Raw genomic sequence first — 72,089 nt, 5'->3', positions numbered from 1 at the left:
ATTCATATGAAAAGTTCAGAATGGGAAACCCATAGAGATGAAGTAAATTCATGGTTCCCAGGGTCTGGAGGTGGGGGGAATGGGGAGTGACTGCCTAATGGGTACATGGTTTCCTTTTGGAGTGATGGAAATGTTCTGGAAATTAGAGGTGGTGGGTTGTACAATATGATGTGTGTGCTTAATCCCACTGAATTGTACACTTTAAAATGATTAAAATGATAAATTCTATTTTATATGTATTTTACCACAAAAAAATACTGGTCATTGGACATTCTCAGAAACAGGCAAGGGAAACCTGGGGTACAGACACTTGTCCACTCTCTCCTTGATTACAGCACCCATGGAGTTCCTGGTTGCCACCTGAGGATGACGCAATGAATGGGACCAGGATTTTTAAAATGTTTTAAAAACGTATGGAGGTCGTGTGCTTCATTCACTGCACACTAAATGGGGGCGGGTAAATGTGTGTGTATTTATCCCTCAGTAATATTTTTTCAACTAAATTGTATAATGATTGATATTGTAAAAACTGGGAGAGAGGTTGGGGAGCTGGGCGAAAAGGGATTATGAACTATAAATTGACAGATTAAAGCAAAAAACCTGGAACAGGAAAATCTTACTTCACATCACATTATATCTGTGGCATTATTTTGTGCTAAGTTTCCATCACTTAAGCCCACTTTTTATGGGAGAAATCCAAAATGTCCTGGGCTCACTGACAGGCCGGGCCTGCCACCTTCTCTTTCCATTGCCAGCTCAGCCCTTCCTGAGCTGATGACTTTTGGGCATTTGCCGTAGTTGGGCAGAGGAGCCAGTCTCATGATTTACAGTCTCCCGAGGCCTCGAGTGCAGCAGGGCCCGTTTTCATAAGCCTACAATGTTATGTGGATGTGTTAACCAGGACTCGGTCCCCACTAGCTGCACCCTTGACTACGCCAGGGGTAGTTTCTGAGTAACTTGCTTTAAGTTGTGGGTGCGATTTTAAAAACTAACAGATTGAAAATCAATTTCTTATCCAGTAGCTTTGTCCAGTACTCAAGGTGCTGTGACATCACCAGCTACCATATCACTAGCACATCTTTCCCCGTGTTTGCATATCCCAGATCAGGCCTGGCCTTACAAGTGAGACCTGAGTCTTCCATTACCTTGAGTGTGGTTGGTTACTACATTCCTAAAATAGCAACTTTAAAGAACAATATTTTTATTTATTGACGGTAATTAACGTGTTCTTTTGGCATCTGCGCAGGGTCACGTCGATTGCAGACAGGCTGAATGTGGAATTTGCCTTGATTCACAAAGAAAGGAAGAAAGCGAATGAAGTAGACCGGATGGTTCTGGTGGGCGACGTGAATGACCGCGTGGCTATCCTGGTGGACGACATGGCCGACACGTGTGGCACAATCTGCCATGCTGCAGACAAGTATGAGGGATGGCTTGGGAAAGTGTTAGGATTTCTCCTTAAGAAAGGAAAAAAGTCAGCTTTTTAAAATTGGGCCTGTTTTTCCTAATTATTGCTGGTTGTTTAGCAGTGGCATTTCAGACTGAAAGAGGTTCTGGGCCCCTTTATTTTTTTTCTTGGTGGGAAGAAAATCATGGCCCTTTTTGGCCTGGTTTTCAGTTTCAAGGTTGAGCTTTCGATGTGTTCAGGTCCTGACTCTTTTCTGTTTGGCCTTCACGCCAGCCTTCAAAGACAGTACAAAACAAAGAACATAAGATCTCTCGGTGTTTTTTTGTTGTTGTTTTTTTAATATTGATTATATGTCAACATGATGATATTCTGGCTGTTTTGGTTAGTGATTCTCCACCAAGGGCAGCTTTGCTCCCTGGGGAACATTTGACAATGTCTGGAGACATTTTTGGTTGTCACACCTACGGGAAGGGAGGCATTGCTACTAGGTGAAGTTCAGGGGTTCTGCACACCAAAGAATTACTCAGACCCAACACAGAGGCTGACAATCTCAGATTTAGTGGCATACAAAGTATGTTGCCAGCACATACCTTAAAGATTGTGTTTTCAGCTAATAAATGTGAGTGAACTTGGTTTCATGTTTTTTTCTTTATGGAACACACCTTTTGCTTTTAAATTCACACTAAGGGCAGACTGTTTCAAGAATATTTGGGTACGCTTAATTTTTTTTGTCTTCTGTTTTACAGGCTGCTCTCGGCCGGAGCCACCAAAGTTTATGCGATCCTTACCCATGGGATCTTCTCTGGGCCAGCTATTTCCAGAATAAATAATGCCGCCTTTGAGGCCGTTGTTGTCACAAACACAATTCCGCAGGAGGACAAAATGAATCACTGCTCCAAGATCCAGGTACTGTCTACACTGCAGGCAGAGCCAAACAGCGAGGCACCTACCTTAGATCCCGAAAAATAGTATCGCATCTGCTGTGTGTGACTGCTTGCTAAGGCAGATGTCGGCAGAGGTTGCACTTTCTCATCATGAGGGTGTAATTCATGTTAGAGCTCTGAGAAAGGCTGGGGCTGGCAGAGGTCAAAGTTAGAAACAGTAAGTGCATGAAACCCCAATGGAAATACAGTAAGAAACAGGCTGCACTAAACCATATGACCCAGCAAGTCCATCTCTAGGTATATACCCGAGAATTTGAAAACAGGTGTTTAAATGAAAACTCGTACATGAATATACATAGCAGCCCTATTCGTAGCCAAAAGGTGGAAACCAATGTCCATCAACAGATAAATGGGTAACCAGAGTGCGGTCTGTCAATACAATGGAATATTCTTCAGCCTAAAAAAGGAAGGGAATTCTGACACAGGCCACAGTGTGGATGGACCCTGAAAACAGTATGCTCAGTGAAAGAAACCAGACACAAAAGGACATATATTATATTGTATGATCCCCCTTTTCTTAGGGACCTAGAGTAAGTAGTCAAATTCATAGAGACAGAAAAGGAATGGCAGTTGCCGGTGGCTGGGAGAGGAGTGATGGAGAGTTAGTGATTAATGGGGACAGAGTTGCTCTTTGGGATCATGAAAAAGCTTTGGAAATAGATAATAGGAATGGTTACACAACATTGGGGATGTAATTAATGCCACTGAATTGTATAGTTAACATGACAATTTTTATATTTATTTTACCACAATGAAAACAAGTGGGGGAGGAAAAAAGCAGCAGCAGGCTATGCTAAGGATCTTCAGAGCTTTGTTCCTTCTTGCCTATCTGACTTGAGGCCACCAGAGAGTTGGTGGGAATCACTTGACGCCAGCTGGCCTGAAATACAAGTTGAGTTGTAAGGGTTTGAGTCCCCATTTTGCTTCTGTATTGCAGTGTACCATGGCAAGTCATTTCTAGAAGCCCCCAACCCCATCACGGAGATGGGGCAAAGGGATCCACTTCCTGATCTTTGGAGAGTGAAGCAGTTCATTTGGCGTGAGGAGGAGATATGTTTAGAAATGGTCAAAATAGCCCTCTCTGTCTTAGATTTTCATGCCTGATGAGCAGTAGTTTAGCATCACCAAACTACAGCCCACAGGCCCAATCCAGTGCGCCATCTGCTTTGGTAAATAAAGTTTTATTGGAACGCAGCCATACCCATTCACTTACATATTGTCTATGACCGTTTTCATACTGCAACAACGGAGTTGATTCTGGCCTGCAAAGTGGAAAATATTTATGATCGAGCCACTTAGAGAAAAAGTAGCTTGCTGACCCCTGAGTTAAAATGATCATAGCTGTGCTTTTAAATGACACAGTCACTGCATTTTCTGAAACCAAGAGAGAGAAAAACCTTTCATATAATGAATAAAATTAATTTAAAAATAACATGCCCCAAGAAAAGGATATCTCTGGTTTGCAGTGGCCCTGAAAAGCCTCTTACTATCTGCACGGAAGATCTTGCTTCCAGGATCCTACAGGGGTTTGGTTTAACAGGTTGTCATTTGAAGATAGACCCAAAGCTGTCTGTCCTCAAAAGAAATGGGAGTGGGAGGGCTTGATAGTAACACGTCGTACAGCTGAAGAAATCATAGGTTTTCTGACTTTTATGTTTTTAATCCAATGGGACTAAGATGGCCCACTTTCCTCTCCCCTTTTCTGTTTTTTTTGGTGTTTAGGTTATTGACATTTCGATGATCTTGGCCGAGGCGATCCGAAGGACCCACAACGGGGAGTCTGTGTCTTACCTGTTCAGCCACGTCCCGTTATAAACCCAGGATGGGAGTGTGGAGCAAGCCTGCTGGCTTCTGACTAGTGTGCATTTATCTGATTTTTTTAGCTTTAGGACTCAGCAGTTAGAATGCAAAAGCATCAGATCCTTGTATACTCCAAGATCCATTCTTTCCCCCTTCTATAGCTCAAGACCGTTTAGTTCCACTTTGCGGGGGGAGGGTGGCAGTTATTTGATCTGTGAACTGTCATACATGAGAAATGTTTTTGTCATCTTGACTTGTTCTGATAGGTGACTGTTTCCTTTGTTCAGTACTTTGAGGCCACAACTTTCAAGTATTTAATTCCATTGTGGAAATTCATAGTTTATATATGTCAGGGTTGCCAAAGGTGACTTTAGATAAAGCCTTCTATATAGATATATAATGATAATGCCTATGGACATTTGGGTAAAACCCTGTATAGAATGAGTCCTTTACTTCTAAGAAAACCTTAGAAAATTTATAATATCATGAATTTTTATTATTATTATTATTGTTTTGATTATTGTGATTCATTTGGACCAAATTTTATATAGTTTAATATGGCCACTGACATATTTTGGGGTAAATATTAGACATATCAGAGGCCAAATAGTTCAGTATTTTTTTATTACCACTTCTGAAAAACATAGCTATCACCTACTTGAAATGTCATGTTCTAAAATTCCAAAATTATGCTCAGCAATAGATCTGATTTAGAAACCATTTTGAGAGTCTCCACGCTCACTGTCACATTCATGCTCGCCTCTGTCCATCCCAGAGGGACAGTTCTTTAGGCGCCTCTTGTCCTGTCTTCTTATTTTAGGTCATATTTTTAGCTCTAGCTTTTAGATTGCCTTTTTTCCAATAATTTTACGTTGTGGATTTCCACCAAAACAAAACTCAAAGTCCCCTCCGCGTTCCTAATCCGATCATAATTTTGCTTTTGACATAAATAAAAAGGTGAATTTTTGTGAGTGACACCAAATGCATATTTAAACATTTCATTAGTTTTGATTTAATGTTCTTTGGCCTTTTGTAATCAGAAGTAGCAAGCCTTCTGGGCACCTGATTATTTCAGCTAAAGCTATTACATGAAAAATTTGAGTAAGAAAGGCCTATGAAAAAAGTCCAAGTAAGTAAATATTAGTTCCTCCATTAAAAAATATTCAAATAGGGGCCCAAGTGCAATCATGGAGGGGAAGATTGCTTTCTCCACAGGATGGCCCTTGATGACATCCTCCTAGGTAAGGTGACCCCCTGACTCTGCAGCACATTGGTAGCAACCAACTGACTTCTTTAGCCCTCAAAGAAGGGAGTTTGCCTGCACAGAATAATAAACTATAGTCTCTTCTGCTGAATCTTCAAACTTCAAGAGGATAAAGCCTTTAAATTCTGCAGGTGGAAACATGAAATCTAAGGCATTAACAAATACAGCAATCTTGAAGGTTTCAAACTGCACTACAGCAGAGGTTGAATCAAAGTTAAGTGATTTTAGCCATTGCAGAAACGAGCATTTTGTTGTACCTTAAAGTGGGTTTTGAGAAAAAAATGATATTACAGTCTGGTAAAGTCAGCTATGCAATACAGATTGACTATATCTAGAAAGAGTTGGCTTGAAATAATTTAAAGAGCCTATTCAGATTCTGTGTAATTTTAATTTTTGATAAATGAATGATACCTGTATTTCTTGGAATTCTGTGCATAGAGAAATGAAAATGTAGTTATGAACACACATAGGTAGACAGCTTGGCACACAAAGGCAGACATGATTAAAACCAGTTGATTTAAAGTTAATCATTTCATCTAAGACAGTAAACTAGATAGCTAGTGTTAAAATAATGATCTGAAGATTTAAAAAGTTTTAAAAATCTGTGTTGTCATTCTCTGCATTAAGAACTGATTGTTCCTAACGTTATTTAGCACCGCTTTTGTGTTTTAAAGTACTTATAATATGTTTGTTAACTAATTAGACTTGACTTAGCCATACACACTGGCAGTGTAGACCTTAACCGTTGGATGGTTTCAGTTCAGCAAAGATGACGAAGGTGAGCTAAGAGCAGCCTCACCCCAGAGCTGGCACTCCCCTTTGCTGCTGGTGTGGAAACATTGACGTGAAACCACCGAATGCACGGGTCCTGTCCAGCTCTGCTGAATGGAGGCCGACTTGGCGTATAGGGAGCCAAAAAAATGTGAATTTACCAAAGTTGTTCAGGCTCCAACTTAACATATATTAACCAACTTACAGAGATTCATATTAGAACTGTCCTTTGTTTGATAGGAATTCAACTAGATTCAGGACTAGATCATTTGCAGTGCTTGTATTGGTTTAGAATATAAGATTTTAAGATTTTCCGACACTGTACTAAACATTTCAATAAAATCATGCTACTTCTTTCTTTCATAGTTTGTTATTGTGGCGTGAATATGTTTTGATGGAGTGATGTGTTTTGATGGGGTACCTGAAAATGTGGGCTACTTCACGATTATAGCCCAGCCTATAAAATTACAGAAAAGCCAGAGGTTTATTGAAGTCAGCTCGTCTCCATTTTCAAGGTATTGCTGAAGGACTGATCAGCAGTCTCCTTGCCCCAAAGCGTAACAGCTGTGCCACATAAGGCATCCAAGTTGATAATTCTAGACGTTTCCTGTGAAATTGAAGATTGCACAGTGTGTTTACACAGCAAAGAAGTAATGTTCGATATTCAGAGATTGGAGCAGACCAAACTTAAACATGGGCCCCATAGAAGTTTTCCATGCACTTCGATTTCAGGCTCATCAAGGACAGTTTCCTGCTCCCATGAAACAACTACCTATTCAGTGACGCTTGAAGCTACTCTCGTGGGGACAAAGTAAATTTCTGATTATATTTTCCCAGTAAAGCTCAGCTTCAAAGAGTGGATAACTGAGAATGGCAACATGTCTTAAAGTCCCAGTGAAATAAATATAAAGAACTAAAACCAGGTTCGTCAGGGAAGTTAGTTTAAGAGAGAGAGTGGTAGAATATGCTAGAAGGGAGGGGGGAAATGAAGGAGAGGCAGAAACACCAAAAACACTTCAATTCTACCTAATGCTGTCACGTCTTTGGGAGTGTTTCATTTCCTGGGTTTGCAGGTCCTACAAACCCAGTGGCTGAACTACAGGCTAAGTGTCAGAGGATCACTCAGCCTGGGGAGATGAGGAAGGGCTTTGTGAAGGGACTGCCATTACTGGTGGTACTTCATGGCAGAATTTTCCAGAGCCAGATGGCTGTATTGCAGCCATGGACTGAAGTAAGACAGCGTAGGGTGTTTGGTATGCAATATATGTTTGAGCGAGGATAGCCAATGAAGATGGAGGTCAGGGGCTAAAACTGCCATATCCTTCGTGTATATTGCATAGAGGAGTCAATGTCAGTCCTTTTCACTACAAATCTTGACCTTCTTGGTTGATCGCGTGTACCCCAGGAACACATCCCTCTACCTGTCCCCTGCCCTCAGTTCTGAGGACCACAGTCTGGATTGGCTGGCTTCACTGGAGTCCCCGAGCTCTGTTTTCTCTTCTGAAAGAGCACGATGCTCAAGGACTCAGACTCCACTACTCACTAGCGTTAAAAACAAACAGCAAAACCTCTTCGGGCTAGTTGTTTAACCCCTCTGCCTCAGTTTCCTTATATGTGAAATGGGATAGTACCTTGCAGGTGTGCTGAGGATTAAATGGAATATCGGTCAAGTGCTTCGAACGGATTGCTTTGTACATTAACTGCAATTTTTAGAGCAGGCATCTTAAATCTTGCCTTTGAAATACTAAGAAGGTGTGGAGAAGCAAGATTTTCAGACATGTTCCGGATGTTAAGCCATGTGCCTGTGAGCTTGTTACAAACAATCCCCTCCCCCAGGGTTTCGTTGTCCTGGCATGTGGCCGTCTCTGTCAAGGGTGGCCTTTGGTGATGACAAATAGTTGCATGTTGCAAATACTTCCAATAGGCTATAGAAATGACAGGAATGAATGCCAGGTAATAATAGAGATGGTGATCAGGCCATTTACAGCAACCTGATTCCATCCGCCACCCCAACATAAATACAGCTGAAAGTGGTGCCCAATACAAACAGCAGTTTTCACTGCTCTGACAGCTGAATCCCGTGGTCAAAAGAAAAACCAGCTTCACTTGACGTTTTAAAAGTGATAAAAGGAGAACAGAAAAGCAAAAAATGTAATGCAGTGCGAAGTGCCCTGAATTGGGAGTGTGGCCATGTAGAGTCTGGTGCCTGGTATGCTACTAGCAAGCTGTGTGACCTTGGGAAAATAATCTTTATCACTCTGAGTCTCAGTATCTGCCAAAATGAGAGGGTAGGTGGGTGCTGAAGTCCCCAGCAGTCTTTATAGGCTATGGTATCTATTCTCGATTTAGTGGGACTGTTTCTACTAACCAAAAGTTGTGGTTCTAATGACGCAAAGATGGTTACTTCCCCATCAGGCAAACAGCTTGTTTTTAGTTGGTGGGGACTTACTCAATTTCAGCAAGGAAGTCCTGTATCCCAGGAAACCCCTCAGTCCTGGGCCAACCGGATGCTTGGTCATGCTAGTTCCCTCTCTTCTAAGGCAGATGGTTCTGGATCCCCAGTGCCGCCTTGGCTAAGGAATCCCGTGATCATGGCTCTGATCTTGTGCCAGCTGCAACAAAATCAGGTTATGTGACAAACCCGAAAATGTGCCAACAACCTGTGACGTCTGTTCTTTTCAAAATCCATTCTCAAGTAGCTAGGAGCTGAAGAGCTGTACTCAAAAATAGAGGGAAAAGGGGGGACACTTTTAGAAAATGCATTCAAGACCCAGCTTGATTGTCAGTCCATCAGCCCAGCTGCCTTTAGTACCATTGAGGCCCCAGGGGACCGTCTGGGCAGAAGGCAGAGTGCCCGAATGTTCACTGGTGAACATTGCCCTTCTGTGCGTTGAGGGCTCTTACACCTGTGAGCATTTGCCCATCTGAGACTGAGGGCCACAGGCAGGTGTAACAACCCTCAATGCACAGAAGGTCGATGTTCACCAGTGCATATAATTCTCTTGAGTTTCCCTAGACAGGGAATGTCATCTAGTATCTTCTTGCATCAAAGCCAAGACTTACAGAAACATTTTGAGGACTAAAACTGAATTTGTGTCACTCTAAAATCATCAGGGTGATTCTTCAGGGCACATTTTGATGTACAGTTGTGATCGACTGAACTCATCTGAGGAACCAAGGGAAGGCCCTTAAATGTCTTTAAGCCTCAGAATAGCCTATATTTAGGACAGAGCAGTCCCCTAAGGTATTGAAAGGGACAGACCCCTCTCAGCAGCAATGGTGCATTCATTCACTGACTGCACTCATAGCCTTCAAAGAACAACACTTTGGTGAAAGACAAAATTCACGGAGAGTATCCTGTGAATTAAAGACACGGAGAAAAAACGGCACAAGAGGACTGGTCTTTGATAAGTTAGTAATTCCTTACTGACTTGCCTTAGCATTGCCATAAACACAGTTTCGACCCTTGTAATTTGGAGATGTTTTGTTACATGCGTGCAAGTTAGGGACTATAATCCAGCTGAGAAATAACCACTTCCTGCTCTGTATTTTGACTTTTGGGAACGTTCTGGCTCAGACAGATGTCAAATGGAAAACTCATGTCTGTAGTCGTCTGGACGCCTGTCTTGATGCTTCTTTCCACTGGCAAAGTGAAGGAGCAGGTCTCATTTCTTTCATTCCCACGCCCATTGTTTATGAAGCACCTACTAGGAGACCATTGTGTGAAGGTGGGGCTCTGATGTAAGGGCAAGATAAATGAAATACATGACTGAGGCTTACATGTGGCACCTAACTTGTTAGCTTGCACGTAAGGTAATATCTCAAAGCCTCCACGGTTCTTGACAATTTTTTGAATGGAGGGCCAGGCCCCCTTGAGTATGAGCCCACTGATAACCTGTCTCCCACAAACCACCCCTGGAATACATTACCTAGTACCTATCTGTATTTTTTAACTGGGTGAGAACTTAAAAACATGTACAACCATCTGAGTACAGAATCCTTCCAGACACAGTAAAACCTTGGGTTGCGAGTAAGCTGGTTTGCGAGTGTTCTGCAAGACAAGCAAACATTTCTAATACATCTTAACTTGGTAAATGAGTGATGTCTTGCAATACAAGTAGTTTGTTTCTGGAACGAGTTATGCTCACAAACCAAGGCATTACTGCATTTTTCCCCTTTATAGTTATCTCACCCACATCTAATTTGATAGCTCTATTAGTCAGGATTCTTCAGAGAGACTGAACCATTAGGAGATATATACATAAATATAGATATATAGATATGGATGTGAATTTATTTTGAGGAGTTGGCTCACACAATTGTGGGGACTTGCAAATCTGAAATCTGTAGGGCAGGTGGTAGGCTGGAAATTCAGGCAGGATTTCTGTGTTACAGTCTTAAGGCAGAACTTCTCTGGGAAGTCGCACTTTTTGCTCTGAAGGCCTTCAACTAATTTGATGTGGTCCACCCCCATTATCAAGGGCAATCTCTTTTACTTAAAGTCAACTGATAGTAAAGGTTAATCGCATCTACAAAATAACTTCACCGCAACACATGGACTAGTGTTTGAACAAACTGAGGACTATGGCCTAGCCAAGCTGACACATAGGATGAACCATCACAATAGCCTTTTTCTTTTTTTAAGCAGCTCACTTTAGCTGTCTTTCCAAAACATTCAACTCTGTCTCTTCTTATACTCATATTTAATTGTGCTATGGTGTTACAATGAAAAGCATAGCTGGCGGAGTTCCTCGGTTTTCCTGGGTCTCTCCCATGTATATAGGAGACATACATGTTATTCAACTTCATTTATTTTCCTCCTGCTATTCTGTGTTATGTCAATTTGATTATAGATCAGCCAGAAGAACCTAGAAGAGTATAAGAACATTTTTCCTCCCAATAGTTGGCCCAGTCAGCAGGATAAAATTTATTGGCTGGAACCTCATACTTCCCCATTCCCCAGAATGCTGCAGCTGACAGATCCTGTGATGTCTGAGGAACAGCCAGCAAGAAGTAAGCATCTTTACCCCGTCGGCCTCCCGAATCTCTGTCTGCAGAATTCGGTGGAAGTTACAAGTGGGGAGAGTTGTTTTTCTCTTTCTAAATTTAGTTTTGTGGAGAAAATATCAGTAGAACTAGCTCCTTGGGTTTAGCGACACTTGGTTATTGGGTATGAGTACTCAAGGGTTTTCTTAATTGCTTTCCTTTCAGAGGTGGTAAAAATAGGGCCTCGTTTTCCACCAGTCTGAGGATGGTAGATACATCAGATGTATAGCCAAGGGGGAGCGGGGTGGATTCACACTTAGGGAATCTAAGAAAACATGGTTGAATTTTTGGCTTGATAAGTCATCATATTCTGTTCGAAAAGGGGGAAAAACAAGTGTTTCCCTGTGTTTTGGACTAGTTGTTTCTAACTCTGGGAATAAACTGTTTGCCTTGGTTAAGCCATAAAAAGGCTTATGGGTTTGAATCGCTATTGAGATCCTTGGGCACAGTGCCTTTGCTATGGACCCTTTCTCCTCCCAGAGATGGTCGCTGGTTTTCTTTGTCATCTGTCTATTATATTATTTGTCTTGTTGTATGTTTTCAGAGCGTGATTTTGACCGATGAGAATACCCATCAGGAAGGTGCAGGTATCAGCATGCATTTGACAGACAGCCAAACCAACTAGGGACTCAGGACAGCTATATCCAATAGGACATGTGCGCAGGAATTAACCTGGGGCTTGCAGCCAGGTCAGCTGTTGTCAGTATGTCGGAAGCACAGGATCTCTTTGTCTTTATGCCCCACTATGCCGGCTCTCAAAGAAACTTGTCATGAGGGGTCCCTCTGCCAAAATACAAATAAAATAAAAACATAACTGGCATAAAAATGAATCTAGGAAATCAACTCAACTGGTCGACACAGAAGGGCATAGGGACTAGCAGCCTACTGACTTGACTTGTTAAATAGGTCCTGGAGATCACCCACCATTTTTTTTTATCAGAAGGGAAGGAGAATGCAGGGTTAGCCAATCAGATTTTAAATAGCGGTCAGTCAAGGCAGCTTCTGTTCCTGTTGGTCTAAAGCTTGTCTGTCCATTGGAATCAGTTGAGCAGCATTGAAAACTCCCAATACCCAAGCCTTACCCAAGAGTAGCTAAATCAGAATCTTTGTTTGCCAGGCACCATGATCTCTTTCCAATCTGCAGCCAAAACTGAGTTAAAGTCATGGCCATGAAGCTCTCAAGGTCTGCTGCCCCCTCCCAACGTGTAAGTGTATCAGCTTTGGGACACTATATTTAGAAAGCAAAAGAGCAAAGAAAAGTATATACAAAAACAAAGCGCCACCGTTAATTCCACAGATCCATCATATAAGTCAGCGCCTACATGTTGGTGAATTTAAAAATATTTCCTCCTTAGTTAGAATTCTTACATGTGGAATTGCTCCGTAAGAGCTATGCACGTTTTAAATTCTGGTATATTTTAATTGCTTACCAGAAAGATTGTATCAATTTGCACTCCCACTCAAAGTCACTACTTCTGGCCAACACTGTAAATTGACAGTCTTTAACCTCTTTTTTTCCAATCTGATAATTTAAAAATACTGGGATGTTGTTTTATTTGTATTTCTGTAAGAATGTTATTTTATTGACTGCAAATATTTTCCTTTATAGGACCTATAAAGTAACATAGTAATATAAATATAATACAGCTATATCCAAGCTATTACAACAAGAATGTTTTTCTTTTTAATTATAAAAATACTTTCTTACTGATTATAAAATAATATATATTCATTGAAGAAATTTTGGTAAATACAGGACAAGAAATGAAAAAAAGTTGATAATTACTTGGCAATAACAATGGCTAAAAGTGTAGCATATAACCAAACAAGTATTTGTTTTAGAACAATTTTTGTTTACACTTAGCATGTTATCTTTCTCCATGTCATTCAGCATTCTAATATGTGACTTTTAGAGGCTGCATAGTGGTCTAAAGCATTGTGATTTAAATCCAGTATCCTTCAAGGAATCTGAAACAAATGGATCTTGACTTAAATACTAACCCCTTTACCTCTCTCTTGTATGTATCACAAGTTGTGGGCTGACCGTTACTTTGGGGGTTCCCTGTGAAACATGGCTCCCCATATCCATGCTCATGCAGAGTGCCCTCCCTTATTGACTCTGGGTTTGGCCAATACATAGGACGTTAGCAAGGATGATGCAAGCAAGGATTTCTTAGTGCTTGTCTCTATTGAAATGCTCACTCATGGTCTCTGACCACCATGAAAAGAAGCCCAACTTAGCTAGTCACGTGGAAAGAAAAAGAACAAGAGGTCACAGCCTTCCAACCTTCCCCACTGGGGCACCAGCCATGTGAACAAAGCCACCTGACTGCAACCTCATGGGAGACCCCAACTGAGACCAACAGAAGAACAACCCAGGAGAGCCCCCGCTAACCCACAGAGCGGTGAACATGACAGCATCTAATATGAATAATTGCATCAAATATGGAAAATAAATCTTTAGACTCATAAACTCAGAAAGGACTTTTTGTTATTATCTAATTAAATTGCTGAGGTCCTAGCTGATTAGATGACTTGCAGAAAGAACATGGGTGGTGGAGTAAAAAAAAACACATGAATTGTAACCCAGTTTTGCATATTACTAGATATATGACTTCTTGGAGTCTCAGCTTCTTTGTGGGCAAATCAGGTTTTAACACTGGCTACCTCGCAGGTGTTTTATTCTTAAGCTTTGCGAGTGACTGTGCTTCTATCTCAGTGAAATTATAAACAGGGTGAAGGAATGTACAGGTGTGAGTTAACATTTTTATTAGAAAGCCATGTCTCTCAAACCCAAGAGAGCATTCTTTCCACTTTGTCTCTACTAATGAATTTACTTATGGGTCTATGAAAACCAGATGGTGAGATAGATTCTCTGTAATGCCCACCTGGCAAAGCCACTTCTGACTTTTCAAGGCAGCGGGCAGGCAGACAGCTTGGAGATCATTACACCCATAAATAGCCTTTCCTCTTTTTAACCAAGTCCTCTACTCCAGTAATTACATCAGGGGCCTTTTCTCAAAGCATCTGACCCTTTGGACTCATCTAGTGAACTTAGGATACGGATACTTAGGATACTTCTGTGGGCCCAGTCCTCAAGACAAAAGAAGGTTTTTGTTACACAAATTTGCATATCCTGCCAAAGACAGCTTCAGAACACTTTCTCGTTTCAAGGTAAAATGAAACTTACAGAAATAAGCAGAGAGGTGCTTCACAGTTAAGTTTAAAGGTGGGGGGATGAGAAACAAGACAAGGTTAATTGTGGTGTGGGACTTTACAATGCTAAAAATGTACTATATACGGAGGAACTATGTAGCCTGTGTTCTATTTCCACATGTCATTTACAAAGAGCAGGCTCACAGCATCTGCAAATTTCTAGTAAAGAGTATTATTTGGAAAACGTTCATGGTTGTATCTAAGTGAAAGGCTTAAAACTTCAGACTTGTTATAAAAATACCGTTCAAGTTCTCTTTCCTTTTTTTTCATCAAGCAGGTCCTGATTTTCAGCATCCAAGAGTGGAAACAGCCAGAAATTGGGGAAGCAGTGGGGTTACTACCTACCTCTCACCCAAATCAAGCAACTTGCATAAAAACAATAAGACATTATACATCCCCATGCTTGGAGTCCAGCATTAGGTGGACTGGGGGCGATTTGCTTAAGGGATTTAGTTAGGTTCCCATCTGCTGTAGGAGAGCATGTATGATGCTAAGCGTCTACTGAACCACTTTGATGTCTGTGCCAAAGTCAAATGGCACAGCTGGGACTCACACCTGGGCTTCTGTCCCCAGCTCTGTACTTGTTCAACCACCACTGTGGTTGCTGGCTCAAGTCTGGCCTTTCAGAGACTTAATCCCAAGAGTCTGCCAATGTTGAAATCTCTAGATTAACATGACACTAAACTAAGGCTGCCAGAAAAAATACAGGATACCTCATTAAATTTGAATTTCAGGTAAACAACAAATAATTTTTTAGTATAAGCATGTCCCAGTTTGCCCAATTTAGCAACTCTACACTAAGCCTTACCTACCCACTATGATCCTTGTTATTTCCACCATAACAGAAAAAAAAAAGAAAAAAGAAATGCAATGAGGCTTAGAAAACCCAAGTATGAGGCAACCCAGCCCATGAGAAGCCTGTTCTCACAAGATAAATAGAACTCTCTCCTCTTCATCCAATAATTCCCCTTGAGCGAGCTAACCTGCAGGGGACTGGGCCGACAAGGTGGCCATTTTCTGGGTCATCACTCAGACTGGGAAGTTCACTGACGTCACACCTAACTTCAGCAGATGGTCTTTCAGAGATTCAAGGTTAGTCATTGCACTACTGCTTGTAATACCAAAGACCGGAAACAACCCCAATGCCCGTCAATAGGAAGATGGTTGGGTAAACCGTGGAATAGCCGGACAATGGAACGCTTTCTAGCCATGAAAAAAGCAAGCAAGGAACACAGTGTCGCCTAACAAAGGACAGTAACACCTTGGTTTGTGAGCATAATTCGTTCTGGAAACAAACTACTCATGTTGCAAGACATTGCTCATTTGTCCAGTTAAAATGTATTAGAAATGTTTGCTGGTCTTGCGGAACACTCGCAAACCACATTACTCGCAATCCAAGGTTTTACTATATAGCTGTGGGTAAAAAAGGAGGGGAGAAGAATACGCAGAAACGCCGGAAACATAAGTAAGGAACTAAGGACGATGGTTCCTGGTGGCGATGGGGCTGGGGTGGAATTGGGTGGACGGTGCATAGGGAGGTGGAAGATTTGTTTCCTGTGTATCCATCTGTGTATGCGTGTATGTATATATCTGTGCAGACAACAGTTAACATAGCAGGCCTGAGACTGCTGTCATTAAGGCCTGCTTCCAAGGTTGGCCTTTGAGTGGCATCTGGGAACTTAGATTTCTAGTGGGTTCCCACCATCCAGGACTGGTAAGAGTGGCTCACTGTGACTAAAATGCGTTTGTAAAACAGTGTGATTTATGCAAACACCTGCTTTCCTTCTGGGGGTTTGGAATTTTGGTACGTGCTAGGCAAAGGGTGCCTATGTGACCGGCCCCCGGTGAAAACCCTGGGTGCTGAGTCTTCTAATGAACTTCCCTGGTACATAGCATTTTGTATGTTTTCTCAACTGGTTGCTAGGGGAATTAAGTGCAGCCTGAGCTTGCGCCTGGTTCCCTCTGGCTATTGCCCCACGTACTTTTTGCCTGTACTGATTTTGGTTTGTATCCTTTCACTGTAATGAATTATTGCTCTGAGTTAACTACATCCTGAGTTCTGTGATGCCTCCTAGTAAAACATTAAACCTAGGGATGGTTTGGGGGGAGGCCCTGACACCGCAATCTCCTCTCTCTCTCTCTCTCTCTCTCTCTCTCTCTCTCTATATATATATATATATATATATATATATATATATATATATATATACCTATACGTATTTCTGTACCACATGAATATATATTATCTATGAAAATAAAAGAAGAATGAAAGCTGTTTACTTTTTATTTCCCTAACTAAAAGTGCCATTCAATCTATCGCCCTTCCTTCGTTTCTTTCTTTGTTCTGTTTACTATATATAAGAGTTCTTACCTTATGTTTTCTATTAAAATTAAAGAAAAAGTTAAAAGGCTATTGCCTTGCCTTATATTTGCCTAACTAAAAGCCCCATTCAAAATGTTTTCAGAGAGAGAGAATAGAAACAGAGAGAGAGAGAGAGAGAGAGAGAGAGAGAGAGAGAGAGAGGTTCGAAAGGAACAAAGAATACAACCAATTTCACTGCCTCAATCTATAAGTAGACAGAAGATTCTTGTAGCTTTTAAATGGCAGTGTTAGTTTTTTCTTTCAAACTTTTTTCAGCTTTTCCACATTAATGTTTGAAATCCTTAGGGCTTTGTGCTAGAAGAACATGGGCCTCTCTGTACATGGGAAACAGGCCAGCACATAACTGAAAATACAGATCTGCCATGTAGGAGAACATTTTTGGAACAGAGCTTAAAATCACCTTTGGGGAGTGATATCATAGATTTAAAAAGTATTTAGGTAAAGATTATAAAGAGATTACAGAGATATACCCAAATTCCCTGTGTGAATACTGAGTAGCTCCTGAAACAGAAAAAAAAAACCAAAATGGTTTGGGGACGAAGTGGAGAAATTTGAATATGAAATTGATATGAGATGAGATGGGATTACTGTTAACTCTCTTAGGAAATGTAGACTTAAGTGTTTGGGGTAAAAAGTCATGTCATCTGTGATTTTCAAATGGTTAAGAAAAGCATACCCAAGCAGGCCGAGTGGCGCGATGGTTAAGAGCTGGCTTGGGATGCCAGAGGGCCCCGGTTCGGATCCCACATATGAGGGCCAGTGACACTGCCCTCTACAGCTAAGATGCTGAACAACAGCTCAACCTGGAGCTGGGCTGCCCTGAGTCGCCAGCGACGGCGTAGGCTGCAGTGGGGCTGGCTGGCAGCGGGCAAGACCTGCCGTGAGCTGCCATGAGCAGCCGTCCAATGGCTACAGCCACTGCTGCAGTGGGTTGCCATGGGCCACTGTGTGTAGCCAGCAGCCAGCGTGAGCGGCCAGCAGCCGCAGTGAGCGGCCGTCCAGAAGCCGGCGACTGATCTGCCTCTCCCGGGAAGAGTGCAATGATGGTGCCAACTTGGGCCAGTGAAGCAACGTCCTCCACAACTAGACTGAAGAACAACAAAACAACAGCAACTTGTCTGTTCCCCTTCCCCCAATTCCCCAGCGTTATTCCCATCCCCCAATTCCCCAATAAAAATCTTAAAAAAAAAGAAAAGAAAAGCATACCCTATACCCACATACAAAGGTAATGGCAAGGTAGCTCCCTGGCAACAGTCGTTGCACTTAAGCAGCAGGCATTCAGGCTGCATTGTACAATTCTTTCAATTTTTCTATGTGTCTGAAAGTTTTCAAAATAAAGTTGGGAAGAAAAAGATTTTTTAAACAGGCTGTTAATATCATTGAAGTTAAAATAGAATGATATAATATCAGTTAGTAGACAATCAATAACCACTCTGCTATGAATTCACCACCTTGATTTAAGAAGGACTTAGAATCTTCTGAATAAGAAAACAATTGGCTTCCTAGACCAGTCAATAATATTGTGATAAATATGTGTGGTGCCAGGTGGGGAGTAGACTAGTCAGGGGGATCACTCCGTAAGTTATTTAAGTTTCTAACCACTCTGCTGGACACCTGAAACAAATATAATATTGAATGTCACCTGTAATTGAAAAAAATAAAACAATAGGCTTTATTTACCCTTGACTACTAGACAAGTTGCACTTGATTAAATTCATACAGCTAGTGAAATTAATCAGATGACTTGTCCCTTCAATTGATCAACTTGTATAAAGATCTTCCTCTCAAAATTGACCTCATTGATTGAAGTGTTCTTATTTTCATGATCACTTTCATTTTATCATCATAAAGAATGATTTTTTAAGCACCTACTATGGACAAGATGCTGGGGACAGTGCATTCTTAACTCGAGGGGCTTGTGATATCATTGGGGAGCTAAGAGATATGAATCAAAGATAAATAATGAGACAAGAAACAATAATCAATAAGCTAAATACATAGTATCATAATCTCACAGGATCTTACCACATAAAACCTGGATGTGTTTTTAAACACAACCTCATCTGTCTCTTTACAGGCAAGTAAACACATTTTTTTAATGTAATTTTAAATTACAGTTGACATACAATATTATATTAGTCTCAGGAGTGCAACATAGTGGTTAGACATTTATATACCTTACGAAGTGATCACCGCAATAAGTCTAGTAACATTTGTTTTTATGTGGTCAAATTTTTCTGTGTTTTCTTTCAGACTCTGGGGTTGTCGTTAGACTTTCTCACTTCAAGGTTATAAAAATATTCCTTTATGGTTTCTTCTAATACTTTTAATGGTCAGTGTCTTACATTTAAATTTTTGAATCATATGAAATTAATTTTGATGTAAGAAAGAAAGTAGGACTATAGCTTAATTTTTTCTAAACTTAAGCCAGTTGCCCAAAATTTTTTAAATTCCTTTTGTCATTGATGTGACTTTAATGTTCCATATGTGCTTTTACTTAATTTGGTATCTCCTCTCTTTCATTGACATGCTGGTACTATGCTGTTGTAGGCATTATACTGTCTTTATAGACCTGGAAGAGAAATCCTTCCCTTGTTACTTTTTCCTTTACAAGTTGCCTGACTGTTCTTACAGGTGGTCTTAACCCAGTCAGATCCAATGCCTCATTTTTATAACAAATAGTTGGTAATGTGCCCTTTACGAAAGGAGATGACATTTATGGATAACATAGCTCCAGCTTTTGTGCCCAACTGATTTCCAAAATGCCCCTGAGTTGAGAATCAATCTTGCAAGTTACCCAGGAAATCCTGTTAGCATTTGACTGGAATTGCACGGCATGACAAATCAATTTAAGCAAAATTTCCATTTTTACAGTATTGTGGCCTCTAGCCCTAATAACGATACATTTCTCTTCATTTATTTACGTCTTCTTTGCATCCTCCAGTGTCCTGATAGGAAACAGGTGGCACACTCAAAGTTAGAAATTGATGTTTAGCAAAGTGACTAGTAATGCCAGTTGGGACAGGATTTAGGGAGATCAGAAAGGATGGTACAGTACTCCAGGGGGAGTCTTTACAACCCCAGGCCTGAAATGGAAGGGAAAGGAACAATTAGTGGAATTTGGGAAGCCTGGCCATTAGAAGAGCATCACCTGATAAGAGCTTCATTAGAGGGTCGCAGCCAGCCTACAGCCTCGCAAGGTGGGGGAGGGAGCCAAGGGGATGAGTGCTCTGACCTCTCTCTCCATGGGCCATACCCAACCAGAAGCCTGCCTGCTGTTGCCGTTCTTACAGCTCAGACTTCCTGGACACAGAGCAGGGTGGCAAGACATGGAGAGAGCCTCTGGAGAAGAAATGGCAAGCTCGCAGCCTGCGAGGTAAGACATTAGCAGCAGTTCTCAGCCTGCGGGTCGCGACCCCTTTGGGGGTCAAACGACCCTTTCACAAGGGTCGCCTAAGATCATCGGAAAACAAAAAGATAGTTACATTACAATTCATCACAGTAGCAAAATGACAGTTCTAGAGTAGCAACGAAAATAATTTTATGGTTGGGGGTCACCACAACATGAGGAACTGTATTCAGGGGTCGCGGCATTAGGAAGGTTGAGAACCGCTGCATTACAGCCTCCCACCCTCCTGCCACCTCCTTCATCCCTAAACATTTCGGGTCAGTTTTCTTCCCAAGTATTTCATAGCTTTGCTACTGTTTTCAATGGGATCTCTCCTTCTAGAACCAATCTGGATTAATTATTTATATATGAGAAGGCTATTGATTTTGACGAATTGTTTGCATAGCAAAGTGGTTTGATAAGAAGGTGTTTGATTTTTACTGCCTGTGTGAATATCATTTACATGGTATGTGACCTGGAGAAAGTCCACCATCTTTTCTGTATTAATTCCATTATTTATAAAAAAATAAAAAAAAGAAGAAAAAGAAAAAAAATGGATAAGATATTTACTTCTTTTTTTAGTATTTAATGAGATAATACATATAAAGTAGTGAAAACAGTGTCTGGATCTGGGGCACACTGGCTTTTCAATTCAGTATATTAACCCTGATCAGGTGATAACCTGATTTCCCTCACGCCAAACTGCAGTTTTCAAAAAAAAATAATAAAAAAAAATATATATATATACCTCCAGGTCGACTAGATGAACTAAAGAGCTTTAGAACATAACTATCGATATTGTGACTCGACGTACAAATGACCCCAATAATCAGGAAGGGAAGAATTCTCTTGAGGACCCCATTTTGAGAAACAAGGCTTTATATGACACTAGAGTGCAGCTGACTTCTTTTAACTGAAGTGAGTGAAACCAACTAGAAGCTTTACCACTGCTTAAAACCCACAGTCCCTTTCAGCTGGGTCTAAGACAGAACCAGGTCAATTGAAACATATCTCAATTTAAACAAGATTTCTGTGGAACAGCTGTTCTCAACCTGAAGCACTTTTGCCCCCCAGGGGATATTTTCAAATGTCTGGAGACATCTGTGGTTATCATAACTGTAAGGCGTAATGCTACTGGCATCCAGTGGCTATGGGTCAGGGATGCTGCCAAACATCCTTCAATGCAACAAAGAATTATCTCATGAAAAGTGTCAATAGTGCTGAGGCTGAGAAACTTTCCTGTGAAAAAGAAGGAAGATCAGTCTAACATGTGGTTTGGATTTAGACAAGACCTTGCCCCAGTTATTGTGGTAGAGATAAGAGGAACCTGGTGTTTCTGAAAACCTCATGTGTGGGGTGGCTTGACTAGTCATGCTCCTCCCCTGACCCGCCAACCTTGTCTTTGTACTTGGAAGCCCCAGGCCTGGCAGCCTGGAGTCTCTGTGACTCTATACCTCTTGCAGCCCATCTCTTCAGCTCAGCCGACTTCAGATACAGAATCACTCCGTGCAATCAACAAAGGTATTTTAAACATAGGGACAAATTGAGATCGTTTAAGTAACTAGATGTATAAGCTGTTCTGAGGGATCAGGGAGTGGGGAGAGGGAACCCAAATCATGCAAAAAACATTGTTTTTAGAATCTAAAGAAAAATTTTGGTAGTCTAAAATGTCAGTTCTTCAAAGATAAAGTCAGGCTTTTAATAATATTAGAAATGGTTTTCTGGAGTATGTCTCTTAATTTGTATAACTTTGAGGAAGTAAATACTGTCAATAGGTGTTTTCAACAGCACATTTTAGAGCAATGTTCCCAGCTTGCTTTGAAGCTTCAATACTTTGTGAGTCTTTGAAATGTAAAGTTTGATGTTTTCTCTTTATCTTAGTTGATGCTTTGGGGCCCATCTCTGGCTGACCTTGACGCCTCCCTTGTTCTGCTCTCTTCAACCAGACCTCTGTACTTCATTTTGGAAGAGAACTAAAAATGGTAAGAACAGCTCAGAGATCCCTAAAAAGTGTTATCTGTAATCTTTGAGAGAAGAACTGAAACCAGCTAGCAAGAGCAATGTTTAAGAATCTGTGCTTTGGTGATTTGCTGGTGGAAAGGTCTTTGTGATAATTCACAATCATGATTAATCATGAGGGTATTTCATAATTTCGGAGTATTCAACACTCTGTCCAATTTCCTGTAAGAATTAACATGTGCTGCAGTGAGGAGGAGCTGATGGTTGAATTGGGGAAACAGTTTCTGTGGGTCCAATATTTTCACCCTGTCTTTCTGGCTTTTGAGCCATACAAATCACCGAAGTTACTTTGTGCCTTTCTGGCTTATGGTGTCACCTGAACAAGTATGTTATAGGAGAGCACACAGGACTGGCACTGCAGGAAACCAGGGTCTGCATGCTATCAAAGAAAACCAGAGCTGGACAGTAGTAGTGAAAGCTTGAAAAACAGATTTTGTTCAGGAACTATTGCAATAGGGGGAAAGAAAACTCGGTACAGAACTGGGCTCACTTCCAAATACAGCAAAGACAAGTGGACATTTACAGCCGAGGAGCAGAGTGAGGGCCGGTGGATGGAAAATTACTAGGAGGAAACATCGAGGCTGGGGGATTCAGGGTGAACTTATTTGCCAAGATTCTTGCTGAAAATAGGCCAAGGAGATCAGACATCACCTGGGGATGGCAGGAGATGAGGTCTTTGATCAGATATCAAGGGTGAGGAATTCTCATTAAACTGACTTAGCAGGATTCATGCTAACACTAGGCAGATGGGCACAGATACCCCCAAAATCACTCAGAGGAGCCTGACTGAAGTTTAGTTGAGCAGCTAGTCTTTGTCAGTGCTGGTCTGTCACTAGCTGGGGGGCCTTGGGCCTATCACCCAAGCCTTCTGAAACTCAATTTTTCTGGCCATAAAACGAGCCTTATAATACGTCTCCAGTTGCATTTTAGGGCCATTGTGAGGCTCAAATGACAGAATATATGTTCAAGTCCTTTGCAAACAGTGTGAGTTATTGGGTATGCCAAATATTAATCAGAAAAATACATCAGTGGCTTTTTCCTGAAATTATTTTGTCACCCAAATTAGACATGATAGAGCACAATCACCAGGACCCCACTCTGGCTTCTAGATCTGAATGTTGGCACCAAGGCTCATTTTGTGTTTAAAGTCTAATGAATATCTAACCATGGGGGTATTACCTTACAGAGGAAACAACTTCTTACAGTTTCGTTTCCTAGATACTCAGATGTCTATTTTTATGCAAACCCATTCTGTGTCTGCTTTTGCCCCTTGAGGGCTGGCATAATAAGACTGACAATAATAAAGAGAGCTCACATTGATTGAGCACTTACTACTCATCAAGCCTCATGCTGAGGGCTTGATGTCTATGATTCTATTTCAGCTTCAGAGCAGGCTTGGGAGGCACTGATGAGGGAGCTTGGGCTTCCAGAGGTTAAGGGGCTTGAGTGGTCCTTCCCGGGTACCTGACTTCAGAAGCCATGTTGGAGACCCCTGTGCTCTGCCTGGACCAAGCCTGGCACACACTGTGACCCAGGAGATACACAGTAAATGTGGGCTTTGATTGTATCTTACTACTTAAGAAAAAAGGAGAAGTTGGTAGATCTTTTAGAAAACATGAAAACAATTTTCAAAAGAAATACAAAAGGCCAAAAAGCCCAGGAAACTTATTCAACCGTATTAATAGTTATAGGTCTGATATTTTGATATGGAAACTCCACTTCTAGAAACTCTTCTTAAAGAAATGATCAGGAATATGGCAAACTATTTACAAAGATAGTCTATGCAGCATGGCAAAGAGAATCTCTCATGTCCCTTGTTGGGGAAGGGTTCATTCACTGGGATATACCCATTAAAGGGAATATCATATAACCATCAAACCATTTTTTAAAATAATACTGAGCAACATAATACTCATGATAAAATGGTAAATGAAAACAAGCTAGAAATGGATAAGTATCGTTTATTCCTGATGTTTTCAATGCATGTGCTAGATGCTTACTAAAGGTTGGCTAATCTGTGACGATGGTTTCCGTGAACAAAATGTGTTACCTATTTTTCTTAATAGTTTCACAAAACAGCCCTGCATTCTAACCATTTTACAATAGAGAAATCTGAGGCTCGTGGGGTAAAGGGATTCATCAAAGTGAGAGAGCTCTTAAGTGGCAAAATAAAAATGTTAAATCAAGTCTTTGCACTGACAAGGCCCCAGCTGGTACTAAAAATGCTTCTCACTCTGAGAAATAGATACAGGAATGGGGAGATCCGTATTAGAAGGAAACATGTCGAAATGTAACAGCAGTGAAGCAACTTTCAAAATAAAAACATTATTCTGCTCTTAACTACAGCAAATTTCTTCATGGCTAAACAAAGGGATAATAAGGAATACATTTACTAAATTAATCAAATCTGATTATTTAACAATTTGGAAGATGGTGCTGAAATTAAAAATGATCATTACAGATTAACCAACCAGTGTCTCCTGTTAAAAAACAAAATTCAGCCAAATGAATGTGAAGATCTAATTGGCTTTAATTAAGCCACTCATGAATCAGGCAGCACCCCATCCAGTATATAGAAGGGCGCTCCCAGTGGTTGTACCAAATGGAAGGTTTTTATAGGAAGAAGGTGGGGCAAGGGAGCTAGTAACAAAAGAAAAGGCAGGATTATTCTTGGGCCCACATGTCTTTCCTTTGGGGGAAGAGAACCAGAAGGACTTTTATCATGCAGATCACTCTTCTTTCTGTGGGGGATGGAGAGGGCCCATGTGACAGATTACTGGTGCTTGACCAGAAATTTCCAGACTGGTTGGTTAAGATGATGTTTCTGGGAGAGGTTGAAACTGCAATTAGATCAGGTATGAAATCTAGGTTTTGTATCATGGACTTTTAGCCTGAGTGATGCCATTTGGGGCCTGTGGTTTCTCTTTAACACTTATCACCCCAAGAATAGATCATTTATATCTTAGAAGCTCCCCAAAGTTTAGAGCTGGGGTTGGCAAATTCTGCCTGCCACCAGTTTTTGTACAACCCACAAGATAAGAATGTTTTTCATGTTGTTAAATGATTGAAAAAGTCAAAGGAAGAATACCATTTCTTGACACATAAAAGTTATATTAAAATCGAATTTCAGTGTCCACAAATAGCTTTATTGTTTGCGTATTTGTTGCTATATTGTCTATAACTGCTTTTGCATCACAAGGCAAACTACTCGAAGGGTTAAAAAGTTGTGACAGAGACCATATTGCCTACAAAACATAAAATATTTACTAACTGGCCCTTATAAGAAAAAGGGCCATTCATGGTTTATAGAAAACAAGGTGATACAGTGTAAGATCAAATAAGTTTTAAAATCATATGGTCTTTGGTGCCTGTTGTAATGCATAATAGCTGTCGAATTCCTAATTTATGTAACACTATATAATTTTATTCTTTCATTTCGAAAACTCAATCCGTTAAACTAAAATGGTAGGAAGTAACTGATAAAAAGTCTCTTTTTCAATGTAAGTGGGTAACATTCTTGTACTTAAATTTTTTTTGTTGTGTAATGAGAATTTGACATTTATGATAGTTACAGTTTACAGCAATTAGCCTATAATTAGAAGTATTTCAAAATTTGCAAAAAGAGGATATTTCATCATAAATCTATTAGGAAAATTTCCAGTGGAGGCTTTGTTTATAAAACAAATAGCACTTGAGTAATTTCCCTTAATCACAGTGCTTGGTTGGCCCCTTGGGGATGAACGTAATACACATCTAGTTATCCAACAATTCAGTTCCAGGTCAATATGGCAAAAGGTTAGTGAATTCAAATTTAAGGGTTTCCAACAATTGCTCCCCCACTCCTTGCCTCTTCCACGTCCCTTTCTCATTATACTCCAGCCAGCCATCGCCTCTAGTTCGGCCCAGCTCATCCACCTGCAGCTCCCCGCCATGGCATAATCCCTTGTTGTTTCTACAGTTGGCTCACGGGACTCCCTCCACCGGAAGTGCATATGCCCACACTTCTTTTTCAACTCAGGCAACTTGGCTTTTATCTGTTCTGTGATCTTGAAAATAAACCAGAGGAGCAGCTGAGTGCATGGAAATGTTGTCCCCTGAAGCCTGGCACGTGGCAACCCACAGGGGTGCCCCGTATGCTGGCCTTCTGACTGCTTGGTCAGGTAAATGAGCAGAGGAAGGAGCAGAGGAAATTCTTTCTTAACTGAGTATAACATTAAGGGTCCCTCGTCTCATCTCAAGGTGAATTTCCATTTGTGAAGACTTTTGCAGAAACTAATTAAATCTAACCAGATAATGGCTATGCAAAGACTGTATGATAAAGGCTGGAAGGGAGATGCACATTAAATACAGAAAGGTGAGGAGGTTTTTTGGGGGGTTCCTTATTGCCACCAGGTAATGACACTCGACTTCCTCATCCAGTGGCTCCCCAACCCTCCTAGAAGACTCTCTTCACCTTCTCTCTCTTTGAACACCCAGCGCCTCTTGCCGTCTCCTCACTCTTAGCTGCCAACCTGGCTTCCTACTTTACTGAGAGCATGGCGGCAATTGGAAAGAACTTCCACGTGTTTCCCTCTCCTTGCACACCCACCCAGAAGTTTTGCATGTATATGTCCTGCTTGGCCTCCTATCCAGTTAGCTATCACTGCGTAACAAATCACCCCAAAATGCATTGCCTTAAAGCAAAAACCATATGCTACTATGCATCGTGGGTCCAGGGGTTGACTGGGCTCAGTTAGGTGGCTCTGGTGCTGGGTCTCTCATGCAGCTGCAGTCAGTACCTGGGGGCTGGACTCACCTGAAGGCTCACTCTCTGAGGTCTGCTGCCTGGGCTGGGAGACGCAACAGTTGTGGGCTGGAGCAGCTGGGGCTGCTCAGGTGTCTCTGTCTCCATGTGGTCTCTTCAATATGGCGGCCAGAGTATAACCAGACTTCTTACAAGGCTGGTGGCTCTGGACTCCAAAGCAAGTGGAAGTGAGAGATGGAGAGAGGACGAGTGCGAGGTGAGGTGGAAATTCTATCACCTTTTCCATCCTAGCCTTGGAAGTCCAGCAGCTTCACTTCTGCTGATGCTCTCCTTCAAAGCACTCACAAAAACCTGTCCAGGTTCAAAGGAGGTTGGGAGATGTGTCAACGAATTTGTGGACTCTTCTATTAAGGATGAAATTTCTGTACTCCTAGCTAAGGCCATCCGCCCCACTAGTGCATGACGTCTCCTCCCTGCTCACTTACTCAGGGTCAATGCTCCAGCCTTCTCTCCTTTCTCTCCTACATCATCATCATCATCATCATCATCATCATCATCATCATTATTAATGTTTTTTTGGATTTTTTTACTTTTATGACCAGAACTGTGTCATTTTTACCAGCATTACAATGTGCTGTTATTTCTGCCATCCTAAAATAAATTCTCTTGAACCTACTGTCCCTATGAATGCCTGCCAGGGTCTTTCCCCCCCTCCCCCTCCCCCCCTCCGCTAGGAAACATCCCAGAAATGTTTGCTGTCTTTAAACCCCGTCCTCACATTCTTCTAAGAACTTTGAAGTCATATTTTATTTGGCTTCACCTTAAAACATATCCAGGATTTGGCAAGTTCTCACCACCTCCATCCACTCCTGCCAGCTGGGTCTTTTACTTGAATTACTTTATTAGCCTCTTGACTGGGCTTCGTGCTTCTACCCCTGTCCTTCGTTGTCTCTTCTCAACACAGCCACCACCATGATCCTTCTAAAATCTGAGTCAGACCATGTCACTCATCAGCTCAAAAACTTGCAATGGATCCTCATGCTGCTCAGAGTAAAAGTCACCATCCTTGGAATGGCCGACAAGGCCCTTGGTGCTCGGCAAGAGGGCTGGGGACCCTCCCTCTTTGACCTCATCTCCTATCATTCTTCTCCCACCCCCCCCCATCCCCCGCTGTTCCAGCTACACCAGCCCTGTTGCCATGTTCGTGAATGTTCCAGCATGTTTCCACCTTTGGGGCCTTTGTATTAGGCTCTTCCTTCTGCTTGGAATGCTTCTGCCCTGGATAGATCTGCATGACCAACTTTGCTTAGATGTCAACTTCTCAATGATTTATAGTCACAATGCCATCTTGCACTGCTGACCCCCTTCACCCTGCCCCGCGTTTTCTTTTTCCATAACACTTATCACTTAACAGCTGATATAATTTATTACAGTTATATATTTTTGAGTTTATTATTTGAAGAACATAAGCTGCAGAAGAGCAGGAATCTTTTCTGTTCGGTCCACTGGTGTGATGCAACACTTAGAAGTAGGTACCTGACATATAGCAGCTATCAATAAATACTTGAATTTTTCATTTTTCACAATTTCCTTCCACATTGTTACGGCAAGGTTTTATTACTTCATCTGTAATTTTTAGAATGTTTAAATAAAAACAATACATACTCTTCATCAAAAAAGAAACTCAAGAGTAGAGAAGCATATAGAAGCCCTTTCCTACCCAGCAAAGACCCCTTCTTACCACTGCCCAGAAGAAATCACTGTTAAAAGTTTCTGACGTGTTATTCCATAATTTTCTCTACAAATACAAATCAAATATACATATTTGTGTATATATAAAGGAATTATGTGCTATATGTTATTATGATAGTGCTTTAAAAATTCATTTAAATGTTTCACAACTTAATAGTATATCTTGCACAGGTTTTCATGTCAAAACCTATAGCTCTTCCATATTTTCTCAAAGGTGTATTTGGTATTCCACTATTGGTGGTTTCCCATTTTTTTTAAGATTTTTATTGGGGAATGGGGAGGATGGGAACAGTGCTGGGGAATTGGGGGAAGGGGAACAGACAAGTTGCTGTTGCTTTGTTCTTCAGTCTAGTTGTGGAGGATGTTGCTTCACTGGCCCAAATTGGCACCATCATTGCGCTCTTCCTGGGAGAGGCAGATCAGTCGCCGGCTTCTGGACGGCCGCTCACTGCGGCTGCTGGCCGCTCACGCTGGCTGCTGGCTACACACGGTAGCCCATGGCAACCCACTGCCACAGGGGCTGCAGCCTATGCCGTCGCCAGCGACTCACGGCAGCCCAGCTCCAAGTTGAGCTGTTGTTCAGCATCTTAGCTGTGGAGGGCAGTGTCACTGGCCCTCATATGTGGGATCTGAACTGGGGCCCTCTGGCATCCCAAGCCAGTTCTTAACCATCGCGCCACTCGGCCGGCCCACAGGTTTCCCATTTTCAACCATTTCCCCTAATTGAGGGATTGTTATCTAGTTCTTCCCATCCTTAATATTTCAGAGAGCCGAAGAAAACTAATAAAATAATTTTATCTGAAGACATGCAATGTTTATTATTATAAAATGATGTACTAGGTATTTTTTCCCCCCTCTCTGGGAAATACTTAGGTTTATAGTAGTTGAAAGCTTTGCTTAGACCAGTTTGAAACATCGGCAGCCTGAGGTTCTGGGGGTCTAGGAAGACTCCAGTGGACATCAGACCCTGACAGATAAGTTTCAGTTAGCTCAACCCTACAGTGTGTAGATGAGAAAGTCAAAGTTTAGGAGAATTCAGTCAGTAGCTTGGCATTAGACAGAGTGTCTGACTCCTGATGCGACTTGCAATTCACAGGGTGGTAACCCCCAGAAAAAATAAACATGAGAAGGCAGACTAATCCTGGTCTTCCTCTAACTCCTTGCAAGATACAGACCACTTAACTTCACTTCCTCACTCTTGCCATCTGTCCTCCTAACTCCTCAGAGTGCATCCCTACATCTGTTACAAACTTGCCAAATCTTGAAGATAAAAATACTATCTGCAAAGCAGGAAGTTAGCAACTTCTTGGTAAATGTGTTTTCCTATCAGTCATCACAGCTCCACAACCACAGGCATTCTGGTGGGAACCTAATAGGGATCTAACATCAGGAGAATTCAATTCCGCATACAGCACTGAGTCCTGCCACAAAAACGATGCATCCAGGGGGATACGTTCTGCCACTTTGAAGGGTTGTTTATTCAAACTGTTGTCTGAACTGTGGGCAGGCACATCACCACCTTTAGGCCTGACCCTTGTCCTGCAACTTCTTGTTCCCGCCATGGATTTCCTGGCAGCAGAGTCCTGTGCACAGAAAACACACACAGCTTCTGAGACATAGCAGCAGAGGAATTTGGTTCCTAATTGGCCAGGAATGGTGTCTGACTCGTTATCGTTTCTCTATTTTGTCTAGCACGGTGCTTCGAATACAGTATGTTTCCCAGAGATATTTGTTGAATGATTATGTGAGCATGTAATTCTTTATTACAAAGGTAAAAGCTCAGCATGCCTTTAAATTGACAAGTTCATAAACTCCTAGCATAGCATTGCTGGCCATCAGATGCGATTCATAAGAAATGTATCATGTAAAAAGCCTCTTATCTTTTTCCAGTAAGGTGGTCCCACTCAAATCATAAGATACTTTTTTAACATTTGTAAATGTTTCTTATAAGAACTCTAAGTGGTGCAATATCAAAACATCACAGTGCCAAGAATCCTTTTACTACAAAGGAAATTCACCAAGATGCAAACAGACATTCTACCCTGTGCACTGGCTGTCGTTATGTGAAATAACTTGAAGGTGATTGGTCAAAAGGTTGTTTGCATCTTGGTTCAGAATTTCCCCTCTAATCTCTGCTTCCTCGTGAGTAACATGGGACTATTTATATATTCTTTGACTTCATTGTCAGGGCTCGGTGATGTAATATAAACAGTGTGTCTAGCTCAGCATCTGGCACGTAACAAATTCATGATAAAAAGCAGCCCTTATAAAAAAACAAAAGCACAAATGACTGATGACTGTACCATGTGAAATCTACATTTTCCATTTTAACAAAAAGAAATGATTTGCTGAAAGAATAGAACACCTGTGCATACAAAATCACACATCCCCATTTTTACCATAATTAGCTCGTTAATTGAGCATCCAAATTTGCCCAGTGTGTTTGCATGTGTAATTAGCTATGATTCATTACCAAAGCTGGGCCCATGTCTGGGTATATTATGCTATTGTACAAATCGTGTTCCTGAAAGACGCACGCCTTAGGCAATCATTGCCAAAAAAGCAAGCAAAACAAAACAACGTGGATTATTTGTATCAAATGACAAAATAAACCTGGCTCAGTACTGAATGCACTCTAACATTTAAAAATAACATTGGTTGGAGCTAAGGTCCCAGCTTCAATGTGAAGCAGGTAATTCCCAGTGGTTTGAAAGGGGAAATTTTCACACTTAAGGAAATTTCCATTGGAGCCAAAGAATGTTTAATATTCTTCAATCATCTTCTCAAGAATATCTTTTAAGTGTGGAAGCCCCAACGGTATTATTTCTCTTTAAATAACAAATTTAGAAAGGCCTTGTTCATTGAGGCAGTCTTTTTTCCTCACCTGCTCGATCAGAGCCCAACTATCTCATTGCGGCTAATCGTCCCTTTGGCATGGATCTTGGAATGCAAACTTGCTGGTATCTGAGTTCCAGGCTTCCGGTGCAGCTGGCATGGAAAACCAAGAGATGTCTGGTCGGGCGGATAGCGTTCCAAGGGCCGGTTGGGCTGGGACGCAACTATTGAGGAAAGGCCAAGAACGTTCCCATTCTAGCTGTGCTTGCCCCCAGGAGAGACAAATGAGCTCCGCGCTCCCACTGGGGTTTCAAGTTCAAGGGAACAGTTCTTCTGAGAAAACAGATGGATGGTGTACGAGTCCTGCAGCTCCACTTGCCATGACGTTCCTCTGACACCCTCCCCTTTCCTTCTGTAGCACCCTTCCCACTTCAGCCCTTCTCTTAGAGGCCCCAAGCCCTCCTGGCCTCTCCTCGTGCCCTTGTCAAAACTCTGATCTTTGGAAGAACTTTGGTATTTGTGACCATTCAGTGTGAATCTTCTGTGGGACTTGGAAGACTTACTATCAGTTGAAGCCAGCGGCATGGAAACTGACTTACAGGCTTGGCAGGCAATATAATGTTTTCTACTATTTGGCAGTGTTGGCCTGAATTTTCTTCGAGTTCATTCCATGGGCAAGCATAACACAGCCTAAGATTTTGTCTACACCAGGGGTCTGCAAACTACAGCCTGTGGGCCACATCTGTCAGGCTACCTGCTTTTGTATGGCTTATGAGCTAAGAATAGTTTTTATGACTTCAATAAGTTACATTCTAAATATTATTTAAGCACCCACACAATATCCTCACTTTTGCCTAAGATATTTACTCTGCATCCCTTTACAGAAAAGGTTTGCCAACCCCCTGGTCTAGGCCAACGCTCTCTAATAGAACTTTCTGCAATAATAAAAAATGTTCCGTACCTGCGTGCTCAAAGCCTCAAGCCCCATGTGGCTTGAGACTTGAAATATGGTTAGTGTGACTGGGAAAGTGAATTTGAAAATTGCATTTCATTTTAATTAATTTAAATTTAAATAGCCACATGTGACTGATGACTATCATATGAAACAGAGAAGCTCTAGACAACTTTAAGTCCAAAGAGTCTGTATTCTGTCAGTGTTCCTCTCTCTCAGTTTAATCAGCTCCCTAGAGGCTCTGTGATTCTTTGTCTTGGACCAGCTTTCATTGTCCGCTAGAAAATGATTAATAGAAAATGCTTGAAAACTGCATGTCAGCATATCCTTAGGTCCTCTGAAGGCTGCTACGTTGACTGTCCATTACATGTGCTTTAGTTTGGGGTAAAGCAGTTGGCTTTTTCAACCATGCAAGGCCCCAAATTAAGGACGTCTTAATCAATTTTAGAGTTTAGGCTGCAGGCAGAGAAACCTCACTTAGCAAAGCTGTATTTCCTTCCATCTCCATTTGTGGACTGCCTAACTACAGCTCTAGTTCAGTTTTCCCATGACACTGCTAAAAACAATGAGAAGCCATCAATGCACATCATCATTATGAATACAGTTGACCCTTGAACAATGCTAGAGGTAGGTGCACCAAGCCCATGCACAATTGAAAATCCACATATAACTTACACTTGGCCCTCTACATACACAGATTCCTATCCACAGATGGAAAATAGTGTTTTTGATCCACAGTTGTTTCAATCCTCAGATGCAAAACCTGGGGATATAGAGAGCCAACTGTATATTTACTGAAAAACTCCATGTGTAAGTGGACCCGTGCAGTTCAAGCCCATGTTGTCCAAGGGTCAACCGTATTGCCAAACCATTTCCCCTAAGAGTAAAGTCACAGTTAGCATTCGAGGACTATAGTGTACAGCATGGTGACTACAGTTGCTGAAAGAGTAGATATTAAAATTTCTCATCACCAGAAAAAAATTATAACTATATAAGGTGATAGATGTTAAATAGATTTATCGTGGTAATCATTTCACAGCATATCTACCTTAAATCATGATGTTATACACTTTAAACTAATACAGTGTTATATGTCCATTACATCTCAATAAAACTAGGAAAAAGTTACAGTTGGCAGGTGTTCTGCCTTCCCAGTAGCATAGGTGATAGTTGTGTCAAGTGTTTAGGAATGGCATAATGGGTCACCACCTTTCCAGCTCCCAATATATGAGTCTTTCTTGCCCATAAACTGACAACATCAATGTGACATATTTTAGGTTCTCTTATGGAGCAATTTATTTCCCAGTTCTAAATTCTACACTGGCTAAAATTTGGCAGTGGTTAAATCCAATAGAAATAGAATTTCCAATAAAAACATTGAAATAGAAACTCCAGGGCTGGCCAAGTGGCTCAGTTGGTTAAGAGTGCGAGCTCTGAGCAACAGGGTCACCAGTTCAATTCCCACATACACCAGTGAGCTGCACCCAAGCTGATCTGCCAGCAGGTGGCAGGATGGCTCAGCTGGTGAGAGCGCGTGCTCCTAACAACAAGGTTGCCTGCTCGACTCCCGCATGGGATGGTGGGCTGCGCCTGCCCGCAACTAAGATTGAACACGGCACCTTGAGCTGAGCTGCCCTAAGCTGCCAACAGGCAGCCAGATGGCGAATGGACTTGGAGCTGAACTAGCTGCGCCCTCCACAACTAAGATTGAAGGACAACTTGGCTGTTCTCTTTCCCCAATTCCCCAACACTATTCCCCTTCCCCAATTCCCCAATAAAATCTTTTAAAAATACATAAATAAAAAAAATAGAAACTCCAATAGAAATAGAAAAATGCCGTAGAAAATCCACTTAACACTGGCTTAGCATAACAATTTTATGATTTTTAAAAGATTTTATTGGGGAATTGGGGGGAGGGGAACAGCGTTGAGGAATCGGGGAAGGGGAACAGGCAGGTAGACAAATTGCTGTTTTCTTCTTCAGTCTAGTTGTGGAGGACGTCGCTTCACTGGCCCATGTTGGTACGATCATTGTGCTCTTCCCGGGTGAGGCAATCGGTCGCCGGTCATTGGTCGGCTGCTCACAGCGGCTCCCGGTAGCTCACACTGGCTACCAGCAGCTCACGCTGGCTGCCGGCCACTCACGTAGCTCACGGCAGCCTACTGCAGCCCCACTGCAGCCTATGTCGTCGCCAGCGACTCACGGCAGCCCAGCTCCAGGTCGAGCTGTTGTTCATCATCTTAGCTGTAGAGAGCTCTTAACCAGCTGAGCCACTTGCCCGGCCTTTATCATTTTTTATAAACTTCTAGAAGTCAGCAGTTCAGAGCCATTATTTCTGCTTTGCTCTATGAGGTCATACAAGGATCTGGATACTCTGGATCGTCTATCTTGTTGCTCCATCATCCTTAGCACATTTTCCTCATTTGCATTGTCCAAGATGGCTAGCTACAACATCCATATTACAAGAAGCTGGATGGAAATAGACAGGAGGAAGGGGAACAGACCCACTGTTTAAGGGCATGACCCACAAGTTGCACATCTCACTCGTTCTCACTTCACATTGGCTATAATTTATTAACATGGCCATGCTTAGCTGCAAAGGAGTCTGAGAAATATCTTTTTTCAGAGTGCCATAGGCCCAGCTACAAATGGAGAGCCTCACTATGAGATCAAAGAAAGGGGTAAAAAAGTATTGGGGGATGTATAGTAATTTCTGGACTCTATGAGGATAATAAAAATGATTAATTGGGAGTATCAGAAAGTACCCCATGGAATAAGAAAAACATACAGTTAAGCTACACATATATAAGTGTCAGCATTTGTAAGAACTAAAGAAACAAAAAAGGCAGAACTAGCTCATTCAGTTCAGGTCAAGATTCACCTCCAAATGAGTTCAGATCATGTTGGGTTTGCCATCAGCTGAGGTAGGACTCAGCTTTCAGCTTGGGGATTTTGGAATCGCAGATCTCCGTTATCATCTCCATTTTACAGATGAGTCAACTGAGGCACAGAGAGGTATACGTACTCTGTACTCGACTGCCCTGTACTTTTCATGTTTTAAATCCTGTATTTTTTTCCTCTCCTACACTAGATTTTAAGCTTTCTTTTTTTAAATATTTTATTGGGGACTTGGGGGAGTAGAACAGTGTTGGGGAATCGGGGAAGGGGAACAGCCAAGTTGTTGTCCTTCAGTCTTAGCTGTGGAGGGTGCAGCTAGCTCAGCTCTAAGTCCAGTTGCACCGCTCAGCTCAAGGTGCTGTGTTCAATTAGTTGCAGGTGGGTGTAGCCACCATCCCATGTAGGAGACTTGTTGTTAAGAGCGCGCGCTCAATCCCCTGAGCCACCCGGGCAGCAGCTCACCTCAAGGTGCTGGGTTCAGTTTTTAGTTGTGGGCGGGCATAGCCCACCATCTCGAACAGGCAACCTTGTTGTGAGGAGCACATGCTCTCATCAGCTGAGCCATCCTGCCACCTGTTGGCAGCTCCGTGGCAGCTCAGCTTGGGCACAGCTCACTGGCCCATGTGGGAATTGAACCAGCGACCCTGTTGCTCAGAGCTCACGCTCTTGAGCAAGCTCTTAACCAACTGAGCCACTCGGCCAGCCCTATTTTGAGCTCTTTAAGAGCAGAGACTGTAACTGCTGCCCCTAGTAGGTATTCAAAAGTATTTGCTGGGCCGGCCAAGTGGTTCAGTTGGTTAAGAGGTCGCTCAAGAGTGCAAAGCTCTGAGCAACAGATCGCCAGTTCGATGCCCAAGCTGAGCTGCCAACAGGTGGCAGGATGGCTCAGCTTAAAAAAAAAAGTATTTGCCAAATGAAAGAATGAATATGAGTGAGTAGAATTCTGATTTTTTTAAAATAAATTCTTTCTAATAAATACTTGGTACAGTTCCTACCTAAGGAATTGTTGGAGAACATTCTGGTCTAGGTTCATTGTCTTGGTCCAGGAGGGTTGTCTGGGTCCTTGCTATATCCATATTGTTATTTCTGTGTCTGTCATTTTTTTGTAGGGGGGGCGGGGTGTTCTCTCCTGAGCACAGGGCCTGCCTCAGAAGGTGCATAGATAGTGAATTACTGAGCCAGGACTAGGACCCAGTTCTTCCAACCCTCAATCCAGAGTTCTTTTCACAACCTCATGTGTGATCAGTGCAATAGGAGATGAGAGGAAGGAGTGATTACTTCTGTCCGGGTGGATCCCAGAAAGCTTCTTAAAGAAGACAGGTTTGAACTGGGCATTGTAAGAGCAGAGTTTCTTAAATCTTTCCCCTAAGGAATCCCATGCCAAATGGAAGAAACAGAAAGTGACCCTGGGGTGTCTGGGGGTGTAGCCTGAAGGAACCTACTTCAAGGAGAGCTTTCTTTTAAGTATTTTGCCTTATTTCACTATTCATTCATTCATGCATTTAGCACACATAATGGAGCACTAGTAAAGTGCCAGGTATTGTTTTACATGACACACAATGCTGTCCTCTCTGGAAGCTTACATTCTCATGCAGAACGGACATTAAACAAATAAGCACATAAATCATAAGCAATAAATTATCAGCAAATGATTTCTGACTGTGCTAAGGGCTATGAAGGAAATCTAGCAGGATAGTTGAGTACCAAGGACATATACCTCTCTGTGCCTCCGCTGACTCATCTGTAAAATGGAGATGATAATAGAGGGCTGTGATTCCAAAATCCCCAAGCTGAAAGCTGGGTCCTACTTCAGCTGATGGCAAACCCAACATGATCTGAACTCATTTGGAGGCCAATCTTGACCTGAACTGAATGAGCTATTTCTTCCTTTATATATTTTTTTATCCTACGTAGAGTGGACAATCCTGTGCTTTACTGAACAATTTTTTGTTTGGCTCTGCTGCCCAGGCCCAGTATGGCAAAATATGGGGTCCACACATCCTATTACCTTCTAAAGTTGGAAAAACTCTGAATTCCAAAACACATCTAGCCCCAAAGGTTTGGGATAAGGATTGAGGACCTGTGGTGCCACCTCATCTGGTTATTATGAGAAGTAAATAAGTTAACATGTAAAGCACTGAAAATGATGCTCACCATATAGTAAGTCAACAAATGTTGCTGTCATGGTCACTATTAATACATGGGGGATGGATTTAGATAAACTGGTCAAAGAAAACCTCTCTGAGGCTGTGTCACTTAAGAAGACACCTAAAAGATGAGAATGACCTGGCTGTAGGAAGGGGAAGAGAGTGATGATTTCAGGAAGAGGGAACAGCAAGTGCCAAGATTGGCTCAAATGCAGAAGAGAAAATGGGCCAGATGTCTGGTGGTCAAAGAAGGGGAAAGATAGCTCAAGGTCAGAGAGGTAGGCTGGAGTCATGACATGCATTATGTAAGCAATGGTAAAGACTTTGAATTTCATTTATAAAGACTGCTCTGATGAAATTTGATGAATGAATTGTAGAGGAGAAGGAGAGCCCGGGACACAGACCAGTTTGGAGTCTAGTATGGTAATCCAGGTGAGAGCTAATGGCTAATTAGAATAGGGAGGTGATAGAAGAGAAGGAGAAAAGTAGACAGGCACCAAAAAAAAAAACGTTTAGAAATAAGGAAGAAAAGGGATCTCTGATTAATTTTTCATTCTAATTTATAATGTGTCCATGTGTAGAGGCTGAAAATGCGTCTTTGTCTCAAGTGTGTTACAGTCAGTGGTTGGCTGAATCCAGCTCATAGGGACTTGCCAGAGCAATCTCATACACCTCTTCCCAACTCTGCTTTCAGTGCCATTGCACGTTCGGCTCAAAATTGGCCACAGTGGGAGTATTTACACTATGGGAGTTGGCAAGTGCCACAAATCAGGACTTAACAAATCAGAGACTGAGGATCAGGGTAGAGGAAGAAAGCCAGTTGTTAAACATTTACCAGCACACCACTGGGTTTTTTTCCCTATAACTAAACTTCCTTAATCTTAGAGCCTCCATTTCTCCCATAACAAAAATACTTAAGCTAGATATACAAGGTCTGACAATTGAGTTCGTGAACTCATCCTAGAAAAAGAGCTACATACCTCATTGCTGACTATCACTACGGTCACCTTGGAAGTTCTCCCCTTGGGAAGCTAGGCACTGATGCCAGTACCTAGTCCATCCACCCTTCAAAGCAATTTGGGAACTCTTTTTCTGGAATGGCCATCAGAGCTGTCGTTGTATTACCCTTGATGTCCTGAATGTCATCTAAATGTCTTCCTTTCAATATTTCCTTCATCTTCAGGTAAAGAAAGAAGTCACTGGGGGCCAGATCAGGTGAGTAGGGGGGTGGGTGTTCTAATACAGTTATTTGTTGACTGGCTGAAAACTCCCCCACAGACAGTACCGTGTGAGCTGGTGCATTGTCGTGATGCAAGAGCCATGAATTGTTGGCGAAAAGGTCAGGTCATCTAACTTTTTCACACAGCCTTTTCAGCGCTTCCAAATAGTAAACTTGGTTCACTGTTTGTCCAGTTGGTACAAATTCATAATGAATAATCCCTCTGATAGCGAAAACGGTTAGCAACATTGTTGCAACAAGTTCGTGAACCTAATGAACCTAATTGTCAGAACTCCTATGCTGGAAAACTCAGCTTGATGATTGCTGTTTCAAGTGCTTCATGTTTTTAACTCAGGTAGTTCAGGAATCCTCCCCCTTCTTCCCAGGGTCTCGTCTAAATTCGTGGGAATGGGATTGGAAGAGGGCACCTGTTTCCTGATTTGTTTTTTATCAATTTTGCCTGCCTTTGTAATATAACTCGCCTCCCTGGTCCACAGTATCACTTTTAGTAGCATTACTTATTGCCTTCTGATAGTGGGATTCATGAACTAACCATGTCTTCTGACAGAAGCATTGCTGGTCTGGGATCTTATTATCAGGGACCATACAAAAAGCTTACTCTACTTCTCTCCTTTCCCTCTTCTAAAGCCTTTCCCCCTATCTTGACTTAACCCCTTCTCCCTGAGTGGTGAGCCTTTTTCCTAAATCTTTGAGTGAGATCGGTGATCAAGGAAGATATACCATATTTATCTAAGAGCTTCCTGTACCCCCTTGTCCTATCGCCACATCTTCCCAGGGATCTGATAACTCCAGATTAAGAAGTATAGTCTTAAAGAATTACTAGAATTAAGGTGGGTTTAAAGGGCAGGGGCTTGTGAGTCAGAGACCTGCAAACTGGGATTGGGTTTTGTGATTAGAGAAGCTGGTAGCGGAGTTGTATCAGGTAAGGACAGACAAATGGATAGGGGATAAATTATGGAAGACTTTGGCTGCCATGATGAAAAGTTTGGGCTCATTTTATAAAAAAGAAAAGAAAAAAAATTTTTACAAATGTGAGAACAATGTAATCTGATTAACGTTTGGGAAGCTCAATGGGTAGGGTAGTTGAGAAGAATGAGAGTCTGGGGACAAAGATGAGGCTTTGGAGTAGACCGAGGATGAAATAATCCCAGCTGAGACTGTGTCAGCTACAATGGCAAAGCAAGGAAGATGTCAAGAAGAATGACGAAGGAGGTCACCTGGACTCAGTGAATGGTTTCAGTGATGGGGAGGGAGAGACAGGTTGGTGAAAGCAAAAAAAGACAACAAAGTCTAGGCATGTAAAGATGTGTGAAGAAGCTCTTTGAGATCCTTCTGACCCATATTGCATTAGAGAACAAGATTTACCACCTATTGGAGGAATTAAGGGAAGTAGGCCTTTGGTTTATTAAATGCCAACATGATTGGTTGATTCAGTCAATTGGGAGGACAAAACATTCGTTGAGCTAGAAGCCTGTTGGAGACTCACAGGCTGGATCATTCCATGGATAAGCACCGGTTAAACTAAAACCAGTAAAATATTGATAGAAATCCTGAAACTTGAGAGTAGTCCATGGTTCAACCACTCTCTAAGGCAGGGCAATTTCAAGTTAATATGGTGATTAGTAAAGGTCTTCAGTGCTTCCCATATTCCTTTTTAAGGTCTTTCTCCCCAGGGGCCAAGTGTCTCTCATGTTAAACCTGGATGTCCAAGAATCAGTGTTAAGGGTAGGTTTCCATATGTCCCAGGTTGCTGGAGAGAATCTCGGCTTATACCTATAGTTCTTGGCATAATTATTAACAGCTCCCCTCCTTTCACTCCCTTAAGTATCCATCCTGTTTGACCAGTTAGGGATCACCCAGGCAATGACCTGACTCTCTCTTCTTTCCAAATTTATGTAATGTAAACCCAATGTGTTGGGAAAATGTTCATCCCAGAATCTTATTGGAGATCCTTTCCAAAAACAATCCAAGAGGAAAGCCAGAATATAGACTGGCAGGGCCGAAATGGCAGGAATTGCATGATCTTGGGCAAATCAATTAATATCGCTGAGCTATGTCTTAATCTGTAAAATGGGGATAATGGATCTCCTTTGTTTCCCTACTTCAAATATTAAGGGGCTCAAATATTGTAAAAGATTCTTATCGTGTGTACCTGAGCAGGCTTAGCAGGCAAACATTAATTGCACTAAAGCCTTAATGTGTTTTTCTTCCCAGATGTATTTGCACTTTAACATTCCTTCATCCCCCAAATGTCAGACTTTGGCAGATAATTGAATGCTCTCCCATTGTAGCATTCTAGATAACAGTGAATAGAAAAATGCTGTTTCTACCATCTTAAAAAGCCATGTAATTGAAAAGCTAAGATGCTAAAAGCTAAATATGTAACTAAATTATTATGAACCTCAGTAATTGACAAATACATTCATGGGGTGGGGGGGTGCAATTTATACAGTTACAAAGATGCCTGAATTGTTTATTTTTAAATGTAACAAAAGAGAAGCAGCAAATGGAAATTTTGATCTCTGATTCTTGTTATATTTGAGAATGGTGATTTGTTCTTTCTTAAACTTTCAGGTGTTCCCAATGTGGACATTGAAGAAACAATTTCTTATCCTTTTTAACATGATCCTAATTTCCAAACTTGGGGCTAGATGGTTTCCTAAAACTCTGCCCTGTGATGTCAGTCAGGATGATCTAAAGACCCAAGTGATTGTGGACTGCACAGACAAGCATTTGACAGAAATTCCTGGAGGTATTCCCACCAACGCCACCAACCTCACCCTCACCATTAACCACATACCGGGCATCTCTCCAGCTTCCTTCCACCAGCTGGACCAGCTGGTAGAGATCGATTTCAGATGCAACTGTGTACCTATTCGCCTGGGGCCGAAAGACAACATGTGCACCAAGAGGTTGCAGATTAAACTCGGAAGTTTTAGTAGACTCACTTCTTTAAAATCTCTTTACCTGGATGGAAACCAGCTTCTAGAAATACCTCTGGGTCTTCCTTCCAGCTTACGGCTGCTGAGCCTTGAAGCCAACAACATCTTTTCGATCAAGAAAGAGAATCTAACAGAATTGGACAACATAGAAAAACTGTACCTCGGCCAAAACTGTTATTATCGCAATCCTTGCAATGTTTCATTTTTCATTGAAAAAGATGCTTTCCAAAACTTGCTAAATTTAAAATTGCTCTCTCTGAAAGATAACAATATCACAGCTGTCCCCACTGTTTTGCCACCTACTTTGACAGAACTCTATCTTTACAACAACATCATTGCAAACATCTATGAACATGATTTTAGTAACCTCAGTCAACTGCAAATTCTTGACCTAAGTGGAAACTGCCCTCGTTGTTATAATGTGCCATTTCCTTGTACACCCTGTAAGAATAATTCTGCCCTACAGATCCATTTAAACGCTTTTGACGCATTGACAGAATTACAAGTTTTGCGTCTACACAGCAACTCTCTTCAGTCGGTGCCCCAAAGATGGTTTAGAAACATTACCAAACTTAAGGAACTAGATCTTTCCCAAAACTACTTGGCAAAAGAAATTGGGGATGCCAAATTTTTGCATCTTCTTCACAACCTTGTCCAACTGGATCTGTCTTTCAATTATGAACTTCAGGTCTATCATGCATTTATGAATCTATCAAGTGCATTTTCTTCACTGAAAAACCTGAAAGTTTTGCGGATCAAAGGATACGTCTTTAAGGAGCTGCAATTCTATAACCTTTCCCCATTACATAATCTTTCCAATCTTGAAGTTCTTGATCTTGGCACTAACTTTATAAAAATCGCTAACCTCAGCATATTTAAACAATTTAAAACATTGAAAGTCATAGATCTTTCAATGAATAAAATATCCCCTTCAGGAGATTCAAGTGAAGCTGGCTTCTGTTCTAACACCAGAACTTCTGTAGTAGCCCATGGGACCCAGGTCCTTGAATCATTACATTACTTCAGATATGATGAGTATGCAAGGAGTTGCAGGTACAAAAACAAAGAGACTCCTTCTGTCTTGCATTTTAATGAAGAGTGTTATGTGTATGGGCAGACTTTGGACCTAAGTAGAAATAATATATTTTTTATCAAGTCCTCTGATTTTCATCATCTTTCTTTCCTCAAATGCCTAAACTTGTCAGGAAATACCATTGGCCAAACTCTTAATGGCAGTGAATTTCAGCCTTTAGTGGAGTTGAAATACTTGGATTTCTCTAACAACCGGCTTGATTTACTCTACTCAACAGCATTTGATGAGCTACGTGAACTGGAAGTTCTAGATATAAGTAGTAACAGCCATTATTTTCAATCAGAAGGAATTACTCACATGCTAAACTTTACCAAGAACCTCAAGGTTCTCAAGAAACTGATGATGAACAACAATGACATCTCTACTTCCACCAGCACGACCATGGAGAGCGAATCTCTTAAAATTCTGGAATTCAGAGGAAATCATTTGGATATTTTATGGAGAGATGGTGATAGCAGATACTTTAAATTCTTCAAGAATCTGAAAAACTTAGAGATATTAGACATCTCTGCAAATTCCCTGAGTTTCTTGCCTGCTGGAGTTTTTGATGGTATGCCTCCAAATCTGAAGACCCTTCTTTTGGTCAAAAATGGGCTCAAGTCTTTCCATTGGGAAAAACTCCCGTATCTGAAGAATTTAGAAACTTTGGACCTCAGCCACAACCAGCTGAAGACCGTCCCTGAGAGATTATCCAACTGTTCCAGCAGCCTCAAGAAACTAATTCTTAGCAATAATCAAATCAGGTATCTGACAAAGTATTTTCTACAAGGTGCTTTCCAGTTGCGGTATCTGGACCTCAGCTCAAATAAAATCCAGATTATCCAAAAGACCAGCTTTCCGGAAAACGTTCTCAACAATCTGGAGATGTTACTTTTGCATCATAATCGGTTTCTGTGCACCTGTGATGCTGTGTGGTTTGTCTGGTGGGTTAACCATACAGAGGTGACCATTCCTCACTTGGCCACAGATGTGACTTGTGTGGGGCCAGGAGCACACAAGGGCCAAAGTGTGATCTCTCTCGATCTGTATACCTGTGAGTTAGATCTGACTAACTTGATTCTGTTCTCATTTACCATATCGGCAGCTCTCTTTCTGATGGTGGTTATGACAGCAAGCCACCTCTATTTCTGGGATGTATGGTATAGTTACCATTTCTGCAAGGCCAAAATAAAGGGGTATCAACGTCTGATATCACCAGAATCCTGCTATGATGCTTTTATTGTGTATGACACTAAAGACCCAGCAGTGACAGAGTGGGTTTTGGACGAGCTGGTGGTCAAATTGGAAGACCCAAGAGAGAAACATTTTAATTTATGTCTTGAGGAAAGGGACTGGTTACCAGGGCAGCCGGTTCTGGAAAACCTTTCCCAGAGCATACAGTTTAGCAAGAAGACGGTGTTTGTGATGACAGACAAGTATGCAAAGACTGAGAATTTTAAGATAGCATTTTACTTGTCCCATCAGAGGCTCATGGATGAAAAAGTGGATGTAATTATCTTAATATTCCTTGAGAAGCCCCTCCAGAAGTCCAAGTTCCTCCAGCTCCGAAAGAGGCTCTGTGGGAGTTCTGTTCTTGAGTGGCCAACAAACCCACAGGCTCATCCGTACTTCTGGCAGTGTCTGAAAAATGCCCTGGCCACAGACAATCATGTGACCTACAGCCGGGTGTTCAAAGAGACAGCCTAGTTCTTCAGTCACAGCCACATGTGACTGCCTCACTTATGAAGGACAAGCTTGCATGCCAAATTTTCTCAAAGGTGTCTCAGCAAGCATGTTTTTAAAGTCTCCACGACTTGGGATTGCCAATATCACAAAGGTCTCACCAATGTATGATGAAGGAACTGGAAGAACGGGATTTATACAGTGCACTGAGTTGTCTTTCCTATCGCTCTGTGTCTCCATTGGCACTTGAGCCTCTCCCTTCTGCTCCTGTATAAAATACTATCGGGGAAAGGGTGTCAAGAAGACATGGGGCTCTGATTCTCCTGCAATTGATTATTAAATATACACGGAATCATGAAACGGAGAACTACACTTCCACCTTTAAGAAGTACTGGTATGTATATAACTAGGGTAAAAAATGTTCAGGGTCTGTCTACATGGCATCAAAATGTACCAGAGTTAATTAGTGAACTAAAAACCCAGTTAACTCCTCAACGAATTGCCTCAGTGTCATCTAGTGCCCCCTTCTGCACAGACCAAGTATTGGTGCTCGACAGGTGGCTGCTGCTTCGGTGCCACTTGTTGCTTTCCCTTGGGCCTATTGCTGGGTTCCATGGGGAAACAGTAAGAAACATCTTTACCATTAACGGGCATAGTCTACTTACAAATGGAAAAAAACGTCAAGTGATCTGCTTTCATACAAAGTGATGCTCTTTACCTTTGATGATAATTTACCTGCTTAAATATTGCATGGACTGAATGTTCCCCACCAAATTCATATGTTGAAATCCTAACCCCCAATGTGATGGTGTTAGGAGGTGGGGCCTTTGTGGGGTGATAAGGTCCTGAGAGTGGAGTCTTCATGATGGGATATGTGCCTTATAAGAAGAAACCAGAGAACTAATTTGCTGTCTTCCCACCATGCGTGGATACAAAGAGAAATCAGCAGTCTGCAACCCAGAAGAGGCCTCTCACCAGAACCAGACCATGCCAGCACTCTGATCTCGGACTGCCACCCTCCAGAACTCTGAGAAATAAATGTTTGCTGTTGAAGCCACCCAGTCTATGTTATTTTGTTATAGCAGCCGGAGCTAAGACATACTTTTATGTGCATTGCAGACTACTATGTCCAAAGTAAAATTGCCTTATCCAATGATCTTTCAAATTGCTTTGTTAGCTAATACCATATACTTAGGAGTATCTGCAACCTTGATCCATCAACATGAGATGGTTTTGACGGTAAACTCTAAAAGAGGACCCGGGCGCATGTATTTATTTATGGTTATCAGGCAGGGATAACAATGATATGGATTCCTTTAAATTTGGGCAGGGGCAAGGGGAATGGGAGAGGAGAAACTGAGCCTGACAGACCTTAACACTGAGAAAGCTTCAGTCTTGAACTTCAGCTTTATGATTCAAAAACCACAGGAAGGACCAAGACATTCTGAAGACACACAGACTTTCAACTGGGTTGAAATTCACATGAGTTCATTAGTTGGGAGGTGCTGTGTTTTCCTCATATTTGGAAATGCCAAAGGTTTAACTTTAAGTATGGTTGTAAATACATAGTATATGAATTATTTCCAAAGGACATGTAATCAATGACTAAGGGTCACAGATTCCCAATTAATCTCTGGAATGAATTGAGATAATTAAGTTGCCAGAGCCAACTTTTTTATTACTTCTGTAACCTTTGTCTTACTTAATAGGTAGATGCTTTTCTTCTTCAGTGAAAACAAAGATAATGTCATAGAAAATCGGCTTTTGGCCATCATAAATTTTATTCCATTAAGACATAGAAATGCATAAAGTTCAAGCTATTTTGGCAATTGATAAACCGTAAAGCTCTTGAAGACAACTTAAACATCTTCTGAAATGGATCCTGAGGAAGGGAAACTGAAAATAATGCAACTCAAGCCGCAGCATATTTCAACATGAAGTTACAAGCACAGGGTTTGTCGTAGGAGACAACCAAAAGCACATCAACAGATGCTTTTAGTTTTAATTTCTTTGTAATCTTGACAAGTCACTCTTTTAACCTTCTGAAGGCCCGCTGTGGAGGTCTGTATGACTGGAACCATTCATAAAGGACTCAGATGAAAAGCCACCAACTCAAGCTACCCAGGAGAGTGTGACTGCCGGGTCCCCTGAAAAGCTCTGAATGTTCTGCTTCTCTGCTGACCCGCTTCCGGTTCGCTCTGATCTGGAAGGGCCTCCCGATTCTCCATAAATCCCATTCCGCCGGCAAGGCTTTTCCCCCAGCACCTTTCAACCCAGAACCTGGTCAGGGTTTATCTTTCCTCCTCTGATAGATACTGTACCTCAGCAAAACTTGGGCATTTTCAGGATCCAAGACCAGGGAGGCATTAGGCAGGGCAAAGGTTATGGCTGATAAAAAGGCAAGGCAAGAGTTTGCCGTCTGTAGAGCAGTGGGACAACGAGTCCGCTCAGAAATAGCCCCGTCCTGAGTCAGGCTCTCTTGGCCCCATCTTCACGTCTGCTTCCAACTCTATCTGTCTGAACACTTTTAGGTCTAGATGGTCTCTTAAATGTAGTCAGGGAATATGCGTACGTGAGAGGCTGCAGTGACTTGAGAACCTGGGCATCTTCTCTCTAATCTCCAAGGAAACCATATGGGAATAGCAAAGACATACACTCTTCTTTTGGGGGCGAGGCTGTCCCCTCCATCCCCATAAAACATGCTTTTTATTTGCTTCCTCCTCCTCATCCTAACCAGGGAGAACCAGGTTACACATTCTGCAAGGTATTTATGGCCCAACTTTTAAACAGGGGTGAGGATAAGGTTCGATATGTCCTCCACCTCTTTTGCACATGTTGACGTGAGCAGAGAACCCTGGTAATGGGGCAAATTTTCTAGCCCCTCCTTGGAGCTTTGGGGTGCCAGGCCTCAAGACAAGTTAGTAATGGGACACGCCAGCAGTTGCATCGCTGGGAGATTGAACCCTTGACCCTAAGGAACACTGGGAACTACCTGTATCTCCTGATGTACAAATAGCGTGGGAGGGAAATGACCAAAGAACATGATTGAGGGGGACTCAGAAGGAAATGTGCTCTGGAGAACGCCAGGACTGAGAATGAATCCAGTTCACTGCGTTAATGTGATGAAGGAGGACATGAAACCAACCAACCAACCTAGTGAAGGCAGAGGGTTAAACAGAGAGAAAGTCTCAAACTCATGATGAGAGTGTGTGGGAAAAGGCCTGGTGACATAGGGGCCATCCAAGCTGGTGACAATGAAATGACAATAGGGGTTTCACATTGTTTAGGTTTTGTATCTTTTCCATCTTGGTTTGCCTCCCCCTCCCCCTCACTTTCCATTTTGGCTTTAGAAACCCATGGCAAATCTCGTGTAATGCACAAGAATGAAGAAAGAGTTGTTGCAGGTGGATTCTTCTGTTTGGAAGCGGTGGTTTTGTGTGTATTTTTGGTTTAAAATTCACCCCTTTCACACACACACACACACACACACACACACACACAGTAAATCCCCACCTGCTTCAGTGAACACGCCTTCTACTATAATTGGCTCAGTGAAACTTCCCTGGGTGACTCTGGCTGCACTCTCCGCCACATTCAAATTCATATTCTTTCTACTTATCTCAACTTTTAAGCATGTGAGTTAAACAACTGGATAAGGCCTTAACACTGCCTTTAAGATTACCCTAATCTCAGGTTGTAATTAATTTCTAACATGTTTGTCATGATATATATATTCCTTCTCCCTCTTGGTGATTTGTATTGATTAAATGTTTTGGAAGAGCCCAGACTTAAGCTGACTGAGGAAGTTTGAGTCACACTGTGTCTCAATGAGCAACCTTCAGAAACAGTCTGGTAGGATCTGGAGGGGAAGAGGAAGTCCCGGGGACCTCATGGTGGTTTTCAGACATCCCAAGAGCCCACCAGTGGACAGGGTGAGGTGGGCGTTGCCTCCATACACAGGAAATGGCTCTCAATGTTACTGTGGCCAGTTGCAACCCCTGAGGCTAAAGCCAACTAGGGTGCCACCCTTGTCTTGTATGATACACATGATGGCTTCACTCTTCACTGGCCAAGGAGATGCAGTGGGTCATAAATTTCAGGGGCTTTCATAACAGTGAATTGCATGGGTTGACAACTTGAGCAATAGAAGTTTGTAGGAACATCTCCATGAAGCCATATCTGAGGCCCATAGCCTAGGGGGACCACACTAGGAAGAAGAGTGCTTGGGCTGTTTTGAAAGTTAGAACTAGTCTTCTTGTCCTGCAGTCACCCCTGGGAACAGTGGGTAACACTCCCGGGCCAGGTCCACATGGAGGCCAACCAAGCAGGACTTTGTAACCAGGTGATAGGCATTAAATAAAACAGTTTACAGTGCCCACCTCTGTCTCCTAGGTCTGCTTTTCCCTCGATGTGTTGCCTTTTGATTGAAGCATCATAACTGAAGTAGCCACTTAACTTATAATACATCGCTCTTGTCCATTAGCACACAGTGGATTAATTAGTGAGATGATCAACTCTCCAACACAGGCCACCCAAGTAAACAACACAAGAAACATGTTCTGAATGGGGAGGATGGATTTTAAAATAATCCCAGGTTTGGCTCCTACTCATGAGGGCAGACCTCCAAAGGGAATGACAGGGCAAGGAGAGAGTGAGGAGGATTTTAGGAAGACGAGAGTAAGATGAAGTCACTGGTACCTGGACAATGTTATTGAGTAGAGTGCGGAAGGAGGCCACACTTATCAAGCAACAAATACAAATTAAATGCTTAATTTATTCCATTAAATCTTCATATCACCTCTATGAGGCTGGCATTACCAGCTCCATCTTGAAGATGATGGGTCAGCTCAAAGTTGAAGGTGGGAAAAGAGTGTCCCAACTGCCCAAGGTCACAGAGGGAGTAAATGGCCCTACCCCACACTGACCCTGCTCTGTCCAACCAGTCCAATGGCTTCTCTGATTTTACTGGGGACCAGAATCACCTAGGGAGCTCGGAAACCATGTGGATTCCAGGCCCCCGCACCAGAGATCCTGGTCTCTGGGCCCAGGAATCTGCATTCCTGGGATGATCCCAGGTGCTTCTGAAGCAGCTGGTCTGTGGAGCCCAGTTTGGGAAGCATGACACCTTCATTTGGGATTCCAGGGACTGCTAATACAGGGGTCACTTCAGCAAGGAATGCCCGGGCCCCCCAGGGTTGCTCAATTTCTCTTTCCCCTTCCATGTACAACCCTCGGTGCTCTTAACCCACTGCTAGGGAGTGGAGCTGCATTTCAACTCAAATTGCTTCCCGTTGGCACTTATTTGGGAGGGGTATGATTTATCTCTATAGGATTGGCAGTTCTGTTCAGCGCTGAAGTGTGAAGACAACTTGGACAAGTACTGGGTGGCTTTAGGTAGAGACAGGGAAGGTGGTCAACTGATTCACAGTCCCGTTCCCATAAGTCCTGCTTACATTTCTGCTTTAAAGGCTGTCTTTAGTGTAATTTTCCTAGTGTCTGACTGAATTAAACGCTGACTGAGCTTCTACGTATATGTGCATAGTGCCACCTCGTGGAACCTCATGGATGTTGGTGTTCGGCTCCCCAGACCCTTGGCTGCGTCTCCAAAGATGGGTGTGGAAAGAAGATACAAGAATAGATATAGTCATCTTTTACAAAGTGTGTTTGTGGCTATTTATCATATACCCAGTGTATTAGTACTGCTATATGTAGGGGTATGTTAAATGTTGTTTATTGATGAGAGGGCAATATAAAAAAAAGGGTGAAGACCATACACTATCAAATCTTAGTCACCACCACTTATTTCCATGGCTTTTCTTGGTGTCTCAAGATGGGGCTGACTGTGCGTTTCCCTTTGCATGTGCAGGTGTAGATGAAAAACCCGAGTTAACCAGATGAACAGCCCTCTTTTCTCTATGACATACGACACATTTCCACTTTTCATACAACATGGCCCCCAATGTTAAACTGTGGTTTAAATAGCAATGGAATGTCTGTTTCTCTCTCTCTCTCTCTCTCTCTCTCTCTCTCTCTCTCTCTCTCTCCCCCCTTCTCCCTCCCCCCCTCTCTCTCTCTCATATTTCTGAATATGCTAACCACTAACCATTCTCTCCCATCACCCCGCTCCACCCCAGCCCATAAATGGTGTCTTTAAAGCCTGCTCTAACTTGGTAGTTGGAGGGTTAGCAGTCGTTGTCATCCTACTTAACTGTGAGTGCATGAAAACTGTCCCTGGGTGGGCATGATGCTTGAGTGTTTCTTGCCTGCTTCCCAAAGAGAAAGTTAGCTAAGTCAAATATGATGCAAGGCTCGCTTGCTAACCTATATATATATATATATATACATATATATATATATATATATATATATAAACATTCCACATACAGTGAATATTTGTCATCTTTTTCTTTTAGCATGTAGTAGGTGGGAATTGTCTTCTAACTATTTCTGCTTTGTATAAAGGTTTTGCTCAGCAGTTCGTGTGCTACATTTATATAATATATTGAAAGTATGTTTTTATTTAAAGGGTGACACTCAATTTGTTAGCTCTTCCATTCATTACTTACTCTCAGTCACTGCTTGATCTACTTTTGTGTTCTTTGGATTTAAGCCCATCAAACTTTCCAGAAATGTCTCAGCTACCCAAGAGCTCATTTTTATAGACTTTCTAAAGTATATAATTTTTCATTGTCCATAATATTCTTGCTACCATGGCAATGCTGACCACTTCCTACTTAAAATTTATCTGAGGAAAGTCCCTTTTTGTTGATCCAAGTTGTCATATTTCCCCAGTTCTGCTTTTTCCTATGATCCTGCAAGAAGAAGAAAATCCAAAAGTATGAAGTATTGCCAAATGTTGATTTGCATAAAACCGTGTGATGGTTCTTAACCTGTAAGAATCAGAATTGAGTTCTTCCCTTTCTTATCCCTTCCCTCTTCTGATATTTCCACTGACTCTGGGTATAATTGGTCTCCATTGTCACACATGAATTTACATTTGTTCTGACGTAGCCTGTTTTCATAAAATTCCATTTAAAAAGCTCTGCTGAGAGAGACCATATCAAGGTTTATATACAAAAGTATAAAGTGCTTTCTTCCAAGAATGTGATGGGCAGGGTTTAGCTCTCCCTAAGGAGGTGATGTCAAAATGTAAGAAGGGACAACTCCCTCTAAAGTACCATTTTGAACCAACAATAAATGAGTAAAATCTCAATTAAATGATCTATAATAATTTAGTCTGCAAAACATCATGCCATGCTTGGATTCCTGAAATGAGGAAGACTCTTCTTTATAGAACCTAAGAGCAAAACTTACAGATTTTCCGTCCTTACGTATCTACCTCACAGGAGAAAGACAGAGTCCTTAACCTTCAGAGGCACTGAAGATATCATTTCTAAGACTCATCATCATTTTTTTTAAAGATTTTATTGGGGAATTGAGGGAGGGGAACAGACAAGTTGCTGTCCTTTGGTTCTTCAGTCTAGTTGTGGAGGACATCGCTTCACTGGCCCATGTTGGTATTATCGTTGCGCTTTTCCCGGGTGAGGCAGATCAGTCGCCGGCCACTAGACGGCCGCTCACGGCAGCTCTTGGCAGCTCACCCTGGCTGCCAGCCACTCACGGTAGCTTATGGCAGCCCACTGCAGCCCCACTGCAGCCTACGCCGTCGCCAGCGGCTCATGGCAGCCCTGATCCAGGCTGAGCTATTGTCCACCATCTTAGCTGTAGAGGGCGCAGCATCACTGGCCCATGTGGGATCTGAACCAGGGCCCTGCTGCTCAGAGCCGGTGTCCTAAGCCAACTCTTAACCAACGTGCCACTCAGCCGGCCCAAGACTCATCATTATTGATTAGGGGCCATCATTTCCTGTAAGCATTTATAAGATAGTGTAAAATGTAGATATGAAATTTGTATTCTGCATTATGTAGATGTATTTAGAAACTGTCAATTGCATTCACTCATTCATTCATTCATTCATTCACTTTATTCAGTCAATAAATATTGCGTGCAACCATGAACCAGGCATGGTGCTAGGGGCTGAGAAGACACTGGTGAGCAAAAATAGAATGTTCCCTGTGTTCCCAGAGCTTATTCACAAACCCATTAATCAGATAATCACATTGAAAATTCAAGTGCTTTGGAGGAAAGGACAAGTGTCCTCTAAGATTATATAATTGTCAGTTCCCTGAATTTAATTGGGGATCAGGAGGGGCAGGCTGCTTAAGGAAGGCCACTCTACTGAGATGTGAAAAAATGAGTTAACTGAACAAGACAACACTGAAAGAGGGCCATATTTGTGGGTGAGAGATCATGAGTGTGGCTTAGTCATATCTAATTTGGGAGGTTTCCAATACCGAAAAATGGAGCTGCTGAGTCAGTAGTTGGCCATAGTCTGTGGCGCTCAAGGAAGTGAGCTAAGCTAGAGATACGCAGTTGAAGTCTTCTGTAGCAATGACAGTAATGGACATCTCAGGTAGGGATGATGTAGTCTACGACCTTGCTACTGAAACTGTGGTCCATGGACCAGTAACATCGGTATCTGCTGAGAGTTTATTAGAAATGTGCGATCTCAGGCCTCCCTTCATACCTGCTAAATCAGGATCTGAATTGTAACAAGAGACCCAGGTCGTTCCTAGGCATGTTACAGTTTGAGAAGCACTGCCCTAGGGCAGAATTTCTCAACCTCAGCACTACTGACTTTTGGAGGCAGAAAATTCTTTGTTGGGGCGGGGCATGGGGTTGTGCCGGGAGAGCTGTCCCGTGTATTGTAGGATGTTTAGTAGCATCCCTGGTCTCTACCCATGAGATGCCAGGAGCACCCCCAAGTTGTGACAACCAAAATCCATGCCAAATGTCCCTTGTTGGACAAAATACAGTGTCTCTTAGTTGAGAACCACTGACCTAGGGGCAGGGTATGAAAGGGAAAGATGATGGGAATTGAGCTTTGAATAATTCTAACCTTTCACAGCTGGTAGAACATGAGCTTGAAAGGGAAAATGAAAAAGAGACAGAGAGATAGAAGAAAACCCAGGAGAGCAGTGTCTAAGAAATCCAGAAAGCAAGGATGCTGAGGACAGCATCACATGCTGCTGAGATGAAGATGAAGGTGAAGATTGCAAAATACCATGTAATTTAGAGAAATGGAAGGTACTGGTGACCTGAGAATGAGCTCTGTTGGCAGAATGGAAAGGCTAAACTCAGATTGGAGAAGGTTTGGAGGTGCGGATACCCAGACAGTGTGTGGAGTTCTTGTTACTCATTGTGGCCCGCCGAGCCGCGGAATCAGCACCCCCTGGGAGCGTGTTAGAAATGCAGATTCTTGGTCCCTCCGCAACGTTGACCAAAGTGTTAACATCTCTTAAAATGTGTACATTTGGTTTTTGGCATCCCCGGTATATGTATAAAGAAAATCACATTTTCTTTATTCATTCATCCATTAATAGACACATAGGTCTTTTCCATCTATCTTGGCTATTGTGAATACTGCTGCAATAGTGCATATATCTCTGTGAGATACTGGTTTTATTTCTTTTGGATATATAACCCATAGTGGAATTGCTGTATCCTAAGGTAGTTCTAGTTTTAATTTCTTGAGGAACCTCCATATTGTTTTCCATCGGGCTTGCACCAGTTTACATTCCCACCAGCAATGCATGAGGGTTCCCTTTTCTCCACACCTTCTCCAACACTTGTCTCTTTTCTTTCTGATAATCGCCATTCTGACAGGTGTGAGGTGGTAGCTCATTGTGGTTTTGATTTGCGTTTCCCTGATGATTAGTGAGATTGAGCATTGTTTCATATATTTGTTGGCCATTTGTATGTCTTCTTTGGAAAAATGTCTATTCAGTTTCTGCGCCCATTTTTTTAATTGTTCCTTTTGGTTGTTTTGGGGTTTTTGCTATTGAGCTGTATGAATTCCTTATATATTTTGGAATTTAACCCCTAATCAGATATATGGTTTACAAAAGTTTTCTCCCATTCTGTAGGTTGCCTTTTTCATTTTGTTGCGAGTTTCCTTTGCTGAGCAGAAGCTTTTTAAGGTGATGTAGTCCCACTTGTTGATTTTTTACTTTTTTGCCTGTGCTTTTGGTATCATATCCAAAAATATCATTCCCAATACCAATGTCAAGGAGCTTTTTCCCTGTTTTCTTCAAGGAGTTTTACAGTTGCAGGTCTGACATCTAAGTCTTTCATTCATGCAAACACACAGGTGGAAAGAAACTCCATCCCATCAATAACAAGGGTTGTAACCACAGAGATTCTCGGGCTGGAGGTAATGCCACGATACGCCAGAACGGAGAATATATTTATTGTGAGAGTCCCAGCGATTCAGAGATCAACTGCCTCACCTGTTACTTACAGTGGTTCTTAATCTTGGTTGCACCTTGAAATTACCTGGGGAACTTTCAAGACCCCATGCCTGGACCCCACCCATGCAGATTCTGAGTTAATTGGTCTGGGGTAGCCTGCCTGGGCTTTTAGATTTTCATTAAAGCTCACAGGTGATTCCAATATGCAGACTCATTGTTCTCTTGGAAGCGGTTCTCAGACCTGAGCATGCGTCCGAGTCACCTGAGGGGCTTGTTAAAGCTGGGATCGCCGGGTCCCACATCAGCTTCTGATTCAGTAGGACTGGAATTGGAACCTGAGGATTTGCCTTTCTAACAAGCTGGCCCCAGAGGATGCTGAGGCTGCTGGTCCCAGAACCACCCTGTGAGAACTGCTCTACTGAGCTTTTGGGTCAAAGCAGTTGAGTCCTGGCAGCTGCATTTAAAATAAGAACCAGGTGATCCCCGTGCAAGTGATCTAAACACAAACCTTTGCAAAACCCTGCCCTAGGCACAATTTATATTGATAGCGTTTGGTGCTGAGTTTGAACTGAGAGAGTCGTCTTGGAGATGTCATCTCTTTGCTTTCCCCTTTCCTTTGTCCGCATTACAGCTGAGCTCAATCTCTGTGTACATTGCCTCCAGGGACACATGGTGTGCCTGGGTGAGTTATCTGTATGTTGTCTTCTAATGGCTGAATGGGATCAAAGGGGTCGTTCTGCAGGTAGCTACTCTAGGACACCTGGATCTCCGGGAAGGGCAAAGAGAGAAGGCTGCTTCTCCACCCCAGTGGAGAGAGGCGAAGAGGGAAGAGAGGGAAGGTAGCAGCAGGGCCGGGGAGGTCTGTTGGTTCTGAGAGGGAGCCTGCCCGTTTTATGTGGAAAATCACTAAGGAATGGATTGTGAATGCACGGGCACACACACACCACCCTGCTGTGTCACTACATCAAACCCAGAAACTGCACAACCCCTGGGAGGCAAGGAGCCCCAGCCTCCGGAAGGTCTGAGTGAAGCCTCGGGAGAATCAGGTAAGATGAAAGCTCAGAGATCTAGGGGAAACTGAGTCAGAGAAAACAAAGCTGTCTTTCTGCACATTGCAGTTGGTAGACAGAGTCACCCTAGATCCATTAGCTATATGTTCAGCTATTTGAACATTTTCCACCTGGCAGTATTGCTTCTGTAATCTGGTTTTGTCTTCTCGAAATCTAATTTGGTAACTGGTTGTAGAATATACATTGGCAAGTCTGAGCTTTATTTCATGTCATTTATAATTGTATGAAATTGACCCTTCTGTAGCTCATTGCTTAGTTAAAATTCTCTCTCTATTGCCAAATGGGGGAGCAAAAGCTTATTGTTTTGTAGTGTTTGCTTTTCTTAAATCTTTAACACTTTGAGACCCATAGGGCAAATTATGAGTAAAAAATGTTTTTTATTTGAAAACATGGGTTTCCTTAACTGAAATTACCCCAAAGCAGGAATAAAGCTTTGATACATGCGTAGATTCTATTAATTTTTACAGCAATTAAAATTTTTATACTCCTTTTATCCTATCCGTTATCGCACAATGAATTAGCAGTCTGCCTAGTCAGAACGTCCGAAAGAGTGGGCAGGGAGCGCCACCTGGTGGCAAGATGAATATTAACTCCTTTGCCGAAGGCCGGATCTTCCAGAATTTCTGACCCTTGAAGGCGTTTCTGAAGTCCCTTGGGGTGCCAGGTGCAAAAGGGAGAGAACAAAAATGGGTTTCTCCAACTCTAAAAGCACCATTTTGACAGATATGGAGATTGGGAAAAGGGGTTTGGAAGGAAAGAGGAAAGAAAGCACGTTGGGGTGGAGGGAGGGAAGAGGGGCAGCTGGGATCATGGCCTGATTCTCCCGAACCCCGTCTTCTCCCTCCCGAACCCCGGTGCATCCATGTGGTCTGGTGTGGCCCTGAGTCTAGGCCCTGGACGTGGAATAAACTGTGTCCTGAGCCTCTCCTGTGTCTCCCTGTGGCCGCAGCTCACTGACCGGCTCATAAAGGAACACAGACTGACTCATAAAGGTGGGTGGTGACCAGAGGGACAAAGGAAGCCAGAGGGCAGGAGAAGAGGCCACGGGGAGGGCGGCTGGGCTGGTGACGGCAGGGGGGCAGGTGAGCAGAGCTGTGGGGGTTTCCTCTTGGTTCTGAGCCCTTGGCCTCAAACCTCACAGATTGTTCTCGCACTTTCAGAGTGCTTTCTTGTATTTGAATTATGTGGCTCTCCCCCAAAGTTTTCCTGCACATTTTCAGCCTCTGGTATTGATCCCCCCACCTGATGCTCTCTCCCCCAGTACACAACCTCACCTCCTATATCACAAAGAACTTGGAGGCACCCCAATGTGCACTTCTTCAAATGCACTCCCCTCAACATCAAAATATGTTTTCTGTCACCGTCCTCAGCACCATCTCACAAAAACAAGATTCTTCCAAGATCCTATCCACCAAGAAGCCTATCCTATTGCGCAAGGAGGGCTGGCCCTCCCTTAGGTGTCCCTTCCCCTTTGAAAGTTAAAACCGCTCCCAACCCTGCTCCTGGGTCCCTTCCTTTCGCCTACATGGGAAACATGCTACATCAGATAGATGAGATCTGACAATTAAGTTTGCGAACTCGTTGCAACACTGTTGCTAACCTTTTTTGATGTCAAAAGGATTATTCATTATGAATTTGTATCAATGAGACAAGCAGTTAACCAAGTTTACTATTTGGAAGTGCTGAAAAGGCTGCGTGAAAAAGTTAGATGACCTGAACTTTTTTTTTTTAAGATTTTTATTGGGGAATTGGGGGGATGGGAACAGTGCTGGGGAATTGGGGGAAGGGGAACAGACAAGTTGCTGTCATTTTGTTCTTCAGTCTAGTAGTGGAGGACGTTGCTTCACTGGCCCAAGTTGGCACCATCATCGCGCTCTTCCCGGGCGAGGCACATCAGTCGCCGGCTTCTGGATGGCCGCTCACTGCGGCTGCAGGCCGCTCATGCTGGCTCCTGGCTACACACGGTAGCCCATGGCAACCCACTGCAGCAGGGGCTGCAGCCTACGCCCCGTCGGCAGCCCAGCTCCAGGTTGAGCTGTTGTTCAGCATCTTAGCTGTAGAGGGCAGTGTCACTGGCCCTCATATGTGGGATCCGAACTGGGGCCCTCTGGCGTCCCAAGCCAGTTCTTAACCATTGTGCCACTCGGCTGGCCCCGACCTGAACTTTTTGCCAACAATTCATGGCTCTTCTATCATGACAATGCACCAGCTCACATGGGACAGTCTGTGAGGGACTTTTTAGCCAGAAAACAGATAACTGTATTGGAACACCCTCCCTACTCACCTGATCTGGCCCGCGGTGACTTTTTTCTTTACCTGAAGAGAAAGGAAATATTGAAAGGAAGACATTTGGATGACATTCAGGACATCAAGGGTAATTTGATGACAGCTCTGATAGCCATTCCAGAAAAAAGGTTCCAAAATTGCTTTGAAGGGTGGAGTAGGTGCTGGATTCGGTGCATAGCTTCCCAAGGGGAGTACTTCGAAGGTGATTGTAGTGATATTCAGCAATGAGGTATGTAGTACTTTTCCCAGGATGAATTCGCAAACTTAATTGTCTGACCTCATACTCCATCTGTTGCATAATCACACTTTTCCATTCTGCTGGTGTTTCTCCTCATCTGAACACTCTTCTTTTAAAATGATTTTCCCTTTAAAGATATTTGTTGCAGCTTTGTCTGTAATTTCCAAAAATCAGGACAAACCCAAATGTCAATCAATAGAAGATTCATTAAGTAAAATGTTACATTCATACAATGTATATAGCATAGCCATTAAAAAAAAGAATATGACAGGATCCATATCTAAAACAGAGCTCTAGGTTCAAAAAAGGGTGCAGATAGCACATATCATGTGATCCCATTTTTGTCAAGGAATTCTGTTTGTAATCATGTGTCCCTATCTATATATGTAGGAAAAATCTTGAAGAATGTACACCAAACTGTTAATAATGGTTATCTTTGAGGTGATATAGATATTGGGTTGTCGGAAAAGTCATGACGTATTTTTTCTGGTTTTCGTTCCAAAAATGTGTCATGACTTTTCCAACAACCATATATATATATATATATATATATATATATATATATATATATATATATATATACACACACACACACACACACACACACTTCCCTTAATTCTACCACCATCATATTGTGTCATTTTCACCAGCATTTATCAAATGAAAAGTGCACAGGACTGGACTGAGCTGGATGAATAAAACAGCCTTTGGACTCAAAAAGTTTGTGGTCTGGTAGAAAATGTAAGATGGACACACCAAAGTACAATCCAGGGTAGAATGTGACAGGATCAACAGAAGTTTTGGTTTAATTTAGGCAAATTACTGAACCTTTGCAAGCCTGCTTCCTCCTCTGAAAACGGAGATTATAACCACCAAAGATGAATGTGAAATGCAAACGGGTAGAGCCTTACATGGGTGCCTGGCACAGCAGAGGTCAAATGTCACAACAGGCATGCATGGAGGGGTCTGGAGACTGGGAGAGCTCACATTTGCTGAGTGGGCCTGGCAAAGTGGGTGCTAGTTGAGATGGGCAGGACACCAACAGCTGTGTGCCAAATGCTCATGAGAAAAAGGTGCCCACAAGTTCACAGAATGCAAGCTCCCATGATTTGCAAAGGTGGGGTGAAGTGGGGACAAGTGGAGACCTCTCCAGGAAGCATGGAGAAGACCAGAGTCAAGAATGACTTAGGGCATTTTCAAGAAGCAAAGGCCAGTCCTGTCAGCTGAATGGCAGGACTGGGGTCCAAGAATATCGAGAGGAAAAGTTGGAAGAATACTGGCTCTAGACTGCGGGGAAACTTACATCGTAGCTGACAGGCCCATGCTTAGGGTGGCTGTTTGAGCTGAGATCATGGTAATCAGTGGGCTCATTCAGGAAAGTGAAGCCCACATCTTAGGGTAGGTGCTGAACGGGGCACGAGCTTAAGTGCCTGCCTGCAGGGAGCCCCCCCCAATCCAGAGTGGGGTACACACTAGTCACTTCATGAATGATAAGGGTTTTCTTTTTTTTTTAAGATTTTATTGGGGAAGGGGAACAGTGTTGGGGAATCAGGGAAGGGGAACAGCCAAGTTGTTGTCCTTCAATCTTAGTTGTGGAGGGTGCAGCTAGCTCAGCTCCAGTCCAGTTGCCATCTGGCTGCCCTTCGGCAGCTCAGGGCAGCTCAGCTCAAGGTGCTGTGTTCAATCTTAGTTGCGGGTGGGCGTAGCCACCATCCCATGCGGGAGTCGAGCCGGCAACCTTGTTGTCAGGAGCATGTGCTCTCACCAGCTGAGCCATCCTGCCACCTGTTGGCAGCTCAGTGGCAGCTCAGCGCGGGCACAGCTCACTGGCCCATGTGGGAATCGAACCGGTGACCCTGTTGCTCAGAACTTGCACTCTCAACCAACTGAGACACTCGGCCGGCCCAAATGATAAGAGTTTTGAAAGAGGGAAGCAGAGGGTGGCTTGGTCCTTGGGGAGCACAGAGCAGGAGGCCCAGCCCAGCCAGGAGCAAAGCTGGTTCAGACTTGGCATCTCAGAGTTGATGAAGTCCAAACTCTGTCCTGGAAGAATCACAGAAGCCAGGTTTTGGCAGAGAGGTGAGATGGAGCCAATGTGAGCATATGCCAAGAGGTATGCACGAGTGGGACTTGGAAGGGGACATGCAAGTGGCTTTTAAATACCAGAGTGCTGGTCAGAAGGGCGACTTCAATTTTGAAGAGCTGGGAAGGGACACAGAGCCCATGAGAAAGTATCTTGTTTGTAATGCTAAGAAAGTTAGACTTTATCCTGTAGGCAATGGGAAATCCTCTGAAGAACTTTTGTAAAGGAGGGGTAGGGGGGTGGCAATGAGGCTTTGAGAGCTGAAGTCTAGAAAAACCAGCTTCTTCCCCTTAATCTTCCCCATACTGTTCAGTCCTGATTTGCCTCTTTCCAAGGTTACTCTTCCTCTGGCTCCTATGACAGCTCTACTTCCATTACCCTCGTTCAACAGATTTTTCATGGAGCCCTGGCTGTAGGCCAGGCCCTGTGCAGGGAACTAAGAATACAATGATGACCAGGATGGCTGTCTTCATCGTGCTCATTGCTCTCTGAACGCTTCGGGAATGTCCACACTGTCTGCCTTTGCTCCTCGTTGGAAAAAGCTTTGTTTGTCTTGTTTTAAGCAAGAACATTCATATTTTATTTTACATACATTTGCATATATATGCATATCAAGAGAATCTTAACCTCCTTTCTCAGTTTTATGTAGTGTTGATGTAAGAATGTCCAAACCTGTAGAGAATTTTTCTGAGAGTTTATTTGAGCCAAACTGACGACATGTGCTGGGGAGCAAGATCTCAAATGCTCTGGAGAAGAACCGTTTTGCAGCTTCTTTTATGCATTTGAGATTAAGGAGGGGACTAAGGAAGATGACGTGGAGGTGGGAGAAAGCCAGGCGGGATCCCGTTACAGGGTAGTTAACAAGATTATGTGCTCTCTTGAGGGTTAATAGCCCCTTTGAGAGGTGTTAGTTTTGGCATTTCAAAGGTGTGTTCAGCTAGATGTACAAGAACAGTGGACAGGGCTGGTTTTTCACTGAAAAAGTTCTAGGCCTCAGGCATGACTCCCCACCATGAACGGCCCAGTTAGGAATTTATGATCAGATCACCCTGTGAGGTTACTTTCATAGAACCCCTTTTTTTTAACCCACAATAGTCATTTATTTTATCTTTAATATTAAATAAAACTTTTATTTTAGAATAGTTTTAGATTTACAGAAAAGTTGCAAAGACAGAGCAGAACTCCTTATATGCCCCTTACCAAGTTTCCCATTCTTAGCATCTTATATTATTATGATACATTTGTCACAATTAATGAACCAATATCAATACATTATTATGAATTAAGCTCCATACTTTATTCGGTTTTCCCTTAATGTTCAGAATGCCAAACTACATTTAGTTATCATGTCTCCTTAGGTTCTTATGAGCTATCACAGTCACTTGGATTTTCTTTGTTTTTGATGACCTTGAACAGTTTGGAGAAGTACTGGTATTTTGTATCATGCCCCTCAATTACCTTTTTTTCTGATTATTTTCTCATAATTAGACTGGGGTTATGGATTTTGAGGAGGAAAACTCACAGACGTGAAGTGCCATTCTTGACAGATCACATGTTATCAGCAAAATTATTTTTATATTTATCCATCAGTATCTATATTAAGCTAAATATGGGTTCATACTGATGCTTCCAACTCCAACGCAGAGCCACGTGGTATATTCTAGCTTCCCCTCTTGTATAAGCTCTATTTCTGAACAAGCCCTATTGTATCTTTATAAACACTTTCTCTTCCACTCTGGTCTTTACCCACTGATAAGCTTAAAGCTTTACAAGCTATAAAAAGATTTCCATCTGACTGCAGGCGCAATGGGACAGTCACACAGGATGGTCTTGCTTCATCAACCAACTCATTCATCTGTGGCCCCCCTGATCCCCTCAACCTGACCTTGAAACCCTCCCAGTCTCTCAGCCAATATTCACTCTCTTCTCTGAAGTATTTTTCTCCATGATACTCTGGGGCTGTATCAGGACAGCTGTCTCAGGCCCTCATTGCCTCAATGCTCTACACTGCTGTCATGCCGTGGTAGTGAGGAAAATTCTAGACACTGCCTCTTCCCATGATTCCAGATGGAGTACGAGCAGGAGGTTCCCTCTACTCCTCATTACCAAAACTTATCTGGGGGTTCTAAGTTTCCTCTGCCCCTGAATTTACCACAGTCCAACCCTCTGAGACCCAGCTAGCATCTCTCTCTCTTTTGCACTCTTCCCTGACCATCTCATCCTCCAGGCCAGCTAAGTTTAATCTTGTCCAGGGAAAGGAAATACTGTTTTCTGTATTTGTTTCATATATTTCATATATTTAGAACTGGGCTACAGCTTTTGAAACTGCTCCCGTTTCTGTAGTTCTGCCAAGCCAACCCTCCTTGGAAGCAGTGAGCACCTCCTAGCCCACTTCCTGATGGGCTGGGGGGGGCGTGTCAGGGAGGAGGACGCATGTACCTCAAGTGGGGGCACTCACATTGCTAAATGCCTTACAGTGCTTCTCTGCTTCACTAATCCCATTTGGTCTGAGAACATCTGTGGACAACTGAATTTCCTTCGGTGACTTGAAGCAGCAGGAATTAATACATGCAGTCCTGTCCCCAAAGAGATGATTACAATGAAATTTTAACAAAAGAGGTGAGGAGCAAGAACAAACAGTGGATGGGAGCCAGAAAACCTACCCTCATCCTCTTCTCAAAATGCTGACTGAATACCCGATACTGCTTGACTTTTCACTTAGGGCATTTGTGAAGGGAGAAGTTGAGAGAACACCAGAGCGGAAGTGCAACGGTGAGAGTTCCAGTACTCCTCTCTCCCACTGTTGCACTCTTGACCCTGAATGGGACCTTTACAGCTTTAAAGTGCTGTGCTCTTTTAGTGGTGTCTTGGACCATTATTTAAAAGACACTGGCTTCAGGCAACTTGCCCTTCCTGAAGACCCACAGGTTGACCACAGCTGAAGGGGAGTTGGCCATATGGCCATGTGAGGTTGTAGTCCCGCCCTCCCTCTTACCTAGCTCTGTGCCCTGATTTGGGGCTACTCAGCCCACAGGAAGAATGGCTTTAGCTAAGCTGTTTATTCAGAGGGCCACCACTTTCCAGTGGGTACTGAGGCATCATATTGACCAGCACATTCAGCTTTTGTTTGAAATGAGAAATAATAGTACAAATGGAGAACTGGCTGTGGTTGGGAATGTGAGCATAATGGGGTAGATGTGAGGCAGAGTGAGTGCTGAGACTGAGAGGGTTCAGAAGGAGTGGGTTAAGGCACCCAGGGGTGAAGGAGGAAGTGGAGAGTGGGGAAGGAACACAATGAGATTGAAAATACCTGCTACCTGCGGCTGTGTTCTGCAGTCCATCTCACCTGTGTCTGCACTGACCAGGGAAGGGCAGCTTGCTGTCTTCTCAGGAGCTCTGCACCTCAATTGAAAACCAAGGTGGGCTAGCATCAGCTCTGGCCTTGTGTAAAGGAACCCTCTTGTGCATTTCTTCATCCAAATCCTTTGCTTAAAAAATGTTTCTTTTACATGACTCCTTCCACTTGAGCCTTTTCTATATTTAGTGCTGATTTTTTTTTGGACAAACAACTGATTCCCAGCACCTGGTGTTGTCCTAGGTCTTGGAGCGTCTTCAAGGCACTATGGTATTGCCATACGTGGCACTTGGCTGCAGCCATGATGTGGAGAAGCCATCTGCTGCCCTATGAATGCTCTGGTGCTCATTGATGCCACAGGAAAGGGTGGTAGCCAGCACCCAGAGAGTGGTTCTCTTGACCTACTGTGGGCAACAGCCCAGAGATGTGTGAAGTCCACACAACAAGAGTGGTAATAATAACACTAGCTTGATTTGTTGAGTACTTTTTCTGTGTCACGAAATGTTCTAAGGGCTCCACACACATGAACACACATAATCATCAAAGCTACCAGAGGAGGAGGAATCTCTTCATAGTCTCCCTATTTGAGAGATGAAAAAATGGAGGCTCAGAGAGGTGCATCTGCTCCAGCTGGTCATTTGTGTATCTGGGACATCCATGCTGCCTGGTTGGCTTGCCTGGAAGGGGCACTTAATATCAGATCATCTCCATTTTGAAATAAAGGTCTGAGTCAGTATGGATGGCAAGGGGAAGAACAGCAAAGAGATGCCCAAGAGCTTTGTGCCCTCCCAGGGCAGGGCAGGGCGAACAGACCTGGCCACTGAGTGCTAGTTTCTGGGCTCAGGCAGAGGGATAGATCCTCTGGCCACTTTCTTTCCTCGGGGGACTAAATTTCTGGTTTGCAGTGACTGTCCTGCCCTGGTGTTGATTCTATTTCCATTTTTAACTTTTATGGTTACTGGTTGTATGGAAACAACCTGGGAAGGCTCATTTGGTTTGAATCACTGGCTCATTTTTATGAGTTTGCCTGGCAAGGGCACTAGACTGTTGGCAAGTATCACCCTAGCCTGCGCCACGCTTAATGAGATCCCAATTAACTGGTTTATAATTGGATGACACATTGTGTCCTGGAAGCCAGGGCATGTGTGTGTGGCATTTCTAGAAAGGTGGATCAATGCTTCAGCCTCAGTACTCTACTGGCAGTCCTTTTTACTTACCTTTTTAAATTTCATTTCTGAGCAAACATGTCAAGGAAAACCAAGAAACTGGGTGGCAGCCAGATGAGGTCTTCGAGCTCACCATCATGAACGATTTTGGTGAGCCTATGAAGCCATGGGCTATGTTCCCTGATGGCATGGCAATCCCTCCTCAAACCACACATCAGGCCTTGAATCGCTGGAGGGACCAGTCGTTAGAGGTGAAATTAGGAATGGCCACCCAAGCAGATGAGCCCTGAAAGGCATTGCTTCATAGCAAGATTTTCCATAGTTCATATGTTATCACAGAGAAAGGTTATACAAGGGAGGGAGACTGAAGGCCTGAGGGAAAATAATAATAAAGTGTGTGTGTGAGTGTGTGTGTGTGAGTGTGTGTGTGTGTGTGTGTGTGTAAATGTCACCCCCTACCCACTCTGTCCCCAGTTTGTTTTTCTCCAATTCAAGGAGTGTAAGGCAAGATGATTCATGTTCTACTCAACTCCAAATGATTCTTTTTGTTATGTTTTTTTTAAGAAATTTTATTGGGGAACAATGTGTTTTTCCAGGACCCATCAGTTCCTAGTCAAGTAGTTGTTTCAATCTAGTTGTGGGGGTTGTTTTTTCCAGGACCCACCAGCTCCCAGTCAAGTAGTTGTTTTTTAATCTAGTTGTGGAGGGCACAGCTCACTGGCCCATGTGGGAATCAAACCAGCAACCTTGGTGTTATGAGCCTGCGCTCTAACCACCTGAGCTAACCAGCCACCCCTAAATGATTCTTTTGGCCAGGGGTCAGCAAATGTTTTCAGTAAGGCAAAGAGGCAAATTGGGGACATTGTGTAGATACTTGTATACTAAAAAGGAAAAAAACAAATTGCAACAAATTGCACAATTATTTAATAAGCTTCAAAATATAATAATCGAGTGCAGTTTTGTGTAATATAGGTCTCATAATGAAAAGAATGCGATGCTTTGGGGGATGATAATATTTTGTCTAACTGGAGTTTAAAGTTGATGTTCTTCATCATCAACGCAATTGCAAAATTTCCTTTGTGAAAGTTCTTCACCCATGGGCGAGACTTGGCCCACAGCCTGTTTTCTGCTGACCTCTGCTCTTGGTTAAATCTCTGAGGCCCTCTTCCTGAGAGCTTACAATCCAATTCACTTATCAGGCCAAATCCAGAAATGAATTTTTCCTGCCTCATGAATGCTCACAGTCATCCGTTCACTCAATCATTCATTCAATGAACATTTATGGAGCTTATACTATGTGCCAGGCACTGGCTGAGGTGCAGGGACACCCAGGAGAAAGATGCCCTCTCAACAGCCACAGCCTGGTGGGGAACACACACCCACCTTGCTATGTGCTGTCTTGGAAATCAGTGTAACAAAGATGAAGCAATGCATATGTTATTTAACTACATCTGTTAGTTATATAACGAAAGATGAGTTTAGGTAATACTAAATGGAGTACACTTTTGTGGTAAAGTAAAAAAAAAACAGAACAAAACAGAAACACACCCTATAGCTGAGTGGATAAGAAAACAAGACCCTTACATATGCTGTCTACAACAGACCCACCTCAGATCAAAAGACACACAGAGACTGAAAGTAAAGGGATGGAAAAAGATCTCATGCAAATGGAAACCAAAAATACAAAAAAAAAAAAGGTGGGGTAGCAGTACTTATCTCAGACAAAATAGACGTGTGTGTGTGTGTGTGTGTGTGTGTGAGTGTGTGTGATAAAATGTGTATACCTTTCAGGGTTTTTCTTAATTGTGGTTTTCCTTGATTTTTATTCTTATTGGGATAAAGTTTGTGCATTTCTACACTATTTATTAACTAATTCTCAAGTCACCATAAAAACATAGAAGTAATTTTTATAAAAGGAAAACTCAAATCAAAATAATCAAGTAATCTGAGTACTTTCTTCTATTCTCCTATCAACATAATATTGGAAGTCCTAGCCACAGCAATCAAATGAGAAGAAAATAAACGGCATCCAAACTGGAAAAGAAGAAGTAAAACTATCATTATTTGTAGTGATACTGTATATAGAGAACCTCAAAGATTCCACCAAAAAACTACTAGAACTGATAAATGAATTCAGTAAAGTAGCAGGATACAAAACTAATATTCAGAAATTTCTTGCATTTTTATAAACCAATAACAAACTATCAGAGAAATTAGTAAAACAATCCCATTTGCAATTGCATCAAAAAAATAAAATACCAAGGAATAAATTTAACCAAGGAGGTAAAAGACCTGTACTCGGAAAATTATAAAACATGGAAGAAAGAAATTGAACAAGATACAAATAAATAAAAGCATATACTGTGCTCATGGATAGGAAGAATTAACATCATTCAAATGTCCATACTGCCCAAGCAATCTATAGATTCAGTGCAATCACTATCAAATACCAAATGGCATTTTTAGAGAACTAGAATAAATAATCCTAAAATTTATATGAAACCGTAAAAAAAAAAAAACCTGAATAGCCATGGCAATCTTGAGAAAGAAGAACAAAGTTGGAGACATCATACTACCTGATATCAAACTGTACTACAAAGCTACAGTAATCAAAATAGCATGGTACTGGCATAAAAACAACTCCATAGATCAATGAAACAGAGCCCAGAAATCAACTCAAGCCTATATGGTCATTTAATCTATGACAAAGGAGACAAGAATACACAATGGGGTGAAGATAGTCTATTCAATAAATGGTGCTGGGAAAACTGGACCACCTTCTTACATCAAATACAAGAGTAAGCTCAAAATGGATTAAAGACTTAATTGTAAGACCTGAAACCATAAAACTCCTAGAAGAAAATATAGGCAATAAGCTCTCCGACATGGCCCTTAGCAATATTTTTTTCTGATATATCTCCTGGGGCAAGGGAAACAAAAGAAAAAAATAAACAAATGGAACTACATCAAACTAAGACTTTTTTCACAGCAAAGGAAACCATCAATAAAATGAAAAGACATCCTACTGAATGGGAGAAGATATTCGCCAATGATGCAGCTGATAAGGGGTTAACATCCAAAATTTATAAAGAACTCATATAACTCAACACCAAAAAAAAAAGTCCAATCAGAAAAATGGGCAGAGGACCTGAAGAGACATTTCTCCAAAAAGGACATACAGATGGCCAACAAACATATGAAAAGATGCTCAACATCACTCATCATCAGAGAAACGCAAATGAAAACCACAATGAGATACCACCTCACACCCCTCAGAATGGCCATCATCAATAAATAAAAAACCAAGTGTTGGTGAGGATGTGGAGAAAACAGAACCCTTGTACAATGTTGGTGGGACTGCAAATTTGTGCAGTCGCTATGGAAAACAGTTTGGAGGTTACTAAAAAAATTAAAAATAGAACTACCATATGACCCAGCAATTCCACTCCTGGGTATTTATCTGAAGAAATCCAAAACACTAATTCTAAAATATATATGCACCCCTATGTTCACTACAGCACTGTTTACAATAGCCAAGATGTGGAAGCAACCTAGATGTCCATCAATAGATGACTAAAGAGGTGGTACATACACGATACAATGGAGCATTACTCAGCTATAAAAAAGAATGAAATCTTACCATTTGCAACAACATGGATGGACCTAGAGGGTATTATGCTAAGTGAAATAAGTCAAAGAGGGAGACAAATACCATATGATCTCACTTATATATGGAATCTAAAGAATAAAATAAATAAACCAAAAAAAATCTAACAGAAAAAAAAAACCAGAAACAGACACATAGATACAGAGAACAAGCTGATGGCTTCCAGATAGGAGGGGGCTAGAGGGCTGGGTGGAAAAGGGGAAGGGATTAAGAAGTACAAATTAGTGATTACAAAATAGTCACTGGGATGTAAAGTACAGCATAGGGAATACAGTCAATGATATTATAATAAGTGTATGTGCCAGATGGATACTAGACTTATTGGGGGCATCGCTTAGTAAATTCTATTAATGTCTAACCACGATGCTGTACACCTGAAACTAATACAAAATAATATAGAATTTCAACTATAATTGGAAAAAAAACACCCTAGAGTTTTTTTAAGTAAAAAAAAAATGTCCCCAATTCTCTCCCTCATTTCCCCTTAACATTACTCTTCAGAACTAACTGCTGTAACAGTTTGGGGAGGCTCCTTGCAGCCACAGCCACACATACACACAAATATACACAAACTCACAGAAATACACCATGTATCTGTAGCTCGGGTTTTATTTAAATCATTTTATAAATGACTTTTCTCCCCCCGATTTCAGTTTTGAAATTTTGCAGCACAGTCAATAACTAATTTAGCAACAGTGAAGAAATCCGTTTCCTCCTTCCCACATAAACTTCTGCAAACCACATGCTGGGTTCCACTGATGGTAAAGTGACCAATTTAGGAAGTTGGCCAGTGTGTGCATCTTCTTCGTGTGCATCCACCATACAGAGGGTACCATTCTGCTGTGCTGCGTGCATGCAGGCTGTGGAATGAGAGATTAGGAGGACCAACAGCAGAAAAGGGGTAAGTCGCTTCTATTCTTTTAACAAAGCTTTCCAGCAAAATATATGATTTCTGAACCCCAAAATATGGTTTGATGTGAACAGAGTTAATGGTGTGAACAGAGTTAAGTGATGAATGGGCAAATAAGGATAAAAAAGTGACGTACTGAAACAACTCTAAATGTAGGTAAAGTGGACTGGTATGCAGGAAATTTTGAAAATCAAATGCAGTGGTCTTATTCTTTTGGACAGCAAAAGAAGCCAATTCCAAGTTAGAAATTGAACTGGAACGTTACTTTCTGGTCCTGCCAGAAACAATATTCTCTTCTAGAGCCGATGGGTTGGAGGTGAAGTGGGTGGGAAGGCTTTTCTCCTTTGCTACTTCTAAAGAAAAGGACAAACTCTGCCCCCTCGCATACTCACTAGTCACTTGCTAGTGCCAAGGCAAAGCCTGAAATTAACATCCTACAAGGAGCATAATGTTCAATATTAATTACTTTTCTGGGTAGGAGTTTTTAAGTAACATGTTACTATTTCTAAACTTACATACTCTAGTGTTTAGGCATAGCAGGTGGTCAGTTTTTGTTATTGTCAAGAACTGGCAGACTGAAAAACAAACTTTATAATTTTTAAAAATGATACGTTTTCTAGAAAACACAATGAGATCTAAGGACAATTGAGGAGTCTGATTGCAAGAGAAGCTCATCCAAAATTTACCTTATATTTTTTCCACGCTCACTTAGTGCTTATTAAAGTTCTTGGAGTCATTTTTTACCATCCTTCAACGTATATTTAAGTTTTTTAGGTAAGTGTTTCTGCATCCATTTGATGCCCATTATAGACCTTGAAAGTAAATTAATTCTGCGCTGAAATTTATGATGCTTTACAAAATAACTTCAATGGCCCATAAGGAATTGAGCCAACAGGGCCAATGACACGTGTGGAATGGCAATGGAAGTTAATTTCTATTTTATGTTTGTAAACTGCTGCAGTAGCCAATATATTGTAAGGAAGTGGAAAATAGAATAATAATAAAATCAAATTACACTTAGAATAATTCCCTGGCTCCCTCCCACAGGTGGGAGGTGGAAGTCAAAAACCTAGCTGATTCCTGGCCTCAGAGCATGGGCGTAGCCTGGACTGTGTCTTAGAACCACAGAGGGGGTTTGAAAACGCTCCGCTGTGGGTCTGAACCCCAGACCAATGAAATCAAAATCCTGGGGAGTGGCAGCTGGGCAGTGTAGCTTTCTAACTTTCCAGGTATCTCAATGTGCAGCCACAGGTGAGGACCACTGCCTTACAGCAGTCCCTGGACAGCTCTTTCAGTCCTTTCACTAAAGAGCACAGTCCTTTTTTAGGGGTGACAAGGCTATAGGGAGATCTGAAGCTTATTCATTAGCCCCTTGGTTTGATTTCAGAGAACAAAATAACAGTTCCGGGAATGACTTATCTGAAAAGCCGAGGCTGGGGAGCAGGGTGAGGGCAGTTGATGAAGTTTATTTTCTGCTCCAGTTGCCTGCCCTTCATCCTTCCATGTAATAATCCTGACATGGCATGGAGGATTATGAGACAGGAGGCTGTCTTATGGAAACCCCAGACTTATGAATTATGGAGGTGTGTCCCTTAAGGGAGGGTGTCATTCCCCAGGGCTCATCCTTGAAACTCAGTTGGAGGTTGTTTGTGTCTTAGTGTCACCTCCTGGGTCTATTGAGGGGAACATCGTTCCAATGGAACGTATTTGAGTTTAGCTGAGTTATTAAATGGAGTTGAAGGATTTGTTATTTTTTAAACTATTATCCCCAATTTATGACTACTCAGGGCTATAAAGGCACAGGAAATGTAAGCGCATCACCCGTGGTTGTGGATCGGCGTTAGTATGTATGGGCTGTGTTGACTTTTCAGATGGTTACAAAGAGCTACTAGTTGGTGTGTATGTCTAAAACCAGTGGATTTCCAGTTCTATGGGATTACAGAGTGCTCTGTGGTCGACTAATTGGTGCAGAAAGGCAAGGTGGGTAATCAAAACCAGGTCTTGCTAACTGGCGCCTGGGTTCCAGCCCTACAAAATTCTTAACTGCTCAGGTGCATGTAGGCTCCGTTTCACCTTTGCCACCTGCCTACCATCTGAGTGTCCTTGGGTAAATCAGCCTCTGTGAAGCCTCAGGCTCCACATCTGTAAAACGGGGGCTTCTGATGACATCCACCTCACTGATTTGTAGGATTAAACCAGGAAATGAATGACTCGCTCTCAGCCCAGTGTCTGCCTCATGGGAGAGTGCACCATATTTCCTGGAATTCACATAGAATAATTTTTATTATTTTTAGGTATATGAAATAAGGATCCATCCCTTCATTGAGATGTGCATTTAATGTGGTAGTGGTTTCCTTTGTCTTCCAAAGCTGTTAGTGAATCCATCAAATTTGAAATAGGTAAAATAAAGTATCTATTATTAATTGTAAATTTCACCTAAGGTGATAAATCCTATCTGTACAACCATTTCTTCATTAATTTACTTTCATAATGTACCAGT

General features: G+C 42.3%; 3 protein-coding genes across 4 annotated transcripts in view; all 3 read left to right on the top strand.

Moving 5' to 3' along the window:
* The window catches only part of PRPS2 (phosphoribosyl pyrophosphate synthetase 2), a 33,901-nt gene extending 27,349 nt beyond the window's left edge, over positions 1 to 6,552 (top strand). The window contains exons 5-7 of the mRNA XM_019651233.1: positions 1,247 to 1,420; positions 2,155 to 2,314; positions 4,075 to 6,552. Coding sequence (XP_019506778.1) covers positions 1,247 to 1,420; positions 2,155 to 2,314; positions 4,075 to 4,167 — 427 coding nt within the window. The 3' untranslated portion in view covers positions 4,168 to 6,552. The remainder of the gene's footprint in view (positions 1 to 1,246; positions 1,421 to 2,154; positions 2,315 to 4,074) is intronic.
* Positions 6,553 to 21,607: 15,055 nt separating this feature from the next.
* On the top strand, positions 21,608 to 45,587 carry TLR7 (toll like receptor 7). 2 transcript variants are annotated; one of them, XM_019651190.1, is made up of 4 exons: positions 21,608 to 21,741; positions 22,102 to 22,202; positions 38,751 to 38,782; positions 41,382 to 45,587. In XM_019651190.1, the coding sequence occupies exon 4, from the start codon at positions 41,391 to 41,393 to the stop codon at positions 44,526 to 44,528; it is 3,138 nt and encodes a 1,045-aa protein (XP_019506735.1). In that variant the 5' UTR covers positions 21,608 to 21,741; positions 22,102 to 22,202; positions 38,751 to 38,782; positions 41,382 to 41,390; the 3' UTR covers positions 44,529 to 45,587. The 2 variants fall into 2 exon arrangements, with proteins under 2 accessions (XP_019506735.1, XP_019506734.1); XM_019651189.1 differs by lacking the exon at positions 38,751 to 38,782 and having other exon boundaries at positions 41,382 to 44,999.
* A 23,842-nt stretch (positions 45,588 to 69,429) lies between these two features.
* Positions 69,430 to 72,089, top strand: part of TLR8 (toll like receptor 8) — an 18,159-nt gene continuing 15,499 nt past the window's right edge. The window contains exon 1 of the mRNA XM_019651188.1: positions 69,430 to 69,580. The gene's annotated coding sequence lies outside the window, so the exon portion shown is untranslated. The remainder of the gene's footprint in view (positions 69,581 to 72,089) is intronic.

The sequence above is a fragment of the Hipposideros armiger genome, unplaced genomic scaffold (assembly GCF_001890085.2).
Source record: "Hipposideros armiger isolate ML-2016 unplaced genomic scaffold, ASM189008v1 scaffold_155, whole genome shotgun sequence".
Taxonomy (NCBI): Eukaryota; Metazoa; Chordata; class Mammalia; order Chiroptera; family Hipposideridae; genus Hipposideros; species Hipposideros armiger.
Note: the sequence above shows the minus strand (reverse complement) of the source record. Positions and strands in the feature narration are given on the sequence as shown.